Genomic DNA, 72,089 nt, shown 5'->3' with positions numbered 1-72,089 from the left:
TAGGGAACTGACCTCCTCAGAACTTTTTGCTTTTTGGCTTGGGTAGAGGGAAGAACCAGGAGCAATTGGTGGAAGTTAAAAGAGGCAGATTTAGGTTTGCTGTCAGGAAAAGCTTCTCAACAATTCAAGTTGCCCCAAAGTGGAATGGGCAGCCCCAGAAGGGAGTGGCCTCCCTCTCACTGGAAGCCTTCTGCCAGAGGCTGTCAGGTTATTGGAGTGGGAATTCTTTTCTAGCCATGGGTTGGAAAGCTTAGCCACTAAGGTCCCTCCCAATTTAGGAATTCTGTTATTCCGTGAGGGGGCCAAGGCTTCCAAAGCAGAAGGAAGAAGCATCATGTGACGGGAGAAGGTGGGGAAGTTCTAACTGTTCTATGAAGATAGAGTCAGGCCTACAGGTCTTGCCACCCTCCCTTCCCTTCCTCTTGCTTTCCAGAATCCCCCATACATCACACATGGGTTCTGCATCTGGCCACTTTAATTCAATCCAGTGAGGAAAGTTGTTGGTACTGGTGGCCAGAAAAAGGAAGGGAATCCCTTCCTTGCAGTTTAAAGCAACCGGCACAAAAGCAAGGCTAGGCCCACGCCTGCCGCAACAATATTTGGGTCTGCTTCAGCCTGGGTCAGACCTGGTGGACTAGCATTGCAGAGTTCCCCGCTGCAGCAGTAGGTAATGAAGTTGTAAGTGACTCCCATATAAATCACACTTAGTTGCTTTTAGAAGCTGGTTACCTCCACACAGCCCTTGTTGATGATGTGAGAGGTGCCTCTGGCAACACCTAGCACCCAGTTGTAGTCTTCTTCCTTGCCACAGTACAATAGGATGCCCGCATACTGTTTGGTGTTTGTCAAATCACAGAAGTAGCAGCGCTCAGCACCTACCAATGGTGGAGTCAGGATGGTGCCAAAAAGAAGGCTCAGAAAAAGGAATTGTCTGTAGCCCATAATCAGGCCACAAGGTGGGCTTGGGGGAAACCCTGGTAGCCGACTGACCTTTACTCCACTGGGGCTCTCAAGACACTCGAAAGATCTCTGCCAAGACCAAGAGTCTAGTCCCCCACCTGAAGGTAATGACTGTTTTACTTGGCAGTTTTCAAGTCTCTGCTCTCAAACTTGTGTCCTTCTCTTCCCTTCTGTCGTTCAAGACTGCTGACCCCTAGGCTCTGAAGATCTCTGAGAATCTTGGCTCTTGTGTCTTTTCTTTTGCTTTAGTTCAGGGTATACCACAGAAGCCACAGGATGCCAGGGATGAAAACATTTTTATTTGAAGCTGGGTCTGAGTTACTTTTCCCTCTCCATACCCTATTCTGAGGACACAGGAAGGAGTATAAAGCTTAGAGGGAAAGCACTGGTCTGGGGGTCACTAGGAAAGGGGAGGCTACCATCCTTCTCCCCCCACTCAACTTCCCTCTCATTCCTTCCTGTGTCCTCAGAAAGGAAGATCTCCAGATCTGAGGGTTCTGATGACTTAGAATATGGATGACCTCACAAAGCCTCCCCACCCCCATGCATCAGAAGTTGTTTTATGACATCACTGGCTCCTGCCCTTCCTCCTACCTATAGCCTAGAAAAAAATGGTTTAGTTGTTCTCCAATCCACCAAAGCCTATCCAACTGCAGAACCCTCCAATAGAGAATTTCATAGGTGGGAAGGACTCTCCATGGCCACCTACACTGGCCCAGAGATGACCAAGAATCCCCTCTGGAATATTCCCAATACTGAAGAAGAGAGATGGCTACCTCCCAAGGCAGCCCTTTCTACTTTTTAGTAGTTCCAGTTGTTAGGAACTTTTTCTTTCAATCAAACCTAAATCTGCCTCTTGGTAACTCCTACCCACTGCTCCTGGTTCTACCCTCTGGGGCCCAACAGAACAAATCTAATTACCCTTTTGCTGAATGCCATTTCAAAGACTTGGGCCCAATTACCTCAAGTCTTCTCTTCTTTAGGCTAAATGTGCCCAGTTCTTTCAACTGGTCCTAATATTCTTTAATATCCTAATAGTCTTCAATTCTGACCTGAGGAAAGACTACAATTTTGGGGAATTTGGGGGATATTGGCCCAAGGGACCAGGGTGAGGTTCAGCCAACAGCCCCCTAAGAAGGTTCTGGTGGAAGAACTAGGATTAGGCCCTTCTCTAGTGAGTGAACTAGGGGAAAAGACAGACGTGTAATGGAGGGGATAAAAGACCACAGGGAAGGAATCAAATGGAACTGGGACTGGTTATAAGCAAATATGGGGACGTGATAAGAGGCAAAATGGAATATTAAAGACTGGATGGTAGAACCAGGGAGATAGAGTGAAAATGCTGGGACTGGGTAGCTAGGGAATAGGGTATGGGGAGGGAAAAGTAACTCATACCCAGCTTCAAATAAAAATGTTTTCATCCCTGGCATCCAGTGGTTTCTGTGGTATACCCTGAACTAAAGCATGTAAGAATCTAGCCTCATCAGGTACCCAGCTGTCTAGGCCCCAGGCCTGTATCTCTTTAGGAATGCAGCTGCCTGGCCCCATGCTGAGCCTATGCTATGAGACCCCTTGATGGGGAGAGTCACTTCTGAGTCACTGATTGACCACCCAAGTGCCTCCTGGCAATAATGACCCAGATCTAACTCTGGTGCCGCTCTACACTGCACTGTCTTCACTGTAGGCTGGCTGGTATAGTTTAGCTCTTCCTCTACCCAGGATCATAGATTTGGAGTGGAAAGGGGCCTCAATCTAGTCTAACTCCCTTATTCTATAGAGGAGAAAATTGAGACTGAGAGAGGTTGACTTACCAAAGATAGATAGTAGTTTAGTTCCAGAAAGAACCTCAGTGTCTGGTACCTCTTCCTAAGACAATTCAAATGGAAGCAATTCAGTTTCCTGGCATGGTGCTAGTGGACTGTGCAGGTTTCCCAGGCATACAACAATGAGGTCAGCGCACCGGCTCTGCAGACCTTCAGCTTGGTACGCAGCCTAATATGTCTTCTCTCCCATACTTTCCTTCAGAGCTTCCCAAACACTAAGGTAGCTGTGGGAATGCGCGAGTCAACCTCGTCATCAGTATGTACATCCCTGCTTCAGATAGCACAGCTCCAGTGAGCTGGCCACATTGGTCAAATGCCAAACGTACACTTGCTGAAAAAACTGTTTTATGGAGAACTCACACAGGGCAGCATGCACACGGTGGTCAGAAAAGGCAATACAAGGACATTCTCAAGGTTTCTCTCAAGAACTTGGGAATTGATTGTGTGACATGGGAGACAGTGGCACAGGACTGCCCAGAATGGCATGCCCCCATCAGAGAAGGTGCTGTGCTCTAGGAGCAAAACCAAATTGAAGCAGCTCAAAGGAAATACAAGATGCATAAATTTGGAGAATCCACCCCAAATGTTCACAGGGACTATTTGTGCCCGACTTGTGGTAGAGCATTCTGAGCTCATATTGGTCTGATCAGTCACAGTTGGACACATTAAAACTTGACTCTAGCATAGTGATATCATTTTGATCCTCTTCCAGAATGAAGGACAACAACCAACCAACACAGATAGTTAAGTGGTAGGATTTGAACTCTGGTTACCAATGATCTTTAATTACCAAATCCAGTGGTCTTTACTCTACTCTCATTCTCCTTGACCTCTCTATAACCTTTGACACTTTCTTCTTTCTGGGTTTTTAGGATATCCCTCTCTCCTGGTTCTACTCCTACCTCTCTGACCACTCTTTCTCTTTCTTCTTTACTGGATCCTCCTCCAGATCACACCCTCTAACAGTAGGGGTCCTATACCATTCTATCCTGGGCCCTCTTCTCTTTTCCATCTATACTTCTTTGCTTGATGATCTCATCAGCTCCCATAGATTTAATTACCATCTCAATGCTGATGATTCTCAAGTCTATGTAGGTAGCCCCTAACCTCTCTTCTGACCTCCAATCTTTCATTTCTAACTACTATTCAGACACCTCAAACTATTTGTCCAGTAGACATCTTAAATTCAGTATGTCCAAAAATGTCCCCAAAATGACCTCATTATCTTTCCCCTTAAACTCTCCCGAACTCCTCCTTCCCTATCATATAGAGGGCACTCTCATTGTCCTAGTACCTCAGGCTCCCAACCTAGAAGTCATACTGGATTCCTCACTATCTCTTCACCTTCACAGTATCTTTTTTTTTAAAGCAATCGGGGTTAAGTAACTTGCTCAAGGTTACACAGCCAGTTATTTCTGGGTGTGGTGCTGAGTATCTGAGGCCGGATTTGATCTCCAGGTCGTTCTGACATTGGAGCCGGTGCTCTTACTCGCTGAGCCACATGGCCGCCCCTAAGCAATTGGGGTTAAGTAACTTGCTCAAGGTTACATGGCCAGGTATTTCTGGGTGGGTGCTAAGTGTCTGAGCCCGGGATTCGATCTCCAGGTCGTTCTGACACTGGAGCCGGTGCTCTTACTCGCTGTGCTACCTGGCCGCCCACACAGTATCTTGAATATACCCCCTTCTCTCCTCTGACACTGCCCCCTCTCTAGAGCAGGCCCTCATCACCTAACACCTGGACTACTATAGTAGTCCCTGGTGAGTTTACCTGCCTCAAGTCTCTCCCCAATCCAATTCATCCTCCATTCAGCCACCAAAGTGACATTCCTAAAGCACAGCTTCAACCATGTCACTCCCCTACTCAATAAACCCCAGTGACTCCCTATTGCCTCCAGGAATCAAATACAAAATCCTATTTGGCATTCAAAGCCTTTTATAAGCTAGCCCCCTCCTACCTTTCTAGTCTTCTTACTGTTGAGCACATCCCTACCTTCCATTCCCTTAATTGACCTGTAAGCATTACCTTTACCCTTCCCTTCCCTTCCATTGATCTGTAAGCAGGCATTGTAGCATACCTTTAACCTTCTATTGATCTGTAAGCAGGCATTTTGGCATACCTTTACCCTTCCCTTCCCTTCCATTGATCTGTAAGCAGGCACTTTAGCATAACTTTACCCTTCCCTCTCCTAATTGATCCATCAGTGGGGGTTTCAGCCTAGGGTAAAATCCCTGCTCTATTCTTCCCTGTGCCCTACCGGGTGTTCCCCATCTCCACCCATTCTGGGTTCCCTTTACCTCAGTCTAGGAAAAATGCTGGGAAAATTCAAATATACACTGACCAATCACTAATTGGAGTTTCAGCTTACATAATCTGACTATTGTAATCTCTTTACTGTTCATGCCAATTTACTGTCTGATTTGGGTATGTGACCCCAGCAGTCCCATAGTAATAAAATCCACTTCCAATTTTAATCTCGGGTATCTTCTGTCTCAATTTTTTATGCCCAACATAATTGGAGGCCCCAGCGAGATCTTCAGTGTTCCATGGCACTGCAAAGATCCCCAAATAAGAAGAGCTCTCAGCCTCGGAAGGTAGGCATCTGCTCGACCCCATCCCTAGGGGGACTAGCCCCTGATGACGGTCCAGGGCCCCAGGTCTCAAGGAGGGAAAGATAGCATCTGCCTCCTCACTCCGATTTGCTCCTCATTCAGTCTTTCATGGATCTAGGACCTCCAGTTTGGGGGTGAGTAAAAATCTGTTCTGGTTCTGTTCTGGAGGGGGGAGGACTAGATTTAGCTATTTTTCATCTCCTCCCCTTGAGACGTCAAGCCTCTTGACCGTCAGTATTCTGGTTAATGTTTGTATGTTTTTTTATGTGTCCTATGCTCGCTTGAGCTCATTTGCTTCCTGTTCAGAATCTGCAGGGGCAAACAAGCAGCTGGGGACTATTTTTTGTTAGTATGCGTCCTCATGAACTTTTGTCTTGAGCTCATTTGCTTAAACCCTCCCCGTTTTTATGCTGCAAAGCAGGTATTCAAGTGACTATCAGACAAGCGCCTCCAAGGAAGCTTTTCTGATTTCCACTGGGAAGACATATCTGTTTATAAGACTACACTGTTTGTCTTTTCATCCTAGAACATGGGAGGTTCAGCCAGTACATCAAAAACTCCCCTGGGTTGCATACTAAGCCATTTTAGAGTAGCCTATCAGGACGGGACAGATTATGGGGTCCCCTTGAAGAAGAGGAAACTCATTTCTTATTGCATGAATGAGTAGCCCACGTTTGGGGTGGGCTGGCCCCCTCAGGGAAGTTTCAACAAGCAAATTATCCAATCAGTGTGGCTGATGGTCACAGGGAATCCAGGACATCCAGATCAGTTCCCTTATATTGATGTCTGGCTAGATCTCGTCACCTATCCTCTCCCTGGCTTAGGAACTGTTCTTTCCAAAGGGTTATCCAAATCCTTGTGGCCCACCCGATCTCGGATACTCCTAAGATAAAGCCTCCCGAAAAAATCCTACAGGATCATAGCCAGGAGCATAATTTCCACCACCTTACAACCCTCTATCCCCTCCCCCCCCTCCTCTCCTAACTCCTTGGGCTTCCAACCGCCCTGAGTTCCTTTGCGCCCCCCCCACACACCTGGACTGGGGCAAACTATCAGCCCCCAGAAGAACCCTCTTCTGCTTCAGCCATCCTTCCCCTCAGGGAATAAACTCCAGAAACAGGAGAGTTTTGAGGGCATGGTTATATCCCAGCTGGTAGAAATTGCCCAAAAGGTTTATGACAACAGGGACAGCCCCTCTGATTAATCAGACAAGAAGTTTGCCCGGGGCCTTGTAGTTGCACCTCAGACTCCCAAATGGGGTACCCAAGTGGGCACTACACCACATGGTACCCACACCCCTCTTGCGAGGGACCAATGCACCTACTGGAAAGAGTTAGACCATTGGAAAAATGAATACCCCAGAAAAAAAAACCTCAGGAGCAACCTTGCCCCCACTCCAGAGGTTCTAGCACTCACCGATTGACGGGTCCGGGGATTTTCTCACTAGACCCCCTTGGCTTTCTTCCCCCTTCACATTGTGTTTCAGTGTGTTGATGACCTCCTCCTTGCTGCACCTACTGAAAGTGCTTGTTTATCTGCCACCTCCGACTTTATTTCTCTCTTGCAGTCTTTGGGTTGCCAAGTTTCTTCTAAAAAAGCCCAAATCTCTTTATTTCAAGTCACCTATCTTGGTTACATTCTCTCTGGGGGCACTCGATCCCTTTCCCCCTCCTGAATCTAAACCATTCTACCACCAACGTACCAACCCCAAAGACTAGGAAAAAAAAACAAAATAGCAAGGTTCAAGAATTTTTGGGTACAGTAGGTAACTGCCATCTCTGGATTTTGGGTTTTGCAGAAATTGCGAGATCTCTTTATTCTGCCACTGTTGGAGCTGGGCCCCTTTCTTGGTCCAGCCCAGAGCAAAAAGGCTTTTGATACCCTTAAGGCTGCCTTGGCCTCAGCACCTATCTTAGCCCTACCTGATATTTCCAAGCCTTTCCATCTTTTTGTTGCTAAATCTAATGGGGTGGCTAAAAGGAGTCCAGGCCCAAACCCTGGGCTCCTGGCGCCACCCTGTTGCCTATCTTTTCAAACTTCTAGATTCAGTGGCTGCAGGTTGGCCACCTTGCCTCCGGGCCTTCGCTGCAATGGCTCTCCTTGTTGGGGAAGCTGATGAGTTTTCCTTGGGTCAGCCTCTTTCCATCTCTGCCCCTCATAAAAAAAATAAAATAAAATAAAAGCTAAAAAAGGGGGGGGAAGGGCAAAAATTTTTACTGTGCTGGTCCTTCCCCTCTTCAGTGAGCACTGGGAAGGTGTGGAGGTGGGCCCCTCTTTGGGAATCCCTCCCCTCCGATCAAAGAAGCAGGCAAGCTAGATCTGCCTGACCAATTAAAGCCGATTAAGTGTGGAGCTTTGAGATTGGCAGATTCAAAGCTCACTTTCAAAAGGTCCACCAAAAATTTTCCCTGTTGTTGTAATAATTTGAAATTTTTAATTTGGGAAATTTACAATTTCTTTACAAAATATCTTTGCAAATTCTGAGAATTAATCATTAAGAAATTGGAAATAGGATATTGGGATTGCTTAAAAAAAGAATTTTTTAGGATATTGGGATTGCTTAAAGAAAGAAGTTTTTTGCTATCTCAGCTTGACTTGTTCCTTGAATTTGTAAAAGGAAAATTAATAGCATTTGTGAAACACTTGATTGTAAAATACGACTGGCATATGTTGTTATCTCTCTAATTTTGAATCCATGCCAGAATTGATAAAGTCAATTATTGTATAAGTCATTTGATATTCATTGTTATTTTTTTGCCATCTTTCTGAGACTGGATTGTGTTTCTAAAAGTCTATTTAGCTAAGTGAACTTAAGAAACATTTTTGAAGTAGGAATAGTATTACAGCTATTTAAAAAAAATCTGAATTACATATTGCATGTATATTGGGTTTTTATGTTATAAAATTTGTTAATTTAAAACTTATATTTGGGTTGCAAACAGGCAATAATAATGTTGATATTTCATTTAAAATTTTGGCTAAATTATGTAATTTGGAAAAATTATGAATTCTGATGTTAAAAATAATTTTCTTATTACTATTCTGAAGCTGTTGAGTCATCTAAGGATATAGATGTATATGTTAACTTGGATGTATGTGAATATACAATGTCTTAGGAAATTTATATTAGGAGCATTTTTACACCTAATTAGTTTTGGGAAATTCCCATATTTGAAGGTTAATTTTATAATTATTATGTTTGTCAACTTTAAGTGAAACCTTTCTTAAGTGTGAAGTTTGTGTCAATGGTTATGGGATGAATGATTTTCCGTGCCAAGCAATTTGGAAATTACTAAATTAAGATCACCAGATTGGTAATTACTTGATTTTCATTTGAAGTTTAAATTTAGGTACATCATAATTGTTTCTGATATTGTTACTGGTAAACATCGGTATTATTAATGTTATAATAGAAGCAGTTTCTTATACTCTGAATGCTGTTAGATTGAGAATTGTACTGTCAGAGGAACAAGAAAATGATAGTGGATGAAGTACTCTGACCATGTCAGAGTATCAGTTATGATATTCTGAAATGTTGTAATTTAAGAAATCATATACTTTTAAGTTTCAATTCATAAATCAAGTATTTACAATATCATGCTTGGGAAAAACTACTTATTGGTAATTATGTGAAGAAAAGACCCTGTGAGTCCTCTTCTAAGTTTTGTAAAACCTAGAATATGGAAATGAAGGCTTAGGTGTCCCAGAAAACAATTTGTGGGCAGGACCTGGCTTCAGCCACATTTTAGCCACTGGCTACAGACCTAGCCCCATATGAAACAGAGACAGATCTACCCAAATGATTTTGGGTCCCAGCTGTTTAAGGGGGGGATATGATCGGGTGTTTGGAATGATGGGGTACTTGGGTACCTGATATTTAGGTTAATCAGAGTTACTTTAGTTGAGAGAAAAGATGGATACCATTTTAACACCAGGTTAATTCAAACTGTCTTTAAAGTTTATGAAAAGCTGAACAAAGCAGATAAGGTTAGGGGACAAATGGGGTTCATCCAGCCCCTCCTGTTTCCAGATAGTTGATATCAGCTTTAGAAGTATGTTGAGAGAGCATGAGAAAGTTTTGGGAAGGCAGAAAGATTTGTAACTTGAGTTTGTAATTAATAGCTCAGTCAAATTTTAGATGGCCCTATCTGAAGGACACTAGTCCATATTTTTTTGCTATTTAATAATTTGAGGGACCATAAATTTTACTATTCTTCTAAGCCTTGATTACAGGAGTTGTCATAAAAGCCGATAATGGGATGGCAGAGGCTGCAGGCTGCGAACTGTTCAAGGTGGATGTCTGTGCTTGGAAAAGTTTGGGGACAACCTCGGACACTGCCCAGGTGGGATCTCTCTGACTTTCCCAATTGTGCCTTTTCTTTCTGAAAAGAAAACCTCCCAACTATTTATGCCTAAGCCTTGCTTTCATCACCTGGTGACTACCTGAATGACTAGCGGAGATGACTCATGCCTGGAATCAAACAAGGCTAAGGAAGTTTTCCTTCTGGCAAGGGTTATGACATTGTCCCTCTCTTATTCTATAGCAAATTCACTGAGAAGTAATATTCATGGCCAAATAAATGAATAAATATAGAGATAACATCCTTCAAAGAAGGAGATGATTAGTAATAAGGCAAAAAGTAATGAAATAGATGCCTGATTGACCAGCATAGTGAAGTCTGAGGAGAGCAACAGGTTCAGGCTAGATGACACCTAGGATTAAATACAGATGTATAAAATTGGTTTTAAAAATTTCCTATTATGTGAATTCATGATTTGAGCATGTTTGGGAATAAGATCAGAGGTATGGATTTTGGATTTTAGCACAAGGATTGTATAAGATAGTGGTAAGGGTGAAGCTAATATTAATTTGTTAATGCATCTGTCTGATAATTTTACAAAGAGCAGATGAAATCAATTTTTAAAAAGGTTTTTCATATTTTAAAGGATTCCTATACCAGGTACAGGATTTAGGAAAGGTAGAAATAGCAAAGAATAAATAAAATGAAAATTCTCTGTAGTTTCAAAATATGGCACTAATCTTAAGTAATTGTACTAATTTATATTAAGTCAAAATTATCTGGTCATCTCTAGATCTGAACTGGAGAAGCAAAACTCCTTTTTAAATTCTGTAACTACATGAGGCATCTGGGATTTAAAAGTGTTGCTTAAATGAAATAGGTCAGTGGGATACAAGGAATTGTATGTTAATTATGATTCTTGTATAGTTTGTATGTAAGTTTTCTTGGTTATCTTGGTGACATGTACCTGACAATGTAATTATGTCATTTTGTAAAATTGTGAGAAAAACCTCATTGTATTAACTGAGCCTAGCCCTATGTGGCTAAGAAAACTGAACTATTTATTTGAACCTAGACTTCCATGGATAGAAAACTGGACCTTTATATGTAAAATCATGTTTCTGGGAGTTCTTGTATTGTACATTTGAACTCGAATCATCTAAGGATCACCCCCTGAGCCTTGGAATCTGAAGAAGATGACATCAGATGCAGACAGCTTTCCCAAGAATCTGGACCTGACCTCTATTGGGACAGCTTCTTTCCTGGAGAAATTCAACTAGAGGACCGATGGAAAAATGTGGCCCCCCTCCTCTTCCTTGAGACTATGGCCTTGATTATAGGAAGTCCCTATTAACTGTTAAATGCTGATTGTCAGGGACCCCCGGTACCATCCTTTGGGAACGGAATTGGACAAACTAGATGATGTGGCCCCAATCATGTCAAAGGTTTGACATACCTACAAAGAAAAGTAGGGAATGTTGAGCACAACCCCACCTTCCATTCCCTTAATTGACCTGTAAGCAATACCTTTAACCTTCCCTTCCCTTCCATTGATCTGTAAGCAGGCATTTTAGCATACCTTTACCCTTCCCTTCCACTGATCTGTAAGCAGGCATTTTAGCATACCTTTACTCTTCCCTCCTTCCCTCTCCCAATTGATCTGTGGGTGGGGGTTCCAACCTAGGGTAAAATCCCTGCTCCATTCTTCCCTGCCCCCTACCTGATGTTCCCCATCTCCACCCATTCTGGGTTCCCTGTACCTCAGCCTAGGAAAAACCGAGGGAAAAATCCAAATATACACTGACCAATCACTGATTGTAGTTTCAGCTTATGTAACCTGACTATTGTTTTGTTTTGGATTTTTTGCCTTTTGGAGGGCAATTGGGGTTAAATAACTTGCCCAAGGTTACACAGCTAGTTTTTGTGTGTGTGGGTGTTAAGTGTCTGAGGCCGGAACCCGAACTCAGGTCCTCCTGACTCCAGGGCTGGCGCTTTACTTACTGCACCACCTAGCTGCCCCTATAACCTGACTATTGTAATCTCTTTAAAAACTGGCATACTGTTCATGCCAATTTACTGTCTGATTTGGGTATGTGACCCCAGCAGTCCTGCGGTAATAAAATCCACTTCCCATTTTAATCTCGGGGATCTTCTGTCTCACTCCTTTATGCCCAACATTACATCTTACTCCCTCAATGCATACTCTTTGATCCACTGAAACTAGTCTCTTGGCTTTTCCACAAACAAGACACTCCATCTCTCTGTTCCAGGTATTTTCTCTGGCTGTCCCCCATGTCTGGAACGCTGATTCTCCTCTGCTCCAAATACTGACCTACCTGGCCTCCTCTAAATCCCAGCTAAAGTCCCAAAAGGCCAAGGTCACCCACCACAGCCTGGGTCATTACTAGTCATCTACACTTTTGTCTTGCCACTGGACTCTGATGACTGGGGGGGGGGGGGGGGGAGGCAAGGAGAAAGTGAGCCTAATGACTTTGCACAGCTCTCCTTCACTTAAATCCAATTCATGGGTGTCAACCTCCAGAGTTCAGTCTAAGAAAGACAAAAAGAATTAGGTTGTATGCTTGTTTATTTCTCTCAAAGTGGGCAGGCATGCATGGGGAGCTGTTAGAGTCAGAACTGAGCTCCTGTTGGGGTTAGGTTGCACAGATTATAAAGACAAAAAGAAACTGTAAAGCTGAGTGGGAATGGCCATGTTATGGCCCATTAGGTACTGCCACTGTGGGTGTCATGACCCAATGGTCTCTCGGATTCAGTTTCTATTTCCCAGGGAGGGGTCATTTCAGAGAGATCATGAGATGCCTACATGGAACAAGGAAGAGGATCCCGACTGAAAAGTCTACAAGGTTCTATAACTAGGAAGCTTGTGCTAGTTCCACCTGTGGAAGCAGATTAAGTCAGTGCTGTGGTCCTTGGCACAGCAGAGGGAGTTCCCAGTTCAGCAAGCGAGCGAACACTTCAAAGGATCTCAGTTCTGTCATGCTTGAAGGATGCTCAGTTTGTCTCTTGATTGGCTGATTCTGATTCCCAGGCCAGTCTGGCCTTCTCTGGATAGTAAGGGAGCTCAAGCAGATCAAGGTGGTTAGAAAAATCATTAACCATTCCATTTCTACTTTGGCAAGTCAAGATATCATCCTCCTGATGTCACTGGTCCTTTTCAAACATAAAAACAACAAAGTCCCACCTTCTACTGGAAGCCTTCTCCAACCCCTTTTAATTCCAGAGCCTTTCCTCTGTTAATCATTTCCAGTTTCTCCTGTATATAACTAGCTGTATAAAGGGAATTCTTTTTCAAATATGAATTGGACAAGATGATCACTAAGGTTCCTTCCAACTCAATACAAGTTACAAGATAGATACATAGAAAGGTAGATAGATAGTCAATCGAATGGGGGAGGATCAGGAGAGGAGATCAAGGAAGATTTCTTGGGGTATGTGAAATGTTCATCCAGGATATATCTTCACAATACAATATGATACTACATAACAGGGGACACAGGACAATGTGTTGTGGTCATTAATTGATATTGTCAGTGGACTATTGCCAGTTGCCTCTACCACATTTCATTCAATAATTATAACATGGCTTGGTCTTTTGAGGAGGAAATTCAGAGGGATCTGAGGGCTTTTGAGTATTTTTCAGTGAATTGAACCCAAGTCAGGCTTTATAATTTTGGAAGTAGCTAGGGGGCCCTATGACTGTAACCTCAATTTTGAAATCACTTCGGCCCAGCAGATTTGAAAAGACCTAATAATCATCCTTCTCTCCTAGTCTTAAATTTGACTGGAAAGAAAACCCACTCAGCTCATGATAAAAGTTTTTCTATCCCAAATGAGAAAGGCATTCCAAGATTTGAACTCCACCATTGGAAATGAGGCAGAACCAAGTGAAAAGGCTCTTCTTACAGCACACATTTTTATGGGCCAAGGCAAGGCTGTCCAGAATGCGATACTTGTTTTATGGCAAGGCTACAAAAAATATTACTGTAGGTGTCTATGACTCTCTGCAACTATACAAAGTGGTAAAATGCATTCTCTTCTTAGAGCAGCAAAAGTCATAAAGAAAGAAAACTAAAAATAAGATGATTGAACTTACTTCAATGATATTTAGTAAACCATAGAGGCCAAGCAGAAAGATCATTTAACTCACCTTGTTAAATGGTCACTGTCCTCTTTTAGCCAGGGGGCTGGCCCTAAAGGAGACCTCATCTCTCTGTCTCTCTCTCAGAATGACACACTTCTCTCCAGAGTCTATACTTTAGGCTTTAGGCCCTATCCAGGAATTAGTTCATGCCACAGCTCTGTCTGCAAAGCCCTCCCCTCAGTAGAAATGTGCTGGACTTGGAGTCAGAAGACCTGTGTTGAATTCTGGCTTTTCCATAGGCTATTGGGGGGACCTTGGACAATTCATGTTACTTCTCTGGGTCTCCCTTTCCTCATCTTTATTTATTTATTTTTTATTTTTATTACTTTCATATTATACATTAGTCAGATTATAAAGATGGATTGTATCAGATGGAATGAAAAATGGTAAAGAGGACATAAAACCAAACAAGAGAAGGAAAAAGATGAGGTATTTTGCTTCCACCTGGATATAAACTCAGTTCTTTCTAGTTCTTTCTCTGGATGCACATATTTCTCTCCATCATGAGTCTTTTGGGATTGATTTATATCACTGCATTGCTGAGAAGGGTCCAGTCTATCAAAGTTGGTCATCACACATACGTTGTGTCTGTAATTATGTACAAATTTCTGCTGGTTCTGCTCTTCTCACTCAGCATCAGTTCATATAAGCCTCTCCAGGTAAATATGAAGTCCATCTGCTCCTTGTTTCTTATAGCACAATAGTATTCCATAACATGCATATACCACAACTTGTTCAGCCATTCCCCAATTGATGGGCACCCCCTTAATTTCCAATTCTTTGCCACCACAAAAAGAGTTGCTATAAACATTTTTGTACATATGGGTCTTCCTCCCACTTCTATGATCTCTTTGGGATATAACCCTAGGAGTGGTCCTTTCCTCATCTTTAAATGGCAAAAGGATTATTTTTAGTAGCATGATATAATGGAATGAACCTTAGAGTAATGGGACCTGACTTTGAATGTCACCTTTGCCACTCTACTACCTATCTGACTTTAGTACAAGTCACTCTGGGCCTCAGTTTCCTCCCCTGTAAAATGAGGCTGTTAGACTAGATGCACTTTAAGGCTCTTTCTAGCTCTAAATCTTTATCTCATTCACATCTTTTGGGTTCAGCTTGAAATGGTCCTATTTGTAAAGAAAAAGATGAAGAAACTGCCTCAACACAGACTGCCATCTTTTCTTATAGTAACTTACAGTCTTAAAGAGTTGTCTAGAGCATGAAGAGGTGAAGTGACTCAGCCAGAGTCACACAACCAGTGGATGTCAGAGGCAGGACTTGAACCTGTATCTTCCCTGAGTCTGAGGCTTGATCTCAATCCACTACACCATAGTCACCCTTCAGTAATAAAAAGAATGACTATTTATTATTACTTCGGCAGACCTTAACTACATTAGAGAAATGCAATTTGATAAAAAAAAAAATCATCACAGTAGTTGGAGCTGGGAGGAGGGAGGGGTGCAGGGTGGGGGGGAGGAGGGAGGGGCGCGGGGTGGGGGCAGGGGAGGGAAGAGGGCCGGCCAGTGGTATTCTCAATTCAATTCGGCAAAAGTCTTTCAGATCTCTTTTGGGCAAACCAGGCCCCAGGGGAGCTTACATCTGATTGGGGGCCAGGTCTAAATGAATAAATAAATACCAAATAATCAGAGAAGAGAAGGGGAATAAATGCCTGGGAGGAGGAAATCAGGGAAGGCTTTGGGGCCGAGGTGATAGTCTGGGGGAGACCGGAGGGGAAAGAGAAAGGAGTGGACTTCAGGGCAGGGAGTGGCCGGCCCAGTCCTGCATTTCGGTTATGCTGGGGTATTTGGGGCACGACTAGAGAGGCCATCTCCAGACACTGTACCTGAAGGGGAGAAGATGGCGGAAGCAGCCCGTGGAGCGGCCTTCAATGCCAGGCTGAGCGTTTGTATTTGAGCCCAGAGGCAATGGGAAGGCCCTGAAGCCTCCCCCCCACCCCCGTGAAGTATGGCTGGGGTCACTTGGTAACCCAAAAGCCTAAGCAATGGAATGTTCCTTGGTGGGAGAGATTTTGTAATCTGTTCTCTTCCTGGCTCTCCTACCCCACAGCTGCCTCACCCTGTCTTCCCACCCACAAGGCCAGGCCCAAGGTCGGAATTCTTGGGCTTCTCCCAGCTTCTGCTTCCCCAACTGAGTCTGAGCAAGACCAGTAACTTCTTGTTGTTATAAAAGCACAAAGAGGCCTCCGTGGCCAAGCTTAGGAAACTGCTCCTTTGGGAACGAAATCCTGATAAGCTTCCCGTTCTCCGAGGGCCCCACCAACTGCGCTTTTAGGAGGCAGGCCCAGGAACATTCTGGCCTAGACCTTCACTGGGGCACTGAGAAGGGAACTCAAAACATCCTTCAGAACTGTGGCCATTTGAAAGTCATAGAACACATAGGGGTGGCTACGTGGTGCAGTGAATAGAGCACTGGCCCTGGAGTCGGGAGAACCTGAGTTCAAATCCGGCCTCAGACACAAAACTAGCTGTGTGACCATGGGCAAGTCACTTAACCCCCATTGCCCCTCCAAAAAAAGCAAAAAAAAAATTTTTTTCCAGGGATAGCTCTGTTCCTTCCTAAATCTTCTCTTCCTCTGGGCTAGACATTCCCAAGACCCTTCAATAGATATTCTATAAAATATGACTTGCTGGGTTACAGAGCTGCTAAGTATCAGAGCCAAGATTTGAATTCAAATCTTTCTCCAGATCCAGAGAGCTCTTACCACAACACAGTTCAGGCCCTATTTTTCAAATGTGAGAAGAGAATACCTAAAGATCCCTCCACGCTTTGGACTCTATTTTCAAACCCTAAGAGCCACAGACATAGTTTTTCCTATGGAAAATGAAGCACTCAAAGAACAGGGAATAATGTGGATGCCCAATGATTGGGGACTGACCAAACAAACTGTGGGATCTGGATGCAACATACTGTTACTACAGCATATGAAACAAAAGCTGCAAGAATTCAAGGAACCACAAGGAGACGTGTATAAACTGTCTCAGAGTGGAGTAAACTCAGCCAAAATAGCATCCACAGAGAAAGGCACAAAAGTAGGTAGTTAATGAATCTCTATAGACAGACTGATGGACTGCAATAACACAAATAACACTAGAATGAAGGCAATAATTGAATGACCCCCCACCTTGGCCCAGAGAGAAACCACGGGTGCAGAATGTTGCACACACTGTCAGATATTGTGTGTCAATGGTTTTCTTTAACTTTTTAAAAGCAAGAGAGAATTCCTGGGGGCGGCTGTAGGAACCACTAATATCAGAATGAAAGACACCAATAGTACCTTGAGCAGCAACGTGGTGGTGGTCGGGGGGGGGGAGCGCGGGGAGCTTCATTCGAGCGAGCACATTGATTTGCATGTGGTCACACACCGAAGAAGTTAGTAGAGCTGTACTCCCATCCCCCATTCCCATCCAAGCAGTCTACCTATTCTACCTTTCAGAGGTTTATAAGGGAGGGCTCCAGGATAATGGGACTGCTTATCTGGAAGTGGTGAGGTTCACTTAAAAACCAAGGCGACTTACTAAAGGGGAGACATGCAGTGCCAGAACCCTCTCCTCGAACAAACACATTGCTCCAGCTTCCCATAAAGCCTCTGCAGCTTAATTGCATGAAGTCATCCAGACATACCCTGGGTCACTGACAAGGTCACATGACTCAGAGCAAAATGGGACACACAACTCCTAAACTATGCAGATTCCTGCTCGTCTCAGCTTCAGCAGACCAAAGCCATTGAAATAGTAAGTCAGCGAAGTGCAGAATCTCTGGGCTGGAAGGAAGCGCCACGGCATCCAGCCCAAGCCATTCCTGGCCAAGAATCCCCTCGCAAGCATTCGTGCCGACTGGGCCTCTAGCCTTTGCCTAAAGACCACCAATGAGGTATCTTCCAAAACATCCCTTTCCATTTTGGGTAAGATCTCATTGTGCAGGAGTTTCTACTTATATAGAGAGCCTGGATCTGCCTCTCCATACCCTCCCTCCCCCACCCATTGCTCCTGGTTCTCCCTCTGTAGCCAAGCAGAACAAAACTAAACCTCTTTCCAGGGATAGCTCTGTGCCTTCCTAAATCTTCTCTTCCTCTGAGCTAGACACTCCCAGGACCCTTCCATGGATGTTCCATAAAATGTGACTTGCTGGGTTACAGAGCTGCTAAGTATCAGAGCCAAGATTTGAATTCAGATCTTCCTTCTCCAGATCCAGAGAGCTCTTTCCACAACACAGTTCAGGCAAGATGGACACCTACCCAAAGTGCTTCCAGAAGCACCAAAGATGAAGAAACTTCCCCCTTTCCTCCCCCCTTCCCATCAAACCCATCACCAACTGCTGCTGCTGATCCTTGGACCCTCTTCTTCCTGCCCCCGCCCACTGCTGTCCCACTGATAGCTTTATAATGTTTTTGTCTCTTAGGATCTAGGCTCCTTCGTGAAAGTCATCCCAGATGTCTTATCACGACTTGCAGGGGACCACGGGTTCCTTTGGACTCTGGGCCAATGGACCACAATCTTTGGTAGAGCCTACAGCAAAAGGAGGTGGGCTTTAAGTATGTGCATTGCGTGAGAAGTTCCTTACCCATACACCAATGAAACCAAAATCCAAATTGTAGATGGTCTTGTACAGAGGTCTTCCTGAACCCAGGAAATCAAAGAAGGCCCAGACAGCACGAATGAATTACTCACTCATTCAAAAGTAGAAACATGTACTGTAAGGTTTGCAAACCTTTTTTTACAGACCCCAACTCCTTTGGCACTGACCTTACATTACAAAGAGGTTTCTGATCCCCCCTTAAACACATTAGCTATGTGACTTTAAGCAAGTTACCTGACCTCTCTGAGTCTCAGTTTTTCTCATTTGTAAAATGGGAGTGGTGATAATTGCACCTGCCTCACAGGACTATTGTGAGGCTCAAATGAGATAAGGAATGGTGAAAATAAACTTTTAAGCTGTGATCAGGGAAATGATTTTCCCAGAGTCACAAAGCTAGTAAATGTCAGAGTTAGGATTGGACCCCATGTCTCTTCTGCCTACAAGCCCCAGTGTTCTTACCACTACCCATGCTGCCTTCCTTAAATATATTGTTGAGGGACATATTCTACATCCAGTCCTGCCAGTGGGGGGGAGGGTGGAGAGGAGCCCATCATCCCCCCTGCTGTTCCACTTCCCATGCAGTAGGACCTTGGCTGAGCCAGCCAACACGCCTTATTCGAGATGGAATGACCACCACCCTCCCCAGCTTAGGTGCTACTTGGGCTTTCATCCATCCATTGGGGTCAAAGTGGAACTCTGGGACAGTTTGGGGACATGATCTGAAGCAAAACAAACAGTACTGACCTGGAGACTAATCTTAGCTCAGCTGTTAACTGGTTACATGACTTTGGACAAGTACCTCTCCTCTCCAGGCTTCAGTTTCCTTCTCTGTCCAATGGAAGGACTGGAATAGATGTGGGGTTAGTCACCTGGAATCTGTGGATAGATTTCAGGGCATCCAGAAATTTGGATTGAAAAAATGGCATCTTTATTTTTCACTGACTTCTAACTGAAATGTGGCATTTTCTGGAGGTTCTACCTGATAGACTGAAAGTGGGGTCCAGGACACAGAAAAGGTTAAGAGCCCTGGCCTAGATGATGTCTAATCTCCTTTCCGGTTGGAAAAGCCCATGATTTGGTCTTTCAAACAGGGCATAGGGTGGGGGAGTTTCTTCCCTAGACCTGGAATACTCTTCCAGCTCCCTGGGCGAGAGACCATTTGCCACAGGGGGAAAAGCCCTGCACTTTCTGGAAGTCAGGAAGTCAGGAGACTAAGGACAAGGGATTGTAGTCTCAGCTCTGCCACAACCAGGCTGTGTGACCCCGGACCAGTCCTTTTCCCTCTCTGGGCCTTATCAAATGAGAGAGGTTGGACCAAATGAGACCTAAACTCCCCCCTGGCTCTCAAGTTCTTCTCTCCTTCTTACTTAGCTTTACACAAAAAGAAAAGTATTTGAAGTCAAGGGAAGCAACTCTCCCCTCTCCCACCCCATCCCAACCCCCTAACCCCGGCAAGAACATCATCCCTGCCTTCTGACTCAGGAAGGAGAAATGATGACCAAATCAAAGCAAGTCATCTATGTGCTTTTAGAGTCTGTAAAAGCTACATTCCCCACAGCTTGTGCAAACAGGAAGACAATGAATGTTCACACATAACCTTAAAAGTGGATGTGGCTGGACCATGCAATGCAACTTGCCCAGTTCAGAGATTTTGCCCATAAAAGGCATTGCATGAGGCTCCCTGGGACATGCAGTATCTCTCAGCCAGAGACAGTTTGGCACCTCTCAGAGAAGGGCTTTGTCCACAAATAACCCCAAATCTGCCACCTACGCTTCCATCTAAACATACTGTCCCCTCCCCCTCAGCCCCTGGATCTGAGGATGCAAAGATACCACATTCAGTTCAGTGCCTGAGAAATACAAGGCAGTGTGGTGGAAGGGTCAGAGCACTGGACTCCGAGTCCAGAAATTTGTTGTTTCCAGTCGTGTCCAACTCTTTGTGACTCTATTTGGGGTTTTCTTGGCAAAGATACTGGAGTGGTTTGCCATTTCCTTCTCCAGCTGGTTTTACATTTGAGGAAACTGAGGCAAACAGGGTGAAGTGACTTGCCCAGGGTCCCACAGCCAGTAAGTGTCTGAGGCCGGATTTGAACTCAGGAAGATGAGCACCTGGCGTTCCATATGCTGTGCCACCTAGCTGCTTCAAATCCTACTTTAGACATTTAAACTCTGTAAGCCTCAGTTTCCTCATCTGTAAAATGCAAATAATTAGAGCACCTACCGCACAAAGACATTGGGAGGATCAGTTGAGATACTGTAGCAAAACTTCTATGTGCTGTATAAATGTCAGCTACTAGTTATAAGGCCCTGTTGTTAGTGCCAAGGACAGAGACAGGTACAGCCCAGCCACTGATGTCATGGAAATTGAAAGGGTCTTAAATGCTAACCTGTGGAAAAAGACAGAGGTCTTAGAGCTGGAAGGGAGCTCAGAGAGCATCAGGCTCATCTCTCTCATTGCTCAGAACAGGAAACTGAGGCTTAGAGAGAGAAGGGACCTGCCCAAGGTCACATAGCAATTCAAACCCAGGCTTTCCAATCCCATCCAACCCTTTCCAAGCACTGTGCTTCAGATATAAAGAAGTTTCTGAGTTGAACCAAGAATGGCATTACAGTACTAATGGTCAAGCATGCTGAGAGGAGGGGGTCTACAGATGTGGAAAGTAGCATACATTGTCAGACAAGGCTGCTGTGTTGATTTGTTTTACTTGACTGTACTTATTCGTTGCAAGGGAGGTGTCCCTCTTGGGCTAGAAGTCACTGGGAAATGACAGCGATGTGGAGATGAAAAAAGAGCATCCATAAAACTTTGTTTAGTATGTGAGCCTAGGAGCCACATTCAGAAGGCAGTTAGGTGGCGTTGCAGCGAGAGGAGAGCTGGCTCCAGAGTCAGGAAGTTTGTTATTGTTCAGTTGTTTTTCAGTCCTGTCTGACTCTCTGTGACCCCATTTGAGGTTTTCTTGGCAGAGATACTGAGGTGGTTTGCCATTTCCTTCTTCAGCTCATTTTATAGATGAGGAACTGAGGCAAACAGGGTCACCCAGCTAGTAGAGGAATCTTTTTTTTTTTGTCTTTTTGGATGGGAGAGGCAGGGCAGTTGGGGTTAAGTGACTTGCCCAAGGTCACACAGCTAATAACTGTTAAGTGTCTGAGGCTGGATTTGAACTCAGGTCCTCCTGACTCTTCACTGCATCACCTAGCTGCCCCAAGAGGAATCTTTTTGACTCCAGGCCCAGTGCTCTAACCACTGTGCAACCCAGCTGCCCTAGAATCAGGAAGACCTGAGTTCCAGTCCAGGATCAGGTCCTTAATAGCTGTGCAGCCCTTGGCAAGTCACTTCCCTTGTCTGCCTCAGTTTCCTTGTTTATAAAATGGGATCATACTAGTACCTAGCATGCAGAGTTGTTATGAGGATCAAATGAGAGAATATTTGTAAAGCACTTAGCACAGTGTAGGTGCTATCTATCTATATCTATGTATACATATATCCTTATTACTATCTTCCAGGAAACAAAATAATTAGATGTCCATTGACTAAGGAATGGCTTAACAAGTTGTGGTACGTGAACACAGTGCACTATTATTGTATTGTAAGAAATGAAATATGGTGACTGCAGAAAGCATAGGAAGACCTATGAACTAATATAAAAGCAGAGCCAGGAAAACAGTATGAAAGTGGAAATCCAATTAGAGTTGAATGTCATGACATGACACTGACCAGGCTTGGTACATAAGATATGAGGATGTACCTCCCCTCTGCTTCTCCATAGAGGTGGAGGCCCATGGGTGCAGAACGCTGCATAAAAAGGCAGACTTTTCCATAACTTAGTTAGTTTCAATGAACTATCCTTACCCCTCTTTTTAATTCTTTGTTATAAGGAGTGTCTCTTTGGGAGGAGGAGAAGGAAGGGAACATTCGGAAATGTTACAATCTAGGTGATGTCAAAACAAAACATATCAATAAAAATTTCTTTAAAAAATATAAAGTACCAGCTTAGGGAGGAAGACCATAACCATGGCTTTTCTTCTCCACTACTGACTTGCTAGGTGGTAGCCTTAGGATGGGAAACCCACAGAGAAACAGGGTGGAGTAGCAGATAGAGAACTGGGTTCAAATCCTGTCTTTGTGGTATACTACCTGGACAAATAACTTCAGGTGCCTTAGTCAACTTTCTAAGACTATGAGGTACTGATCAGCATTGGTAAAGGGAGTTCCCCAGCACCAATGAACTCACTGGTTTGTCTAAAAGAAGTATGACCATCGACTGGCCAAGCAGTCCTGTAGGGCGTGCAGGGCTCCTGATGGTGTTGGGGGCAGGAGGAAATGGATTGGGAGCTGGAAAATTCCAGCCCCCAAACAAAAGTAGTACAATTGCTTCACTTCCCAATTGGCCTTTGCTTGACTCTGCTGGTAGCCCCCGCCTCCTGCCTCCCGCCTCCCGCCTGCCACATAAGGATGCTGGGAGGATTGTCAAACAACAAGGCCTGGACCTTTCCAAGCTAACGCTGTCAGCTTGAAGTCCATTGCCTTTCTGCCTCCAACAGGGGCAGGAGAGGCTAGGGGTGACAGCGGAGGAGAGGAGCCTGCCTCCTTGATGGGTGGAAGTGGTTCATCTGGGGAGCAAGAGCATATGGTGTTCATCTACCCCTCGCAAGGAAGGAAGCTGTGGGGATTAATGAGCTTTGGGGAATTTTGAGTTAGAAAGTTTGAGAGCTAGAGAACTCATTGGAAGCCCTCTAAAGGCAGGCTGGGGGTGGGGGAAGATGTGTAAAATGTGGGGGAGGCAAACCGATGCCAAGGAAGCGAAAGAACACTCTACTCAGTGACTATAATGATATAAAATGAAAAGGTCACTGAAAAGGAGCCCAACTCTGAGCAATTGAAAATACTAGTGCAGGCCCCAGAAGACAGAAAATGAAGCCTTCCTCCCACCTCTCAGGAGAGGCAGGCGACTCCTAGGTCTGAATGGTACAAACACTGGGGGAAAGTAAAGGGTGATGTATGAGAGAGTGGATTTCCAGAAATGACCGTGATATAAAATTTATCAAGCAATAGAGCAGAGGAGAAGAGACATTGAATGCCTATGTATTGATTAAATTTGATTAAATTACATGTAGATTTCCACCATGGTGTGCTATAGTAGAAAGGATACCAGCCTGAGAATCAGGAGTCACAGCATCATAGGTGCCTTGATCTGGAACTGGAAGGGACCTCATCCATCTCAGGCAGTCACTAAACATTTATTAAGCACCAGTCACTCTACTGGGAATAGAAGGAAAGGCAAAAGACATTCCAGCTCTCAAGGAGCTCATAATATAATGGAGGAGACAAAATGTACAAACAATCTGGAGACAGGGTAGATTGGAGATAACCAATAGAGGCAAGGCCCTAGAATTAAGAGGGATTGGGCAAGGCTTCCAGTAGAAGGTAGGAATTTATCTGGGACATGAAGGAAGCCAGGGAAGGCAGGAGACAGAGATGAGGAGGGAGAGCATATTCCAGGCAGGGGGCACAGTCAGGGAAAAGGCCTGAGGTCTGAGACAGAGCGTTTTGTTTGAGGAGTTGCAAGGAGGCCAATGTTACTGGATTCCAGGGTCCACAGGAGGTTGTGAGGTATAAAAAACTGGGAAGTGGGTGGCAAGTTGTGAAGGACCTTCAAGACCAAACAGAGGATTTTATATATGATCCTGGAGGTGATAGGGAGCTTATTGGCTAGGTAGGGGGTGACATGGTCAGACCTGAGCTTTAGGAACATCAGTTTGACAGCTGAGTGGATGACAGACTGCAATGGAGAGAGGTTTGAGGCAGGGAGACTAACTAGTAGGCTCTTGAAATAGTCTAAGATTGAGGTGATGAAAGCCTGCATGATGGTGGTACAGTGTCAGATGAGAGAAGGGGACATAGGATTTGGCAACAGATTGGACACAGGAGATGACATAGAGTGGAGTGTCTAGGATTACAACTGGGTTGTGAGCCTGAGTGACTGGGAGGATGGTGATATGCTCAATAGTAATAGAGAAGTTTGGAAGGGGAAAGCGTATAGACAGAAGGAGATAATGGGTTCTGTTTCGAACATGTTGAGTTTAAGATGTTTAGGAGATATTCAGTTTGAGAAGTCCAACAGGTAGTTGGAGGTGGGAGACTGGAGACCAATGGAGAGGTTAGGGTTAGATAAGTAGATTTAAGAATCATCACCATAAAGATCTAGATAACTGCAGAAGTATTAATTGCTCATGGGTAGACTGAGCCAATATAATAAAAACAACAATATACTTAAATTAATTTACTTATTTGATTCCATACCTATCAAACTACTGAAAAATTACTTTATAGAGCTAGAAAAAAAATCATAAAATTCATCTGAAGGAACAAAAGATCAAGAATAACAAGGGAATAGATGGGAAAAAAATTGGAAGGAAGGAGACCTAGCAGTACCGGATCTCAACTATACTACAAAGCTATAATCATCAAGACAGTTTAGTACTGGCTAAGAAATAAAGATGTTGATCAGTGGAACTGATTAGGTACATATTATACAGAAGCAACGTAGCACAGTAACCAAGTGTTTGATAAATCCAAAGAACTCAGCTACTGGAGAAAGACATCACTATCTGACAAAAAAAACTATTGGGAAAATTAGAAAGTAGTCCAGCAGAAACTAGGCATTCACCAACAGCTCACATCATATACCAAGATAAACTCGAATTGAGTATATGATTTAGACATAAAGGGTCATATCATAAGCAAATTAATGCATCAGGAAAGAAATTACCTATCAGGTCTGTGGAGAAGGGAAGGTCATGACCAAACAGGAGAAAGAGATGTTCACAGGAGATAAAGTAGATAATTTTGATTATATAAAATTAAAAATCTAGATCATATAAAACTAAAAATAAAACCAATGCAACTAAAATTGAAAGAAAAGCAGGGAACTGGGAAAAATATTTGCACCAAGTTTCTTTGATAAAGGTCTCATTTCTTTCTTTCTTTCTTTTTCTTTTTTTCTTTTGCTTTTTGGAGGGGGGAAGGCAGGGCAATTGGGGTAAAGTGACTTGCCCAAGGTCACATGGCTAGTAAGTGTTAAGTATATGAGGGAAGATTTGAACTCAGGTCTTCCTGACTCCAGGGCTGGTGCTTTATTCACTGTGCCACCTAGCCACCCCTAAAGGTCTCATTTCTAAAGTATAGAGGGAACTGAGTCAAATTTACAAGAAAAAAAATTCCCAATTGATAAATGGCCAAAGTATATAAATAGGCAGCTTTTAGAGGAAGAAATCCAACTGTCAATAGCCATATGAAAAAATTCTCTGAATCACTAATAATTAAAGAAATGCCAATTAAAACAACTCTGAGGTGCCACATCACACCCATCAAATTGGTTAAGAAGACAAAAAAGGAATTTTCCTTTTTTGATAATTTTTTTTTGACAAATGATAGAAGGGATGTGGGAAAACAGGTACACTCATACATACACTGTTGGTAGAGTTGTGAACTAGGCCAACCGTTCTGGAAAACAATTGGGAACTATGCTCCATAAGTTATTAAACTATGTATACACTTTGACCCAATGATACTGCTACTAGGGCTATGAAACCAGAGATAAAAGAAAGAGGAAAAGGACAAAAATATTTCTAGAAGCTCTTTTTGTGGTGGCAAAGATTGGAGACTGAAAGGCTGCCCATCAATTGGGGAATGGTTAAAACAAGTTATGGTATATGAATGTGATGGAATACTATTGTATTGTACTGTAAGAACTGCCCCACCTGGCACATAATTTATTAATTGATTATTAATTGCTATCAATACTAAATCCTGTTTCTGGCACCCTAGATTGTTTACAATGCATTTCCCCTATCCCACTACCATTTGCCCCACTACCCCAATCCCCATCCAGGGACTTTGGGAGTCAGGCAATGCCAACAGCTTCCTTATATACAGGGGAACTTGCTCAGGGCCACATTGTTAGAAAGTGGCAGTGGGACAGAGCCAGATTGGCACTCAGATCACCTGAGTGATTTGGGGGCAAGAAGGGACCTAAGAAATCATCTAACTCAATGCCTTCATTTTACAGAGGAGGAGATAACTGAGACCCAGAGAATGTGAGAAATCTGTCTAAGATTCCCCAGGGAGTAAGTATCAGAACCAGGATTAGATTCCAAGTCCTTTGATTCCATATCCAGTGCTCTTTCTGTCACCTCAAGCTGCCTCATAAAGTCCAGCACCAAACTCGGGTCCTCCTGACTCCCGGGCCGGTGCTTTACTCGCTGTGCCACCTAGCCACCCCAGTATAAATATATTTCAATTAGCATAAATCCATCTTCTCATCCTCCTGCACCATCCCCTCCTAATGGTGCCTGAAGAAGTCTGATACCACATCTCCCCCCAGTTCCTCCCTGCCCCGCCCCCAGCGTTCCTTTGCAACAAATAAGTATAATCAAGGAAAATAAATCAACTCATTGGGTGTCACTAAAAATGTATACCTGATTTTGCACCTTAATTCCATCACCTCTGCCCAGATGCTGAAAGCAAGTTTCATCATTGGTCCTCTGAAGTCATGACTAGTCATTGATCAGAGTTCTGAAGTTTTTCCCAGTTGTTTGCCTTTCTATTTTTTGTTGCTATCATGTAAATTGCTTCTCCTGGTTTTGTTTATGTTGCTCTGTATCAGTTCATCTGGGCCTTCTCAAGTTCCTTTGAATCCTTCCCATTTATCATTGCTTAGGATACAATAATACACCATTGCATTCGTATACCAGGATTTGGTCAGCTGTCCTTGACAGATGAACATTCACTTTGTTTCCGATTCTTTGCCACCACCAAAAAAATTACTATGAAGATTTGTTTTATGTTGGTCTTTTCCCTCTGCCTGGACCTCTTTGGAGTATATACCCAGTAGTGATCTTAGCAGCATCAAAGGGAATGCACAGTTTAGTGACTTTGGGGCATAGTTCCAAATTGCACTACAGAATGGTTGCACCAACTCCCAGCTCCACCCGCAGGGTGTCTGCCCCCTCACCACCCCTCACCATTTTTATCTTTTGCTATCTTGGTCAATTTGTTGATAAGATATGGGATCTTGATATTGTTTTGATTTGCATTTTTCTTATTTTTAGTGATTGGAGCCATCTTTCATAGGGTCACGATAGCTTCTATTTGTTTATTTGACAACTGGTTATTCATATCCTTCAACCACAAATCTATACCAGGGCATGACTCTTGGTCTTCTATGTTTGTATGCATTCTCCATTTATCTTGCCAATTTGGTCTTTATCAGGGATATTTTCAGCAAAGATTTTTTCATTGATTTTTCAAGGCGACCTCTTTCTGTGTGCTTTAGAGAGTGTTCTCAAAGCCCTCAGACATTTTCTCATTTCCTGAAGTGACCGCTATGTAGTAGATAACATTAGCTATAATAGGCAATGAGTTTATCGAGACCAATCCCTTGGTTGGAGACCCTGTTTTATGCTATCTCACCAAGTAGGAGAGGAGCGCCAGGAACAAGGCAGCTTTCACAAACTAATACATCATGATGGTCTCTGACATTTCTATCATCACTTTTTCAAATTTGCAAAGCACTTTCTGAGTAATCCTTTAGTACTCCTAACAGCCAAGGAAGATAATTCAGGTCTTTATCTCTAGTTTACAAATCAAGAAACTCAATGAGTTTCAAGAGGCTCAACAAGGGCCAGGACTCACCCAAGGCCACACAACTAAGATGTGGAGGAAGTTGGATTCAAGGCAAACTTTGGATTCTAAGCCTAGCACCTTTTGGAATGACACCATGGTACCTTGGCCATTCCCAATGATCATAACCCAGTACAGGAATAAAAGCAGACTGGAACCTAAAAGAGGCAGATAGAGCACTAGACTTTGAGTCCAGAAAATCTAGATTCAAATCCCCCCCTGGATCACTTACTAGCTATGGCATATTTCTTTTTTTATTTCTTTACAAGATTACTAGACTTGATTCAGGACTGGAATTAGAACCAAATTCTGGCTCTGCTTTATGTTACCTGTGTCACCCTGAGCACATCCCTTCCCCTTCCTGGGCTTCAGATTCCTCCTCTGGAAAATAAGGTGCTTCTGCTAGTTGGCGCTTGAGGTCCCTTCCAGCTCTAGAACTATGATCCATTGTGTGACCTAGAGCAAGTGACTTCCCCTCCCCGGGCCTCAGTTTCCTCTTCTGACAGAAGAGGAGGTTGAATTAGACAACCTCTGAGGTCTCTTCCAGTTTTACTTCTATGATCTTATGTTTGACCTTGCTCAAATCACTTCATCCCTGTGGGCCTCAGTTTCTTCATTTGTAAGTTGATGATTTTTTCAAATTAAATTGCCTCTAAGGTCTACAATTCTGTGAATCATGCTGAGTTGCAGTTTCTTCATCTGTACCACAGGGGTAAGAATGCCTGTAGTACCTCTCTCCCCATTTCTAGGGTTGTTGGGAGGCTCAAGGGAGAGACTTATGGAAAGCACTTTGCAAACTTAAAGCAGTTATGTAAATATCATTTGTTGCTGTTGACTTTCAGCCTCCCAACCAACCATGTCTTTTTCTTTTTCCTACAATTCCATAGGGCCTTTGAAAATCTGTCAGATTCTGGGCACAATGCAGGCAAAGGAAAGAGCCACAGTTTCTAGGCATCTGAAGGGGGCCTTGAAACAAGGCCTGGGTTCTAGGCAGGCTGCCACTCTAACTAAGCAGATCAGTTTGGTCCTGGTGGCAACAAAACCTTGTTCATATCTCCCCAGGATGACAAATGAGACTGAGTCCTAGAAATGTAGCTCACAAAGTGGTTACTCTCTCCTCCCCTGTGATTCTGGAACAATTCCACCCCTTCCATTGATGGTTACCAAAAGGTAAGGCAAAGAAGCTGTTTGGCTTAGGGGAATAGTGCCCCAAACCAGAAGCAGTCAGTCCAGTAGAGCTCATACATTCATAGTCTCAGAGACCCCAGGGACCCTCATTTTACAGAGGGGAAACTGCCCAAAGTCATACAGGTAAGTAGCAGAACCAGACAAAATTGAATTTGTCATTTATTCAAGGTAGACAGGCAAAAATTCTTTTTCCTAGAGCTCCAGAGTCAATGAGATCTTTATTTTGGAAACAGTGGCTGGATAATCTGGTGAGATATCTCCAGTGAAAAGATGGATGTTCAAAATGTGCCCCCCTCTCCCCTCTTGGCAGAGGTGGGGGGGGCCTATGGGTATAGAATACTGCATATACTGTTATACATAGTAGGTGTGGTGGATGGTTTTACCCAACTGGGTTTTTTTCCTCTTTTTTTAATCCTTTGTTACAAGTGATTGTTTGCTGGTTAGGTCTGGAAATGAAGGTGATATAAAAACAAAGCCTACCAACAAAAACTTTTTTTTTGAAAAAAGAAAAGACTTCCAGAAAGCAAAACTTCAGGCAGGCCCTGAATTCAGACCCTGACTCAAGTCAAAGTGTCTTGTGAGTATGGCATGGTGGAGAGAGTGAAGGACTAAGAAGTCAAGAAGGCCTGTGTTGAAATTGTACTGACTTAGCTGTGTGACCTTGGACAAGTCTCTTCCTTCCTTCTCCAGGTCTCCATTTTTACACATTTTCAGTGGGGAGGATGGTCATTAGAGGACGGGATAACTAGATACTGGTAGAAGGAGCAGATATTATTGTCTAGTTTAGCAGTATTAATTAGTTAAAACAGGGATCTACCAGCCGGAGGTGGGCTGGGGAGCTGCCCTGATTTTTCCTGATTGAGGCAGCACGAAGATGCTTCCCATCCCTGGTTCTCACCACGGTCTGTAGTAATTGCCTCAGGTCCCCAAATCCTGAAATTATTTATGGCTTTGGAGGTGAGCCCTAAACGACTGACTCCTGTAAGGAAAGTGTTTTGCCAGCCTTAAGGCATTTGAGGAATACCAGTTATCCTTCTGATGTAGCCAAAGTTGAACCCTCCCCCATAAACCCCTGGCGTTCCCCACTCAGTGCCCTAGGAACTCTCCTTCCCCAAATCCCAACTATCTTTGCTTCTGACTTTGTCCCAAGCCAGTCCAAGGCAAAGTATGTAGGGAAAAGCTGGAAACATTTTCTACCTTCTTCTTATCATGTCCCTGAACTCAGAGCCCACGTTTGGAGCCTTCAGCTTGTCCCTTAGTCCTGAGTCTGGCTCACTTTCACCTTCCTGACTGACCCCAAAGCAACCCTAGATTTACATTTCTATCACTGCCACTCCTAAGCCATAGGACTCCAAAAGAGATTTTCCAAATGTCACATATAAGCCCATGCTAATATAACTCAGTGCAGTGGAATTTATTTTTTTTTAATTAGTACACTCCAACATGACAGATAAGTGAGCTTTTATTGCAGATGGGATTATTACCTGTGAAATGTTTACAGGGTAAATTTCACACCAGAACACTGGAGTACTGACAGTTCCCGACCTTCCTCTGTTAGAACATCTCCATGGTTCCAGAAATGAGTTGTTCCTCTTCGTTAGACAAGGATCTTCTGGCCTTTTAAGACAAAAAGTAGTCTGAATGTTCTGCCTAAATTACATAAAAATACAGTTACAAGGTAATGTCAAGTGAAGAAAGTGAAAGGGGTGCATAACAAAAAACAGAAAAAAAACATTGAATTTGGAGATCTTAAAAATGAAGAAATAGAAAACGAAGCCCCACAGGGATTTGAACCCAGGGCCATCCTGCTTCCTAGGCAGCTGCTTCATACCACTAAGCTAAGAGGCCCCATATAAAAAAACAAACCACATTAGCACTCTGGCTTTTAGACCCTTCAGAGCCTTGCTCCAAGCCAAGAGGATTATTTCAAGTCCTTTTTAGGGGGTATGTATTAACTGTGTCACTATGGTTAAGTCTCCAAAAGGCAGAGCAAGAACCAAGCTACATTGGGAGAGGGAGTTTTCTCATCCCTCAGGTCTCTAAATCAATGAAATCCCAAGTTCAGTCCCTGTTCCCTTATCTCTATAGGACTGAGTAAACATGGAATAAACAATGTTTCTTGAAACATATACGGAGAAATCAAGTTTCCCCTTTTTTAAAGGCTCTCAGAGACCTAAGAAAAATTTCCATCACTACAATAAGAATCCTCCACTGAGGTCTTCCTCTAATGACCAGTCGTGGTACAGACCTGACCCAGGATTCCCGAGAGAATGGGGTGGTAGAGAGAGCATGGGCTCTAATACTTCCTATGTGGCTTTGGCCAAATCACTTCCTTCTCCGGGCCTCAGTTTCTATAAAATGGGGATAATACTTGTGCCAGAGAAACATGGGAAGACTTGTCTGGATTTTAGTAGAATCAAGTAAGTAGAACCAAGAGAGAATACACACAAAGCCTTGAATGAAAATAACAATAAAACAAAGCTGGACGCCTTGAAATCTTGAGGGCCAATACTGATTCTGTCAGAGACATGCCTTTCTCCCTCTTGTGGTGGGAGATGTGGGGAGCTGTAGCTATGAAATGTTTCCTAGGCTGCCAGATGTGGTCAGAGCTTGCTTAACTGTTTGATTTTCTTTATTGAGAGGGGGGGCATGTGAGGAGGGGAAAGTATATCTGGAAATGACTGTGAGCAAAACAAAAGATGCTCTTTTAATTGCCCTGATGGCACCTTCTCAGGCCCCATCCTTCTTAACCTCTTTTCCTGGTTCTTTTCTCCTCTCCAGGCCTGCTTGACACTCTTCCCTTCTGGTTCTGCTACCTGTCTCACTGCTCCTTCTCAGTCTGCTTGGCTGGATCTTCATTCAGGTCTTGTCCATGGGTGTCCCCCAAGGCTTCTTTTCTTCTCCCTTTATAATCCATATGATTTGCTCAGGGCTTTTATCAACTCCCAAGGCTTCCACCAGATCGCCCTAGTCTCCTTCCCAAGCTTGTCCTGCATCAGTAACTACCTCTTGGCTATTGCAAACTGGATGGCCTATTGGAATCTCCAACTCAGTAAGTCCAAAACAGAATTCATCATCTTTCCCTAAAAATCCTCCCCCTCTTCCCGCTTTCCCTACTGCCTTTGACGGCACCACCATCCTCCCAGTTACCCAGGCTCACAACTTTTTTTTCTTGCTAACCTCACATAACCAATCTATTATCAAATCTGGCCATTTTGACCTTCACAGCATCTCTGAACTATGTCTCCTTCTCTCCACTCACATAGCCACCATCCTAGTAGAGGTCCTTAATACCAGTCACCTGGATTCTTACAATAGCTTCCTCATTGGTCTCCCTGCCTCAAGTCCCCTTCCTTACTCCAAACCATCCTTCACTCAGCAGCCAAGGGGGTTTTCCTAAATTTCCCCCTCACTCCCTAAATTCAGTGGCTCCCTATTACCTTTGGGAATTAACCAAAACTTCTTTGTCTGGCATTTAAAACTCTTTGCAACCTGGCCCCTTCTTACCTTTCTACTCTTCCAGTACTTTGTTCCCTTCCAAGCATTCTGCAATTCAAGAATGCTATTTACTTGCAATTCCTCAAACAAGATTCAGCTACCAGTGCTTTCCCCTTGAGATTATCTTTCAGCTACTCAATATATAATCTTGAATGTATCTAGTTATTTACATGTTCTGTCCCCCATTAGCATGTAAGCTCCTTAAGGATCCTCACTGGGTATATGCGCCCTAGATACTGGGGTCGTGATATCTATAGATGCAGTGTTCATGTACCCCCAAACACAGGGACCTTGATGGATATCAAGACCCCAGTGTCTAGACACAGGGGCCTCTATGGAAATCATAGGACTCAGGGTGCAGGCACCTGGACCAACACACAAGGTCTCAGAGAGACCCATTGTGGAGAGGTGGGCATACAGACGATTCTCATATCTCTATAGCTATCACCCAAGACTCCTGGGCATGCCCAGGACTCAGGATACAGGTCCCCAGACACTCAGGGTCTCTCGGAGGCCCAGGGTGGTGAGGGGGGCATGCCCAGGAGTCAGGATGCAGACAATCGCCCCCTACCCCTTCCCATTTCCATCAACCAATACTAATAGGTATTACTTTATCTCCCTGGCTTTCAGCTTTTCTTTTCTCTAAAATGAGGTTGTTGAACAAGATACCTTTGGAGGTGCTCTCCATCTTTAGATCTCTGGTCTCATGATTTCCCTCAGTGACTTTCCCTGGACTCCCAAGCAGAGAGGTGACCTGGGCTCTCAATTATAAACCCCATTTGCCAAATCCCAAGAGGGAACAAAATCACAGAAACCAGGAGAAAGGGAGCAAATTTTTATATAATTGAAAAACCACTGAAGGATCCCAGAGAACTTATAATAAAATGTGCCTGCCTCGAGGGGTAGGCACTCCCAGGACAGAATATGGTTGTATTGCCTGACAAGGGCATAATATGGTGCATTTTTGCTTAATTGTTTTTCTTTCTGACCAAGGAAGAGTTAAATTCCATGGGGTGGTCTTTCCAGAAATGACTGATTTAAAAACAAAAGGTGTCAAATATATTCTCTACAAAAACAGATAAATGTCTAAAGTGAAAAAACAAAACCCAGTCAAGATGCCAGCATGGCCTAGGGGGTCTGTCACTTTGCCTACTATCATTGGCATTGAGAAGTTCTGCCTGACGCCACCAGAGCCATCCTTTCCAACAACTATATTGGGTTCAAACCTTTTCCTTTTGAAGCAAAGGAATCATTTAGTTTCTGAAATGTGTTTCAGGCTTTTATTTTGGATGAATCAGGAAATGACACAGGTTTTATTCAAGAAATGAGCTCATTATTCAAGGCCCAGAATCTTTTCCCAGTGCAATGAAATAGTCAATGTGAACACAGTTGCAACAATGCTCAGTAGCTATGGCAAACCACACCACAGTTTACAAGTTTCTATTGGACTAGACAAATACACTACTAAAATTTTAATCGTACCAACATTTTTATATATGCAAAGAGCAAGAAATATACTTATCTCAGCCATGCTTAAAAACAGTCCCCTTTGTACCTGCTTGGGTACAGAATTTCATCTCTCCTGAAATTAAAATCAAAGCATTTGTAGCTCATTTCAGTGGGCCAAGCTGGCCCCAAAATCAATTAGTCAATTGCTTTGAGGCCTATTTCTTAAACAGAATAAGCAACCACTCCCTGATGTAAAAATGCATATCAGACATTTGCCGGTTAGAGAGTTTCATCTTCTTGTTTTTGTCTGCCTAATCAGCCTTCTTCCCAAAGGTGCAAAAATAAAGGATGGCAGAAAATTTAAAAGGAAGGTAGCATCTGTACCTTCTCACTAGGAAGAAATGGCTTTGCAAAGCTGTTATTTGGTTTTTTTTTTTAATGACAGCTTTTTCTGAGAAAAGCTCCTAGAACATTTGCACAGGTCCTCTGAGGGAAAATTACGGGAATATGAATATCAAAAACCCATCACCCAATCTATTGCCACTTGGGCTAACAAGAACTAAGGTGAAACTCCAAAGGCCCTTCAACAATCCTTTCCAAGAGGGAAATGTTGTATCCCACATTCAAAAGGGAACAGTGTGAAAGCAGTTGGTCCAATGGGCCCCTCAGACTCTCCTCCAAAGGAAAGTCCAACATTTCCAGTCTGCTCCTCTCCCTCTCCCAGAGTTTGGAAGGGCTCATCTATCTCTATATCCCTCTTTGGGGGGCTGGTGTAAGACTTCCATGCGGTGACACTGGAATGGCAAGCTTCCTTCCTCCCCCTCCACAAGTTGGGATATAGATTTGCTCAACTAAAAAGTGAGTTCATGAACTAGGTGTTCCTAGTTCCTAGGTTCCCCTCCCACCCACGCAAAGGTAAGAACCAGCTCAGCAGGAACTGACATTCAATGGAATTCTAAGAACTCAGAAACGAACTCAGTCACCTGACAGCATAAAAAAGTGGTAGATCTTTATTGAATATCTTTTTGAAACATGTATAATAGTATGGGGAAGCGATACAGCACCTCAAAACACACAATGACAAAATCTTTGACTACATCAGAGAAATGAACACGTCACAGAATTCCTGCATGGCAGGAAGGTCACTAGCACTATGGTACCCATGGCTACATCAAAAGCTAAAACTGCCATCAGCAAGAGTAAGACCACTAGTATAAGAGTTGGCTAGGAACAAACCCGCCCAGGACACTAGAACAGGGAAGAGATCAGTCCTAGCCAGGGGGAAAACAATTTAAGGCAGTTACTCAGATCCAAGAAAACAAAAGAAAACAAAAAAAACCGTGGAAATTGTTTTTCCAGAAACATAAGTAGTCAGTGTTTGCATTTGAAAAAAAGGGGGAAAAAAGAGTTCTCAGAATTCATTTCATCTCAAATAATTTCCATCATAATAAACTGAAAGTGAAATTGCAAATTTTGTTCAAGTTCTTCCTAAAAACACCAAAAACTTTCAAATACATATGGCAGCTCAAGTATTTCATATTAAAAAGGAATAGAGAAACAAAGACAACTAGACACAAAGCATGCTAAGGAGTTCTCAAAGTGCAAAGATTTTTAACTACTGAAAAGGCAACATTCTTCTCCCTTTCAGTTTGCAATCAGTTTCTGAAACGTGACTTGGAGATGAAGCCAAGTTCCAGTTTACCCAACAGCAGTTGGGTCCCATTTCCGTTGGATGCTGGGATTGAGCACAAGTGCGATAATAGATCTATAAATTAATTTTCATTATAACTACAGTATTACACAAATGACATTTGGACATGGTCAACTTCAGGGTGCTACGTCTACTGCTTACAGCAAGAAAAGCGGCTTAAATAATGCCTGAAAGGGAAAGGGCCCAACCACAAAGCTTGCTTTATGCGTCACATACATGACCAAAACTTAAGCAACAATTTAGCATCTAAAGGTAATCATATCTGAGGCAGAATATTTATATGTTTCAGGAGAGGCCTCTGAAATCCCCATTCTATTATGACCACCCTCCCACCCCTAGTCCCCCAAAGAATGTGCTTGCTATGTAGATCTTTCAATATGGATAAAGAGCTGGGTTCAATACCCTCCAAAGACCTTAATGACCTGGAGAGATTTTAAAAAATTATTTCAAAGTCTCTTCTCTCCATCCTTTACAAAGGGCACTGCACTTTGCTCATCAGTTTGGCTCTTTCTGGTCCAGAGAAACATGTGAGCTATCCACCCCACACTCTTGCTAACATTGACCCCTCCAACCTGGGTGAAACACAATCAGAGCTGAAGCCAGCCAGCACAGTTCTACAATCATGCTCTGGACCAGAAGAGGCCACTTGTAATGGCACAGAAAGGCAGGACCCATGGAGTGTCACTGAAATCCTATTATCTGAAACAGACTGCCCCCAAACTCTTCTGGGAAAGAAAGACACCCCCCTCCCCATCTCAAACTAAATCTATACTCCCCAAATCTGGCATTTTGGTTAAGTGTCAAGTAACTAGAAGAATGAGTAATTCGGCCTCTTTTTGTACTGAGCTGAGAAAGGTAGCAGGACCCACGCTATCACTATGCAGGGGGCTGAAAACAATGCCACTCCACAAAGTGCAGGCAACAGGGGATTTTTTTAAAGTCAAAGAACTGCTTGTTCACAATCTGTCCTGTACAGAATACATATTCTTACTATGCCATATAAACAGGATTTATACAGCTTAAACGGTCAGATACATGCATTGGACTTGGTAGGTAGTACACATTTCTTCACAATTGCGTATGCGGATTTTACAGTCAGGTTAGTGAGCAACAGACATGTTAAGCTGGCCCATGCCTCGCATTATCTAACATATTTAATGGGGGCTCAGAATCATCCATTGGAAGAACCAGGCGGGTTCCCCGAATTACAAGTTCATGGTCCCCAAAAGCAAGTTCTCGATCCAGGACATCTTCAGAAGTGTTTCCCATAAGCCTCCTAGGAGCACTGGCTGACATCGAGTCAGTGCTAACAGTAGAATCTCCATACGTCAAGCTAATGTCGCCATCGTTCAAAATAAGATCAGAATCATCATCTTTCAGCTGTTCCTGATTCTAAACAAAAAGATAAAACAAACGGTACTTTTAAGGCAATTTTCTTATCAGAAGACCAAACTGTAAGAGTCACAGGTGAGCCAGGTCCATGAAAAATATTATTTACTTTCATATAAACAATGCCTAGAAATAAGCTATCCTTGATATACTTAATTCTGAAGATATGATAAAGAACAGCAAGCAGCCTAAACACCAGACCATCGATCTCCCAGGTCAACAACTGAAGGTTCTAATGATAACTGTCTTTAACTATAAATTGTTTTGCAATGAATATGTCCCTCATAGCAGTGAGGAAATGGTAAAAAAACAAACAAACAAAACATGGGGCTAAGAATCAGTTTGCCACCCTGTACTTTCCCCTACTGTTCCTGATTCTGTCCTCTGGGGCCTAGAACAACACTAAACCTTCATCCATATGACAGTGTCATCTCGCCCCCCTTCCCCCAACCTGCCCTTCCTCAGGCTAAACTGATTTTTCCAGGTCCCGGATGTCAGGTATCTTGCCATCCTGGCCACCATCCTCTGGACACAACATCTCCCTAAATTGTGGTAGCCAGAAGTGAACACCACCTTCTAGAAGCATATAGTGCCTCAGGGGAGAAAGACACTTTGCAAATCCAGGTTTGAGTTATTACCATCAATATCTGACCACATCCATCTTGGCTGAGATGATACCCTCTGTTTCTTCAACAGTTGGGAATTTCTTGTCCCGAAACAGCTGAGATAGATATGCTATTCCATGGATTCTTTTTAGAGGGTAAGTCTGGGATTAGAAGGTTGGGTTTCAGATGTGAAAAATAAAACTATTTAAAAATCAGACTTCTTTCCTAAGTCTGGTCCATGCATCAGTCACCTAAGCTCTAATGCTTAGAATCAAATGCAAGGACATACAAACCCCAAACTGGAAGGCAAAGAAACAAAGAGGGGTTCTAATGATGCCTTGACATGCTCATGGCTCCAACAAGAAGGAAGAGAAGCTGTGTCCAAGATCCACAAGAGTAAAAGCACACACCACCACATACCGTCTGTTACTCACAGGAGCTTCACAAACAGGAACTGAGATCCTCTGGCCACTTCATGGATGAGGATATAAAAACGACCTAGCCTGGGACACATACTGCAAAGCTGGATACCAACCCCGGTGCCACTAGAAGACTCCAGGTGCTTCCAAGACAGTACGTGGCACCGCTTTATTCCTACCACCCATTAGACTTTCAGTTGGAAACACACACAAAGGTTTCTGGGCATACTCAAATGGCCCATTGGCTAAGTAAAAGGTGCTCACTTCCTTAAAAAGCCCATGCACACTCTTGTCAGTTCAAAGAAAAAAAAAAAGAAGTCCAGGGACCAGACAAGATGAGGTTAGGTCAAGCAGAGCTGAGAACTACTTACTTCATAAGCTTGAGGGCTGGTCAGACATCTTGCAAGGGGTCCACAGAAACTAGGGAGTGTGGAAGTAAGAGGTGGCCCGCTGTGGGTCAGGAGCGGCTTCAAATAGCTGTGCTTGTTAAGGGAGAAAGAACCTCAAACATCCTTATTAATCACGCCAAAATGCCCAACTTATTTAATGGAAGAAATTGATACCGAGAAAGAGAGCCTGAATCATTTTAAAGTTACTCCTTAATTAAGCAAGGAAGAGAAAAGGAAAGGTTCTGCTAATCAATTCATCATCTGGAGAAAGACAGTAGCTTTGATCACATGACCGGTGGATCTGATTAGTAAGTGGCAAAAGCAAGCTCTCCACCAAAACGTCTGAGTGGAAACCTTATAATTATTGCTCAAAAAGTTGTCAAAGGGGAACAGAGCCAATTCTAAAGACCTCTCTAAATTGTTGTTTCTTTAAATTACAAACTTCCATCACTAGTCTAGCTTCAATATTCATTTGTTCCTCTCAAAAAGAATATCAAATTATCATGAAACAATGAGCAGCCCCACCCATCCCTCCAAATCACTTTTCAAGGACCCAGCATTCAGAAATAACTAGATCATTATACAAGTCTTTATCATGACTATTTAACACCAAGAAATAGACTAATACTTGCATGAAAATGCAACTGATTGGGACAGTAATCTGCCCCTTTGAAATTCTCACTTAAATTGTCCCTGTCCCTCCCCCACAAGGCAAACCGAATTGCCCACCTACAGTTCAGCTAGAAAGTCAATTTTTTCAAATAAAATTTAAGTTCCCTAGGGGCAGGCAGAGTCATTCTCACCAGTCTTGTATTCCCAGTGCCAACACAAGGCCTGCCATGTGAAAGGCACTGAAAAAATACCTGTTGAATTACCTGGTGAGAATAAAGATTTCACAACCACTGGGTTTATAAATCTGAAGTAGAAACGGCCAAATTCTGGTAAAATTTGCCCATCTATTCAAATATCCCCACATTCCAACAAATCTCTGTTCTCATCAGCTTGGCCATCCCCAGCAGTGATGAAGATCACATGCCATCCACTGTGTCCATCCCATAGTCACCTGGGCAGGTCTCCTAAGTTTGCCACAAGGAGGAAGAATAAGGGAGGTGCTGCTAGATTTGCTAGCAGCCGTCCAATTTAAGAAAAGAAAAAAAAAATGGAAGAGGGCAGCTAGGTGGCACAGTGAATAGAGCACCGGCCCTGGAGTCAGGAGGACCTGAGTTCAAATCCAGACTCAGAAGCTTAATACTTACTAGCTGTGTGACCTTGGGCAAGTCACTTAACCCCAAGTGCCCAGCCTTCCCCTTTCCAAAAAGAAAAAAAAAAAGAAAAAAGAAAAAATGGAAGGCTGCATAAGCCAATCTGTAATTCTCACCAGTGTCACTGGTATTACTGAGGTGACTTAAGTCTTTGGTGCCCAATAGAAGTATATAGAAAAACATGCTGTCCTTCTTTTAAATAGCATGCCTTTACACGAGGATGATTCTGTTATTTCATATCATAAATTATCCAGAGTGTACACTTTGGTTAAAAAATAAGATTTACAGAGAAGGCACTCAAATATTTGTTCAATGAAGTAAAATGGATGAAAACCATTAAAGATCCAGAAGGGCCCTCTGTCCCAAATTCTGCTAAAATTGCTGCTTCTGATTTAATTAACATTAAGCAATTTTGCAAACCAGGGCTCTCTCCCTAATGGAGGACTTAATGCACCACAAGAACTTAGGTGTTCTTGCTTCTTGTAGTAATTTGCTTTCCAAGCAAGGGTCCATTATGTTACAACGTACTGCAGGCTCTTGGCCAAACAGACAAGGGAAAAAAATGAGTGCTTGCTCTCTTTTCAAAGCTTTCACTGTTTAATTCAGGGGTTCTTAACCTGGACAGAATGAAAGGGGCCCCAAGAACATAGATGGGGAAAAAATGACATCTTTATTTTTACTAACTTTGGTTTCCTCTGTGGTCCTATGTATGTTATCTTATGCATTTGCAAACATGATTCTGAGAAATGGTCCATAGGCTTCATCAGACTGCTCACAGGGTCCAAGGATTAAAAACAGGGAAGAACTCTGGTTCTAATCTAAGGATGCTGGATTTCAGGCCAGAAGAACTTAGTTCAAATGCCAGCCTTGGTTTGAATCTCAGTATTGTTACATGCTACCTGGGAGACCTTGGAAGTCACCTCACCTTTCTGAGTTTCAGTTTCCTCATCTATAAGATGAAGGGGCTGGACTAGATGGTCTCTTACACACAGAAAGGATGATGGATATCTTATGTGTTTACATATTTCCTAGGTGTATGTGAATGCCAGATAACACCAAGTTCTGGTAAACAAGAACTGAGAAACCCAATTATGAAAGTGAATTTTATGATCCTGTGATAGTAATGGCAATTAAAGATTCCCCTGTATTGGCTTGGTTTTCAAATTGATTGTATTAAAACCCAGAGTTTGTTAACCCCACCTGTGGGATGGGCTTGTTGATGTGAAAAGAAAGTCCTGAAGTGGGAGGAGCTGGTGATGTAGATTTGGAGAGACAAGAGAGAGGCGGAAGTTCTTTTTGGAAGCAGCACCTCGTGAAGAGAGAGAGACTAAGAGATTGCTGGTGGCCGCTTTGAATTGCCCTGGACTTTTGAGACCTGCCCCCTGAGCTGCCAAGGACTGAGGAGATATGGCTGTTTTGCTGGTACTTTGTCTGTCTGTTTTGATGTTATTTTGCCAGATTTGTCCACTGGTGAAAGACTGTCCTGTTGAAGAAGTCCTGGAACCTGGCATTTGGTTAAGAAGGCCTGAGACTGTCCTGCAGACAGAGAGTGAATACTGTCCACTGGTGAGGGACAGTACTGTTGTTGCAGGGGTCTGGAGACTGTCCGGCAGACAGAATGAATACTGTCCACTGGTGAAGGACAGTGCTGTTGTTGCAGGGGTCTGGGAGCCTTTCTGTTGGTTCAGAAGCTCTGAAGAAGGATTTTCTTGTTGTATGTTTACAGAAATCCTGGGAGAGGGCTTTGCTAATGTGTTCAGGGGTTCTAGGACTGTTCTACAGACAGAGGATAAATTCATGAAGGGACTGGCAATGTATCTTATGGCCTTGCTAAGCCTTGTCTCCCCAGGAACTAAGATTGCTGAGAACTTGCCTCGTGTCAAGATGAAGAAAAGACCTCCATTTGGGTATTAAGTGCTGTGTTTAAACTTGATGTAACTCTGGGGTAGATTCAATTGTGATCCAGGGGTGGGGAACTTTTGACCTTTTTGTGTTCTATGGTTGAGCAAATGAATGTATTTTACTTATGTTTGGAAACTAATCTCCATTTGAGAAGAGGGGCTTTGTGGTGGACTTAATTAAGGTATAGCCTAGGGGTGGAGAAGTATTTAGAACAGGGACTTTGTAATTGATTGAATGATTGGAAGATCCTGGGGTGGGGTAGTACTTGGAGATTATTTAATCACACTTAGTAAATGCTGTATTTTGAATGATGTCATGTTTTGATCTTCTCTGTTCTTGGTTTGTCACTGAATAAAATAGAGAGCACCTATGCTGGTATTTTGAACCTGGGAAGTTGCCTTTGCTTGGTATTACATTACAGATCCTTCCCTCTGTTCAATTGTCAGCTTAATCTGCAGGAAATTAATTTTAATCAATATTAATAAGGAACTCACTCAAGAAACATATGGTTTAAGCAGCTCGTGAAGGAGCAACACTGCCAAAAGTGTGTCTAGGAAGGACTGTAGTCTAGGGGACATATACACAGGTTAGAAACCTAGGAATTAATTAAAATGGTCACTGTGGTGGCCATAACAAGCTGGAAAATAAGGCTTATGTGGCCCACAGAGTTACAGCTAGAAGGATCCTTAGAAATGACAGAATTCAACCCCCTCATTTTACAGAAGAGAGAACAGAGACACAGGAAGGGAAAGGGGCTGCCCCAGCTTAAGAAAGCTAGTAATGGAAAGGGGGCAAAATTGGATCCCTGGTCCTAGAGCCCCAAATCCACTGCTGTTCTAGTGCCCTTTCTTTGGGAAAAGATCAAGAAAAGCATTTGCGTTGCTGATAAACCAAATTCTTAAAGGCTTTTCATCATCCTCCATTTTTGAGTCCTGACCAATAAAAAGCCTCCTAAATGACATCCACAATGAAAAAAGTAGACGAAAACTGCATACTGCCCAATTATATACTATGTGTGTCTATCTACACACACACACACACACACACACACACACTCACTCACTCTCACATGTCCTGGACAGCCAGATGGGTCACTATACTCAGGGAACTGAACAGTGCTTTCAATGATCCCAAACTGTTCAATGTCACAAAATCTCATCTCTTTTAAAGTCAGTATGTGAAGCTACTTGTCTATAAGTCATGGTCTCCAGAGAATCAAAATCACAAGCAATGCTAAATAGCAATGGGGAAAGATGGCGACAAATAATGGGGGATCTGTAGTCAAACAACTTGGGAGTCCTAGCTCTATCACTGACTACCTGTGTGATGATGGGCAAGTCATTTTCCCTCAAGGAGCCTCAATTTTCTCATCTGTAAAGTGGGAATGACAACATCTCATGGCACTGTTGTTAATTATCACATGAGAATGCTTACAAAGAGAAGGGAAAACCATCTTTATACTGCTTGTGACTCGGTTTTAGTGCCTTAAGATCGTCTTATGTAAGAAGAAATGAAGCTAGGCCTTGATCTTTCCTCACAACGGGGGAGGCGAAAAGCCAAGAGTAGCCAACCTGGGATTCTCATTGTCCACCCCCCACATCCTCCTCAATTTAAGGATACTTATGGTCAAAGTTGTACCACATCCTGAAGAGCCATGCGCTTTCAGCTTTTGTGTTCCTTCTTTCACTCTCTGGGAAGCCCTGTGACCAGAGGAGAAAGAGATTAGGCCAATGGAACAGCTGGTTATTGACACCCATACCATCTCAAAGATTCGGGAGGGAAAAATTCCCTACTCTGTGAAGGGTCATTGCGATGTGACCCAGCATCCCTCTTTGCTATTCCCACTGCCACCTGCTGGGTTGTAGCCCTGGCCACCTCTCCACCCATGACATAAACTCTGATCTCCCAACACTCTGGCAAATATGTCCAGCAGCAGGATTGCCCGGTCTCTCTCTATGCTGAGCTGAGAGAGCGCACAGTCTCCTCAACAGCTGGCTAGCTTATCAATTAGCAAGGTGAAGCTCATCAATTGATTTCTTTTCATGCTACCATGGAGGCAAACAAACCAAGGTTTGGTTCAGACCAGAAGAAATGTGTTTTGCAACTAAGTACAACACCAACCGTCCAAGCTTTTCTAATACTATACTAATATAATAATTATGTATGATACTATATATAATAATATTTTGCACTTGTCATCCGGACATCTAAGTAGCCCCTAAGAGAGAAGAAACGTGTGAATCTGTACTGGGTGATGGGGCTTGGAAGCAAATGATCATCAGAAAGAAGTCTGTTAGAAACCTGGGCTTTAACTGAATAAGACTCTACAGGTTTATTCCTATACCTCAAACAGTACTGCACTCAAAAATGCACCTGGTGTCAGGACCAAGAGATTCTAGCAGCGTTAAACAGGTAGGCTCAGAGATTCCTGGGTAATTCGGAAGGGCTGCTGCTGGTCGCCCAGTCTGGTATCCTGGAGTCAGGAAGCCTTGCGTTCAAGAACGTCCTGTCTCTGATACAGCCTGACTATGTGATCCTGGAAAATCACTTAATCTCTCAATAGCCCACACAACTCTCTCAAGACTAAGTTACTGATCTTCATGATGTGGAAGCCAGACAGACAAAGGGAGCCTCCCAGCAGAGTCCAGCCTTAGTGCACAAATCCAAGTGGAAAAAGGCTCCCCTCGCCAGAGCCCTAAAGCCCTGCTTTCCTCTCCAAAGGGGGCCTAGAGATAGGAGAGCCATCACCGTGGATACCAAGACTCCAGCTATGCTTTGATTCCTATCAGACAGTAGGAAAAGCAAGGAACAGTTTCATGTAAAGCTAATTAAAGGAGTTGAGAAACCAAGAGTAACTTCACATCAGACAAAAACATCCATGTGCACTTACCAGATGATCCTGGTCTGAATCAACTCCAACCCTAAAGGAGGAAACACAAATGTCAGATGACAATCTGGGCTTTTAAACAGGTGGCAGCTCATTTTCTTAACACGGGCAATGTGACAGTATAGGACAGAGGGAGTATTAGGTTTGGGAGGGGAAGGACTCTGCCCCTTGCTTGCCACCTGTGGCTCCTGGAAGTCACAGGCTGTGTGGACATCAGTTTCTTCATCTGTAAATTTGGGTTTTTGCCTGGACCTGGGATTGACCTTCCCTGACTCTTCCAGTTACTAGTGCGCTTTGCCAATGCAAATTGTCTTCTATTTTGGCATCTGTACAAATGTTTTATTCCCCAGTAAAGTGGTGATCTCAAGGCCTGGGACAGGTTTTTATTTTTGCCTTTGTAACCCCATGACTCAACTAGGTACTTGATTAGAACTGATTTCATCAGTGCATGGGACCCCTTCCAATGAAGTAGATGGCAATTTTAATGAGCTTTATTATTTTGTTTTCTTTTTTGGTCTATGCCTCTGAGTTGCTTGGCATAGGAAACTCCTGGTGTGGAAACTCCTTCCACTCATGAAGATCAGTAACCTAGTCTTAGGAGAGTTGTGTGGGCTATTGAGAGGTTAAGTGACTTGCCCAGGGTCACATAGTCAGGCTGTGTCAGAGACAGGACATTCTTGAACCCAAGGCTTCCTGATTCCAAAGTCAAAATACCAAGAGTCATATGAACATGCCTTACCAATTTCAAAAGGTTTTGGTGGGATCAAAATGAAATTAATGTGAAAATGGCAGCCCTTATTATGAGCCATCATTAATAAAAATAGCTTAGATTCCAAATCTGGCAACAATCGCCAATCTTACTAGAGGAAAGAGAGAGGAAAGAAGGGGTTAAGTATTTGTTGGGCACCCACCATGCACTTAGGCAGTGTGCTAAGCATTTTACACATAGGATCTCATTATACTCCTTAATCTCTTCAACTAATATAAAAATGACATTTCTTCCCTGGAAATTACAGTACTACCATATCTCAGGTCTGGAACAAGGAAATTACTGTCTCCCCTTTCAAAGAGGCTACTTTAATGGTGCTATTCCAAAGACAAGAGGAAAAAACACAACAAAGTATTCAGGTAAGTGAGATTTCTTTCTAGCCTCTTAAGATAATTTCCACCATCATCAAATGCTGCAACAGAAAAATGCTAGGTCTCTGTCAAAGGCTAATGGACAAGCCAGCCGTGGGGCACAGCAGTCATTTCTGACTTTCTAGGATGTGTTCGAAATGATGGCTAAAACCACAGAAAATGACTGTTCCACGTGTTATTGGGAGGCTAAAGCAGAGCCTAGAGGAAGAAAAAGATCAGAGCCCTAGTTCAGATGGAGAGGATTCTAACAAAGGTGTGGTCAGAAGCTCATTGTGGTTTTAAAATGTCAAAAGGTCCATAATCTACATATTAAGAGCAGATTCTAAGCAAATCCATGAATGTAAAGTGACATCTAGTGGTCGTGGAGAGTCATCGCACTTAAGTTATCATACAGGGTCCAACGTTTCCACACTCAGGAGCACAGTACTGGGTTCGGCCCTTGGGAGGGGACAGAAATGGTTTTAAATCTGCCTCAAAGATCTTATTTGCGGGGATGAAACTCATACACATGAAACAGAGAATACAAGATCACATAAACTCAATTGTATGCTATGGGACCAGGGGGAGGGTGGAGCCATATAAAGGCAGGTGAGAGTTTAAACTCAGTTTGGGGGATTGTTTGCATTGACTTAACTCTTCCCCCTCCTTAAAAAAAAACCTTACTGAGGAATTAATTTAAGATAATTTAGGAAACTATAATTATCCCTTTAGTAATAACTCTTTAAGTATTAGCAACTCACTCAATGGCTTTTCAAGGGAAAGAAAAGAGCTTAAGGCTGCTCATTTCGAAAAGCACTGTCACCTGAAACACTGAAGGTATTTCCCATTTGCACAGATGTACAAATGACTGTCTCGGACACAGTAAAAAGCAGGTGTCTCAGTGATTGATCTAGATTAAAAAAAGAATTCACCGAGATTAGGTAGGTACGGCTAGATTGGACACCTGGTTTTTAGATCCTTTCCCAGAAAGGAAGGCAAAGAGAAAAGCCAAGGAGGAAAATTGGACTTTTTTTAATGGACCATATTGTTTTCTCTAGTCAATGTTGTACATTTGGGGGGCTCAGTAGGTTCCTAGGGCATATGAAGTCTCAGCTAGTACACATAGTTAAAACCTATAAAGGCTTTAACAACCCAGGCTGCTGTTTCCATAGAAACAGATGTGGGACTAGGGAGATGAGAGGGAGCTTTCAAAGTAAGTACATTTTCAAATATTAAAAACAAAAGTCTTCCAACTTTAACCTTGGAGTTCTTGGTCACAAACAATGCTACTCTTTATTATAAAATTCTTCTACAAACTCACAATCAAATAAAGTGTCTGAATTGTAATTTAACATTCAAATACCAAGGCGTCTAGTTTGCACTTACCGGATGTTCAGACATGACAACATGGCCGTGGTGCCCCCACCAAACACCCACACAGTAAAAAACACAATCAGGAGTGTCGTGCTGAACATCATCTGCCTGGCATAGGTGGCAGTGTCCCGAATGGCCAAGGCAAAGGCCATGGCACCACGAAGGCCTGAAAGGAAACAAGGGATTATTTTATGCTATTAACCCATCAACCATGGGAGCTACAAGAAATCCACAGAAGCAAAAGGATTTTGGGAAAAGGAGAAGCAACAGACAATGACTTTTTTTTCAAGTACACAGTGTTGACTATCATTCATCTTCATCCTCCCCACCTCATCTTCCAAGTCCTCTTCTCCCATTTTCTACCTAACAATGCCAAGTAAAACATTCTGGGGCAGTTAGTGTCAAAGTATGGTGGAGTCTGATTACAATAGGTCAATGACATTACTGCCAAACCATACTCCTCAGGACAAAGTTATAACAAAGTTATATTCCCATTCCCCCAAGCCCAACAGAATGAAAGATCTTTACAAAAAGGGACTGGTTCATTGTCTTTGTAGCCACAGTCCCTGGACCAGTGCTCTGCACAAAGGAGGCATTTAATGAATGCTTGTTGAATGCAATCCAACTAAACTAGGGATTGAGAGTTAAAATGAGAAAAAATAACAATGGAAGAGAAAGGGGCATAATTCACCACGAAATAACATCCATCGATTGACTTTTATTAAGTGCCAGACACTATGCTAAGCTCTGGAGATATAAAAAGAGGCAAAGACAGTCCCTGCCCTCAAGGAGCTTATAATCTAACAGATTTCACCATAAAATTCTAACTTCAATACCCAAAATACGTGAAGGTGCTACAATTTCATCAGCGTAAGGAATTTTTCACGCTGCTGCCTGCAACAATGGTAGATAACAATCCATCTGAGGCAAGATGGAATGCAGGGCTTCCCGACTCCTATCCACTCCACCACAGCTACCTTTATCATCACTTCAATAATTCAATGGATTTGATGTCACTAGCAGCTGTGTCCATCTAGACGATCATTTCATATTCTGTGTGGTGGCTTGGGGAGGAAAACAAGAAGAGAATCACACACTTACCAGCAAACATCATCATATGTTGAAAATTTGATCCAATCTTATTTCTTCTGCCCAAATTAAGCAAAAAGGACAAGGGATAAATATTGGCAGCTCTTCCCAAGAAAATGGCAAGCTAAACACATTAACATGTTAAGGATCAATCTCTTCCACTTGTTTAAACTTATTTGTTAAAATGGTGCTAATGGTGATGGGACAAAGTCTGAGGCATTGAATTCAAATTCTAAAGCAAGATAAATTATTAAAAGGGACAGTTTGGGTACACCTGGAAGCAGATAATCACTAAACCCCAGCATGGTTACACTGAGATCAAATCACTCTAGACTAACCTAATTTCCTTTTTTGACAGGATTATCAGACCAAGGGAAGGCTGTAGCTACAGATGAATTTCAGCAGGGCACTGGATGAGATCTTTTACGATATCCTTGCAGAAGGGATGGTTAGATGTGGCCTGGATGATAGTGCAGTTAGGTGGGTTCAGAACTGGTTGACTGACCAGAACCAAGAAATCTTTCTGATTAATGGAGCAAAGACAACTGGAGGGAAGTCTCAGTCTGGGGCTCTGTTTTGTTCGCATTATCAATGATTTGGAGAAAAGGCAAAGATGGCATCTTTATAAAATCTGCAGATGAGCCAAAGCTGGGAAGGATAGTTAATACATTGAGATCCAAAAGATCAACAGGTCAAAATCACGGGCTGAATGAAGCTAAGAAGATTAATTTAAACAGTGTTTGTTGTTTTGTCCTTTTCAAAGAGGACGAATGACACCACGGGTGATGTCTTGAATTGTGCACGAATTGGATCTAAGTGAGGCAGAGTTGCACAAGGTCATCTGCCTGTCTCTCTTCCCGAGTCACTGAAGTCTAGTGGCAAGAGAAAACTCAAGACAACTGGCAATGGCCCTACGTGCAGTGAAATGACATTGACATATTCCATGTCTAACCAAGCTCCAGCTTCAGCCACCTTCATGACCATTAGAATAAATTGTTCTCATCTGCCCATTTTTCTGGGGAAGTTTTCATGTACTTAGGGTAAGCACTCCTCCCTGCCCCCCCCCCCCCCCCCACTTAACACTTGGGTTAAAAGAAAAATAAATTGTACAAAAATTAGACAGGGGACATGCCTGGAAGGCAGTTCTAGGAGATTCTACTGAACTGAAAGCTCAATGTGAAGTAGCAATGTGATATGATGGCTAAGAATTTATAATTTAATTAAAAAGGAAAATAACAGCTTACAATTATATGGTTTAAAAATGCTTTTCTCATCACCCTGTAAGATAGGTGGCAGATAAAGAAAATGAGGTTCAGAGACTTGGAAAAGTGGCTTGCCAAAGGCCACACAGCTAACACATATCAGTGCTGGGACTCCCACTTGGGTTGTCTGACTTGGAGGCTGGCCTCACTTTCTAGAACACTACAATGTTTGGAAAAATCTGGAGTTCAGAACAATCCTGCTGCCCTGGTCAGCCCACAGCTAGGAATCACGTGTTTAGTGCCAGGTACATCTGAGGTAGGACAAAGACAACCTGTGTATCCAAAGGAGGCCAGCCAGCACGATGATGAGGGATCAGATGAAAGAAGCTAGACCATGATGACAGCCTTCAAGTGGATGAAGAGCTCTGATCCTTCTTGCATGCAAGACTTGTCTTGCTTGGCCCCAGAGAGCAGAACCAGGACCAATGTAGGTAAGTCATAGAAGGAGATTTTGAATCAACACAGGGGAAAACCTTCCTAACAATCAGAGGGAGAAGAGGCTGCCTTGGGGGCTGGAACAGCAAGCTCCCTCTCACTGGAGACTGGATGCCCTGCTAGTGAGGACACTGCTCTACAAGCAGGGCATGGAATGGCCTTTAAGGTACCTTCTGACGTTAAAAATTCTAACTCTACAAACTTTCTGACTGTCAATCACCTACTGAAAATTCACTAGAAGATAAATGAAAATCTATTTTGAAAGAATTATACTAAAAAAAAAATCTAAGGGAATACCAAAATTGACTCATTTTACTTGACAATTTTGGCAGAATAAAAGTGTTTCCCTGTCCCATTTGTTAGGCATTGACTTCCATTTCCTCTTAACTGTCCCTTCCTCAGGATATAGAACAGGGAACCTTAATTACCTTGCCCTTTTAAGATCTGGAGTAGCCCTGATCCAAATGTAGCACGCTTGTCCGGCTGCTAAGAAAGGGCTTATGTGCAAGCAGACAAAGTTTAGCCAGGAAGTGTATTTTCATCTTTTCTGAAGACCCAAGGAACACAGAGGTCAAATGCGAAGAAAAGATATTTGACAATTCCACCTTGTTTTCATAGATTAATTATAGAATTGTCTTTGTCACTCTGCTATGTAGGAAAAGCGCACAGAGAGAAGTGGAAGAGGCCAAGGGAAAAACAAAGCTTGGGGCCTAGATGGGCCAACAAGAAGGCCCAAGTAAACACTTTTTTATGATCATCAAAGGACAACCTGTACCTCTGAATAGAAGGGATTTTCTTCAGATTTTCTCGTTCCTAGCTTGGTTACCTGCTTCTGCCTCATTTGGCTTTTCTCACTGATTGGAAACATTTGTTTAGTGGACTTCCTTCCCTACACATGGCTAGCAAAGAAATCTGAGTTGCTGCTGTTGGTGAGGTCCTTCTTCATGCTGTACACCCTACCTTCAGAAACCTTGTCATTGCCTGCGATGCCCCCATAGCCCTATCTCACCTAGTGTCCTATAAGGGAAGAGAAGAGGGAGAAAGGGAAGGAAGAAAGCTGAGGAAAGACGTAGGCTGGGAAACAATGAAGACATGTGCCAGGCACTGCGTTGGGTGGACCCTATCCTATTCTTATCTCTATAGGACGACTGCAGTCTTGCTTTGCTCCACCCATCTGACTGGCACTATTCTCATAGGATCAACTGCCCTCTTCCCAACCCCCCAAGGTGAAAGGAATGAAGAATAGGGGGAGAATCAAGCTGCTCCTGATCACCATCCCTCCAGCCCCTATCCCTCATCCAAATCTGTCAACCAAGTGGCAATGTGCACTCTTTCTTTTTGGCCATTTGTTGAAATGCAGTGAATTTCTGGCTGAATATATGCTTCAGAAATCAACATCTCTTTGAACAAATTTGAGAACAAGGGGGGGAAATGGAAATTCCTGGTATTTTTGGCCAGAGGAAACTGTATATACATATATTGTAAATGCAATCTTGTGCCCTCCCCGATCCAATTTGCAATTGCAAAATGCTCTCCCAATCTCACCAGACAAGCAAGGATACAAAAGCACCCACCACGAAAGTCGGGTTAAAGACGTGGTTCTGGAAAGTGAAGAGTGTCAGTCCCATGTATGAGAAGATGAAATTTTCCGCCAAGAAATTGAGAAGCTCAAACAACTAAAAAAAATGGTTTTAAAAATGTTTTCTAGGGAAGATATAAAGTTACATTATCTTCAACCATGCTTGAATCACATGCGACAAGCACTCATTCGCATATCCTAAAAACTAAGAGAAGACCACCAAGCATGTGGATCTACCCACTCCAAACCCCCCACATTCCTAGGAGCCATCCCCACTCTTTCCAGCTTCCCTATTTCTGTCATCTTTGGATCATCACTACAGAACTCAGCTAGGCATAGGAGAAGGAAGGAGAAGAATTTTCCACTTCCTTCTTGGAAAGTTTCTTGGACCCCACTTCATAATTGTTGCTATCATCTGAGTGTAGACCAGGGGTGGGGAGCCTGTGGCCTTCCAAATCCTTAAGTGCAGCCTTTTGACTAAATCTAAATTCTACAGAATCCAAATTTTACAGTTGGTTTCTCACCATCCTGGGAGCCAGGCATTGTAAGAGGTAGAATCCTCATTTTATGGATGAGGAATTTGAGGCTCCAAGACATTAGGGGATTTGCCCATGGTTTTCTAGCTATTGTCAGAGAGAGGTGGGAATTGAACCCAGGTTCAAATTGCTTTCAAGGTTAGCACTCAAGAGGTTCTGCCATGTTGCCTCGGGATCCAGGCTCAAGTTCATTACCAGGTAATCACACATGGCCCAGGGATACAGTCTATACTTGTGGCCAATGGTATTATCACTTATGTATGCCTTGTCTCCAGTGAGATGATTATCTCCCTGAAGGGTGGGAAGGGAGGCAATCACAGCTTGGGCTACTGTGTATTCTCCACAAAGGATAATGTATATTTGTTGAGTGACTAAGTTCAAGGATGGGGAGGGCTCCCATCCTCCACCTTTTTTGATAAGGCACTGAAGGAAAAGGGCTAGGCTGACACTTTTTTAATCACTGCTCCTAAGCATGGGTCTTCTGCTTGTACTTACTGTTCCAAAGATATCATCGTGGTCTTTCTTGTTCTGTCATTCACCACTCCTCTCCTCACCCTTCCCCCATCTTACCATCCTTCAAGGTCCAGCTCAAGTTCTCCCCGACACATCCACACTACCACGAGCCCTGCCTTCTATTACCACACATCTTCATTATCGGACAATCGGGATCACACACTGTTTGACTATATGAGTCTTTTTTCACTACCTGGGCTATATGGAAAGAACTCTCCTCTCTCCCACTTTCTACTCCTCTCTCCCGCCCTTATTCTTTCTCTTTCCCTCTATCTCTTTCCTTCTCTTTCTGTTTCTGCCCCCCTTTCTGTCTCTCCCTCTCTCCATTTCTTTCCTCTCCCTCCTCTCTCCATTCATCTCTTTGCTTCTCCCTGTGTCTCTCTCCCTCTGTTTCTGCCCCTCTCTTTGTCTCTCCCCCATTTCTCTCCCTCCATCTCTCCTCCCCCCCTCAGTTTCTTTCTTTCACATGTACCCATTGTGCCTAGCCAAAATGCTGGTCTCACAGGTGAATTAAATTAATCTGTAAAAAGGAGGAACCCAGGTTTAAAAAACAAAACATTTTATTAAAAGTACTTTGTCTCTGAGTTGAAAGGAAAACCAGTGTCTCTTGGAGCCACGAACTCAATTCCTTAACAAGAAAAATGTCTTTGCTGCTGCTTCACTAATGGTCCTAATCACTTAAGCAGCCTGAGAACACTTATTCTCTCCACACGGCTGTAATCAAGTACAAATTTGTATGTGGCACATTTTTCATCCATTGTCCTCCCTCCCTCATTAGCCTGCAAATTGGAGGGCCCGGGCTCTGCCTGATCCCCACAGATACCCTGCCTGTGGACTCATTCAAGACCCTTTTGTGGGGGTTGTCCCATCACTGCTGCAGCCCCCTCCCGCTCCCAAGGCTGCAGCATCCCTGCAGATGTCAGTGACGAGACAACAACAGAGAGGGGAAGCGAGTTAGCCTTTCCTGGACCTCCCAGAAGCAGCCCCTTTCAACTTGCTCAAAGCTACTCCAGATGGAGGACCGTGAAGGGGCCAGGGAGGCTCATGGTCCTGTCCAGCCTAACCCCGCCCACCCCGGGGAACTACTGTGAGGGGTCAGGACAGACTGGGCCAACAGGATTTAGGCCACGAAGGTGGTTCAGGCAACCAATCCAAAGGCTGCTGCTTGGCAGAGAAGCAAAAAATTCTGAGACAAGTTCCAAGGTCTCTCTTACCTGCTTGGTTCTATGCTGCGAATCCGGCGACAAGTTATTGTACGTATAGTGCGCTTGTGTGATGCCACAAAACAAGACTGCAACTACACCTGCAGGGAGGACAAAGTCCAGATTTAGCTAAGAAACCCTTACTAGCAAAAAGGAACTTCCTAACTTTTTTATGATTAGTTCCCTTAATTCTTCAATTCTCTCATGGTTTCATGTGAAAAGTGATTTTACAGATTGGAGGAGGGAATATCCTGTGGGACTGCTATTTTGGGGTGGTGGGTAGGGGAAAAATGGAGAGAAAATTTGTAACTCAAAATCTGGCGGAAATTAATGATATAAATCGGAAGTTAATAAAGCATTTGAAAAATAAAAAAAAGAAAAGTGATTTTACTTTCTAAAGCAAAAATAGGGGGAAAAAACCCACAATCTTGAGAAATGTGCTTGTGTACTTGGTGAAGGGCTCACTCTTCCTTCTCTCCTTCCTTTGTGGAAGGAGGGGGAGAAGTGATGGAGGAGAGGGGAGGGAGAGCAGTCAGCAATGTTTAAAACCACAAAGGTAACGTGACCTACCAGTGAAACCCCAGGCTTCAGCTAGAAGGAAAGTACTCCAGGACATCAAGAAGAACAGGCCTGTTTCCAGCAAGTGGAACTCTCGTAATTTGGTGAACTTGGTCACGTAAGACTGTTAAGGTTGGTCTCAAAATGATGAAATGCACTTTTATTTCAGCATGAAAAATTGGCAAGTTCCTATTCAATGCTCAGATACTTTCTCTACCCCCCCCGCAATGTTATTAAAACAAAGTCTAATTAATGTAACAAAAAAAATGTAGTGAACAAAATCTAATTAATGTAACCAAAAAAAAAAAAAAAAACCAAACCCAAAACATGAAAAATGTTGTGTCTGGGTCTCAATCAAAGCTTCTTAACCTGGGAGTCAGTATATTATAAAAAAAAAACCTTTTGATCACTATATTTCAATATACTGGGTTTCCTTGGTAATTTTTAAAAACAGGGTTTTGAGAAAAGGTCCAAAGGCTTCTCCAAGGGGTCCAGGATACCAAAGGTTAGGAAGCCAAGGGACAGTCATAGCATCAGGAAGCCCCTAACCTCATGGAGAGGGGGACTCATAGTCTCTTCTTCATAAAAGAAATTTACCATCAGCATACTATTTTTAATCAATCAAAATGATTTTTAGGCTTCTAGTTCCTCCCCCAAATATGGGCAGGACAGAACGTAGAGATGAGAGCAGCAGACCACAATAAGACTGAGCTTTCTTACACATGTGTCAAGACAGTCTCCAAGCTAAAATTGAGTAGCTGTATTAGCCTTGTGGATTTTCCAAAGCATTTTCACAGCTCATTTTATCCTATAACCACCCAGTGAAGTAGTTGAAGCATTGTACACATGGGGAAATTGAGGAACAGATTAAGTGACTCGCCTCAAAAATGATTGCTTATGGCTGGTTGCCCATCCAGCTAGGTGCTTAATTCTGTTTACTTGCCTTCCAAGAGACAAAGAGTACCACCTCCCCCATAAAACCAAACTTAAAGTATATTTGGCAATAAAGTAAATATTGCCTTTATAAGGGAGAAATCTTAAGCAAAGGGTGTAAATTATTAACAGAACTGAGATCCCAGCTACACGAACTTGGAGAAGTCTCTTCCTTTCCCTAGGCCTCAGTCCCATGTGTGAAGTAAGAGGACTGGGCACTATTATCTCTACAGTCAGAGCACTGGGCCTCGAGTCAGGAAGACCTGAGTTCAAATCCAGCCTCAGATACTTCCTAGCAAAGTGACCCTGGGCAAGTGATTTAACCTGTCTGCTTCAATTTCCTTATCTGTAAAATGGGGATATTAATAGTACTGACCTCTCAGGGTTGCTGTGAGGATCAAATGAGATAATATTTGGAAAGTGCTTAGCACAGTGCTTGGCACATAGTAGGCACTTAATAAATGCTTATTCCGTCCCCTTGTTTCTCCCTACCCCCTCAGTCTAACATTCTAAGAGAAGATGAAACTAGTCAGACTTCTCCTTACCCAAGCTACATATATGGCCTATTAGATACCATAGCCTGACATTTCCTGCTTTTCTCATTAACCAAAGTGCCAAAGAATTACAGCCCACTCTGGTGGGAAAGAACCAACAGCATTTTAAGACCGAAAATATTGTGATCATATATACATTCACAGCAATTTGTTCTATAACCTTACAAAAGGGATTGGGGTGGAAATGTACCAAATTCACCTTTTGCTGTAAAAGTCACATCTATACAATACAAAAACTACAAAACCTTTTCACTGGTGCATTATTGGTCAAAGGAAAAAAAAAAAGCAACTGGTAATATTCAGCAGTCCTAAGGCAATGCCACATAATGCCTGCATTTCAAACTCCAGAGAAACAGCGATGGACAATGAAGCACCTGCCCAAGAGACCAATGAAAGGATATCAAAGCTGTGACCACTCCTGTGGCAGCTCCCATGGCAAAGGAACCACTGAAAATCCCCAGGAAGATTCCAATAGATTTAAACATGGCTGTCACGTCAAACGTGTGGCTATTGTCTCCAGCTGGCTGGTATGCCACGATAGAACTGAGAAAAGAGAGAGACCTCGCTTATTTCTTAAAAAGTGAAGAAAGAGACTTTACAACTCTGATGTTAAAAGGATCGATCAGGATGGGGGCTGGCTGGATATTTGGCTGTGAATCACTGACATAAGGGCAAAGACTACCTGCCCAAACCTCCATGTGCATACAAGAAAAACCTCAACTCTGGGTTTAAATGTCAATTTCAGTTATAGATTTTTTCAAAATACTGTTGTATTATGTATGAAAACTGGATTAAGCCTTTAGCTCTCTCTCCTTCCAGCCTCTAGAGTCAGTTATCTGAACACGGAGTAGGGAAGAAAGTTCTGTTTGAGCACTCTTAGCATCTGAGTGCCTCACAACCCTACATACTAATGTGACCAAGATAATGAAAACTGGGCCCACTTATTCTGAGCTGAGGCATCAACACATCAACACTGCTCAAGATGCAAACCTGGTTTGCCTGAAGTACTTTTCAGCCGTAAGAACCACCCCCAGAGCGACATAGGGGAATGAACATTTTGTAGAGAGGAGGACCCAGGGAGACTGCTCACTGAGCTCAAGCAGTTCTAACAATCCACTTGTCAGCATCTCCAGCGAATCCATTTCTCTCCACCCCACTGGAATATTAACTACCCAAGTCACTCTGTAATAGCCAAGCCCCACATTTAATAGGAAGCCTTCCCTACCTGAACTTTCTAACCCAACTCGGGGTCAAACAGGACTTTGGCAGCACTCGTCCTTGGAAATAGACACAGATTTGAAAAGCAAACTAGGTCCCCAGTGACAAGGCTCTCTATTCCTAAATCAGGTTTGGATTAAGTTAATTAGTTACTAGAGGTATAAAAAAGATCCTGTAAGATCATGATATTGAAGAAGGCACATCAATGAAGGTAAGTGAGGGGGTGGCCAGGGAACCCTCCAAACAGACAAAACACATTCTCCATTTATCCTCCCTGTGGTTACTGCAATATGCTTCGGATTACAAGTGTAAAAACATGCTTAGTATGTCACACAGACAAGAACAAGACTCTCTTTATATCCATCCATTTAAGTCAATAAAATGTGCTTAAAACCAAACAAAATATACAAAAATTGAGGCAAATGGCAGTCGACATTAAATTTCATACTCGGACTTAAAACTAAAAATGTAAACATGTGGGTGAAACATTTCAAAGTGACATAATAGTCTTTGATGGGGAGATGTCATATTGCTCAAATAACTACATAATAACCTTTAAGTAACTAATGTATGAAGTTCTTTTTTTTTAATGGCATGGGTCACTCTGCTACAAAGAGACATACTCATGATAACAGCATAGACAACAGCTGACCAGAGATAAGAGATGCCTGCTTCCTTTCCTGAGGGATATTTTCAGAGTAATGGCTCCAATAAAACACCTATAATTTGGCTTGAAAAGGTTGCTTTACCTCAGCTTTTCCCTTGTCAAAGTATAGGTGATCAGAATGAATCATCCTGATCATCTATACACTCATTTCCAAGGAACCCAAAACAAAATGTCACTGGAAAATGAAGATTAACCATGGGTTAAAAGCAGATGGAGGGCTTTCTTTTATTACAAAAGCTGGCCTCCAGACTGAAGTTTTAGCTTAGGTTTTCACCACCAAGCAGCACCTTATCTCATAGAGCAGAATTTGAGCCACCTGAAACCAAGTCTTTCTCAATGGCTTCCCTTACCTTTTCTTACTTATAAAACCCAGGTCTGGGCCCTGCTCCCCTTCCTCCCATGCAAAGGATGCTGGTTAGGTGGGGCAAATCCATCTAAACCAGTGCTTGGCCCAAACTGTTTTATTCCCAGCCATCCCAGACTTGGGATTTTCTAACTATCCAAAAAAGAAAGGAAAGGGGCTGCTAAAGGCATTAGCAAACACTCTAGCTGGTGATGCCCTGGGGCCAATGAAACCCTGACACGGTCTGTTTCTTTCCTGCTTTGAGATGGGAATTCATTTACTCAACTGGGTTAAGACAATCATGAAGCTTCTCGAAAGGCAGTGGGGTGTGAGGCAAAGAGCCCTAGCTTATGGAGGCTTGAGTTTCTACCCTTCAGTGGTCAAGTGGCCACAGAATCTGCTCATCTATAAAATGGGAAAAACATTAGCACTACCTCCAGGGAGAGGACCAAGGGGAGAGGGTGAGGCATGTGAAGAAAGCACCTTCTCAACCTAAGAGTGTTCAAGAAATTTAAGCTATTATTAGAGCTGGTGTTCTTCAAAGAGGGCATCTTCAGACACAGCCAGTCAATAATGACAAGTGAAATTTAAAAAAAAAAACTGTTCTTTGCAAATATTTGCATTTCTATGTCAAACCCCAAAGCTTTAGAGATAATCTTTTCAATCCAACTTTATAAAATATTATTTCTGACTTTAAATAGGAAAAAAACCCAAGAGCACATCTGAGTCAGAACTGAAGTGTTTTTCTTGTCCCCCCCTCCTTGACTCTCAAGCCCTGCGGCCAATGAGAAAGACAGATTGTTTGTCAGTGACATTTTCCAGGAAGTTAGCTCTCCCCTGTTCTCTTCATCTCTTTGAAGTCAGCATCAGTGAGCTGGGATATAGAAATGGTCCAGAAAACTGTAACCTTAATAGGACTGAAAGCTCCATGAGGACAGAGGCTAGGTGCTTATCTAAACTTTGCATTTCCTTCAGCAACTAGCACAGTGCTTTCCACCCACAGCAAGTCCTTTAATAAACATTTGTCAGGAGGAATATGTTGTTTTTAGCAACTCAGAAAACACCACAGCTAGAAGCCTTGTAATTCATTTTTCCTCCTTCCAATTAGTGCACAGTTTTGACTCTGCATCTATATTCACCAAAGGAATGAAATTGTTTAAATCTCTATAAGAAATTAGTCTTATGCTGTATTTCCTGAATTAACTATATATGAGCTGTGAGCAGCTGCAAAAATTCAGTGATGAGGATGAAAGATGGGGAAAAGGCTTTCCAGAACTATACTCACTGAAATCTACCCGTGCAACTTACTGCCAAGTAAACACAAATCCTAAGTGACAAAACTTAAGAGGAGGAAATGAAACCACTACGGGAGAGCCAATGCCCAAGGAATGATGGCCCATTTGGCAGCAAGGCAAAAATGGCTATTTAAGAAGGTTCAATTAGTTCTTCTATTATATCTAGAACATGAAACCTGAGGAAGAACAAAAGGAAAAAATATATGGGGCTTCTGTTCCATCCATTCTCTCACCCCCACATATGGCAAGAACAGGTCCAGAGTACCTTAGGGGACTTAACTGGTAGTGGAAGGAACTCAGTGTCCTGGAGGACCACAGAATTCCTAAGCTATCTGACATGGGAGGAGGGAGGAGAGCAATTGGCATAGCAACTGTACTCTAGAAATTGTAGCAATAGGAGGCAAGCTAGGCGATATCTATGTGTTTGTGTTTTAATCAAAGTAATTCTGCAGCGGAGAAATACTTTGATTTAGATTACATTTGGTTTAGACAGGTGACGTTTGGCTCCTATGCCCTATCACTTCACGTACAAAACCCAAGTTTTAAGAAAGAAAAACCCAACACACTTACGAAGACAGCACTATAGCAACAGCATCGTTAAGGACACTCTCCCCAAAGAGAAGCGCGTAGAGTTCAACGTCAACTTGAAGTTCGTGGAATATGGCGAGAACAGTCACTGACAAAGACAAGAATTTTTTTTTTATGTTTTAAGAATGGTCATTATCGATATGCTTGCCACAACTGATTTTCTTTATCATAACAACTACTTGATTTTTGTTCTCAGAAATTCACTCGTTACTTCACAAAAAATTCTAAGACAATTTATAACATAAATTTAGATGTGTGCCAACATTTCCTTTTATATTATTGCTTAAAAAACACCATTCCCTAGATTGCACACAACAAAAATTCCTTTTTCCAACTCCAAAGCAGCTTAAAATAAAAGGCTTGGGTTTTGTTAATACTCAGGAGGACTGAGTATGACCACACAAAGAACATAAGCTTCAAAAATATCTCTTCTTCAGTTTCTTTTCCATCTATGTCTTATTCAAAGCTTTGTCTTATACTAAGTAATAATCTCCCTTCTATGTTGTAGAATAGAAACAGAGAAAGATAGACAGACAGATAGTCCCCACTGTGGACTTTACCTTGTAGCTTGTTTTCTTTATAAGGCACCCAAATATCAAGAACAATGCTTTACATGAACAACAGGGAAAACGAGGACAAGGGTGGTTTTTCGTTGGTGTCAAAATCTTCCACCAAGGATAATGGCCAGAATAACAGGTGGGCTCTTTACTATAACAAGAAGTCAACTCTACTGATTCATTACTGCCTTGGGGCAAGGGGGAGGGAGGCAGGAAAGAAGCAACTCATCCACATTGAAAAAACTAGTTATATGGAAACCCTAGAGAAATAAGAGGAGACTGAAGCCATATGTATTATAACCTCCACTGCTGAGTCATGCACGGCCCACTTGCTGCATAAACCAAGGCTACCATGAAAGATTAATGTAGTCCGAAAATGCTAGTGCCTCTTCCAAAGGCAACTAAAATTGAGAAGTCGGCATTTTGAAAAGATGCAATTTCCCTTGTAAAGCACTTCAACTGGAAAGTACAGAAATCATAACAGCAAAGCAAAAGGATACAAGAGTAAATTCCAGAATATTAAACAGTAACCTATGGCTCTCCTCTCCTGAGGTGAGCTGTTGCAATAGGACAAGGCTAGCCCCATGGTCTAAGGAAAAGACTGAAGACAATGTCCATCGAGTTCAAGGGAACATAAAGCCCCCTCTGGAAGATTCAAGAAAAGAGGGTTTTGTTTGAACCATCCAACTAACTACCTTTTATAAGCAAAGTGAAAAAAATAGGAGGCTGAAATGAGTATGATGTCAAACTGATCACCATGAATAAGTAATCTGGCTGCCTTAAGAATCTGGAAAGCATGGGCAATTCTCTTTCATTAAGGAAGGCCTGCTAGCTCCTGGAAAGAACAACGAACCAAACTGCTGGCTGCAGAAAGCCATAAGGTTTGAGCCTCCAGGGCCTAGATAACTTTGTATTGACACCTGTACATACGAACATTAAGAAGAAAGCCCTGGAGGTCTGAAAGAAAGTCATTTGAGCTCCATCTTTAAAAGCTAAATGATACCAACCGCTGGCCTGGAAACATATTCTGGCTGATTTTAATCCAAGGTCAGCTTATACTGGAAAAAGAACACATTTTCCTTCCTTTCCCATACAGCCCATAGAGTTTCTCAGAGGTGACCTTTGGATTCACCACATACTGCAGCTTTAAGATAGTGAGACAAGCCATTCACAAGGTCAAGACACAAAGTGGAGGGGTGGCTAGGTGGTGCAGTGACTAGAGCACCAGTCCTGGAGTCAGAAGGAGCTGAGTTCAAATCCTGCCTCAGATACTTAACACTCGCCGTGTGACCTCGGGCAAGTCCTTAACCCCAGTTGCCCTGCCCTTCCCCCCTCCAAAAAGCAAAAAAAAAAAAAAAGGCAAAGTGGAACAAGCCTCTTCCATATGAGAATAAAAGGTGCAAGAGAGCAAGCTTCTGACTAGAACAGCCACTTCTCTTCCCGCCTCCTTTAACCCTTGATGGAAAGGAGAACTACAATCCTGCTCACTCTAATTAAATTGACACTGCAATACTAGTGTTGAGTAATTGAAAAGGTTTTTAGGTGACTACTCTCCTAGGAATATGGAAGAACTGTTTAGATGTTACCAATTTAATGAACATATTTAACCCAGTTCCCACTTTGAGGCAAAAAGTCACATACCACCATGAATGGTACTAGATAAAAAAAATACTTTGAGTCTTAAACAGCATCCAATTTAATGGTCAATAAAGTAAATCAATGTGTGTGCTTATGCCACAGAGAATCCCAGAGCGTGATTTTACTGCTTGGATTGAGAAAACCTACAAGAAAAAATGAAACATATGTCACGCTACAATAAAGGAAACTAGGCACAGAACACTGCTCTTAGAAGGCATACCTGGATCGGTTGCAGATACGATGGCACCAAACAACAAACAGTCAGTGAAGTAGAAGTCGCCACCAAGCTGACCTGTTACTTTCATCAGGGTTACACAGCCATACATAATTGACCTGTCCAGTGAAAATATTTACAACTCAGACACATACAAACATATATATGTATATGCTCAATTAGAGAATAATGGAAAAGGCAACAGGAAACCTAGTTGAGTATCTTCTAGGTGATCTCGACTCTGAAAGCATGTTATTGCTAGAACATGGAAGCAATGTGCAGTCTTTTGAGAAATATGAGTGAACGTATAATTTAAAACATTGCATTGCAAACATTTCTAGAAGCATTCAGAGATATAATACTCTACAAGCCACGTGGGCACGCATATACAAACAAATGTACATGTGTGCATATATTACATATAGATAGATCTCGAAATCCAGTTTTCAAGGTTAAATATCTCAGGCTACAAATACTTACCCTATCACAAAACAAGAAATGGCTGTCCCAAGAAAAGCATATGCTAGGATTGAACCCAGGTTTCGGAAGAAATGTCTCTAAAAAAAACAAGGTCTTTAGTTACTTAATCTGACCCAACATCTGTAGGATACATACCGACTTGACAACAAAAACTTGGGATTCGGGAGTTAATATACCACACATTATGTGTGTGTTAAAAGGTGTAAGTCTAAAAAGGCAACAATGTGATCAATGGTCTGAACAGGAAAATATAACGAAAAGAAAAAGATGAGAAGGAGTTGTAGAAAAGCTAGTCATTAAGGAGATTCCCAAGCACATGTGCACAGGAAAGTCAACTGAATTCAAAGAGTACTTAGTAAGCAACCACTGTGTACCATGCAAGTGTAGAAGCACCTACCCGTTTCAGACTGTATCCTGCATAAAATATAATCGGAGGAAGTAATATATTGAAAAATACTTCAGGATCAAACGTTACCTGTTTAAAAGGGGGGAAAAAAGATTTTGAGTTCTTCAAAATGAAAATATTTTTGTAAGACCTCACACTAAACCATTCTGTAAATTATTAGAGTGATAAATGTAAAGCTTCTATTCAATGCTAAGCATGTTACTACAACTTGTATTGCCACTTCCTCATTAAAATGGATAAAATTCACCAGAGAGAAACCAAGGAGCCCAACTCCGTGACTGCTCTCCAATGGAGAAGACTTGAGAAGACACTGAGCTCAAAGGAGCACTGTGACGAGCAGTCAGTGTAGGCTTCTTTTATGGATACCTGGTTAATTTGCTGGCCAAAAGACAGAAGACAGGAGAATTCAAGAGAAACAGGGCAGGTAGGGATAGGGGGTGGGAAGGAGAATGGAACAACCCCAGCAAGTGTGACATAGAAAAGCTAGGGGCAAGGGCAAGTGGCCAAGGTGAGAATGGGAAATGGAGGCAGAGGCAAGCAACTTCTGGAGTGTATGTGTGCATGGTGAGGAGGAAAAGAGGGAAGTGGAAGAAGAAACTCAAGTTGGCCCCCAATAGAATCCATACACTCAATACTCTATCATGGGAACTGATGTGGCAGTACATGTGCTGAAATAAGTGCTGGAAAGGCGGAATGCACATCCTTTCGTCTCAGTAGAATGTAGCCTACATTTCCAGATGTGATTGCTCTGCCAGTCAGCAGTCACTTGTACTTAACTGTTTTCCTTTGTTCCAAGGGAAGGTTCAATGTTGGAGGGAAGAAATATATCAGGAAATGACTGGTTTAAAAAAAATAACTGGATTTAAATCCTACTTTAGGGCACTTACTAGCTATGTGATCTTGGGCAAGGCACTCCTTTAACATCTCTGAACCTCAGTTTCCTCATCTGAAAAATGGGGCTAATATTCACATACTACCTACCTCATAGGGTTGTTAGAAGGAGAGTTCTTTGATAAACTGTCAAGTACTACAGCACGAGGAGTTATTATTTTTAAGCACCTTGAAGCATTGCAACAATTGAATCCAAGAAAGATTAAGGCAGGAAAGCAGGTTAGAAATATTTGAAACACTGGTCAAAACAGAAAACTTAATGAGTTAAGCCTTAATCAGAAAATGAAAATTTTTCCCAAGCATTATAGTTAATTGACATTTTGCTGTATATATTAAGAATCCACTGAGTCTTTTCTAATGTGTTAAAGACATTGCTTCTTTTTTCCCTTCTGCATCACTTTGCTGCTAGAATTAAAAAAAAAAATCCCAAACAGAATGACTAGAAGCTTACCTTCCTAAGCATTTCATTATCTTGAACGTTATTGAGTTCATGGGAACTGATCTCTCCTTTCAGTGTATATTCATAAAATTTTCCACTAACATTCACTAATAAGGTAGCCGGACTTGTCTGCATTTGACAGCTTAATGTCACATTATTAACATCACTCGGAACATGAACGCCATATCGAAGAACCAAGCCCACCAAAAGCCCTGGAATTTGAAAAGAGAGAATGCTGTAAGCTCCTTGTGGGCATCAACCAGTTCCTTAAATCCCCTAAAAACTTCATTGGTTTTCAACACACACACACACACACACACACACACACACACACACACACACACACACATCAGTGATGTTAGCCAAATCTGAGCTTCCTAGAGTCAGGACTCAGATTGAAATACAAACATGTTTGAAATTACTGCTCAATTCCCAAGTCGGAGAACCTGACATCCTCATAAGCAGGGGATGGACAGATGGGTAATTTTCCCCAGTGTAATATCACAGATCACTAACCCCAATATTTCTAGAGCAGCATATAAGTAACAGAGCAGGAAGATTACCTAATGAGAAAATATCTTACAAATCATCTTTTCATAGAATCCACTGCATGACTTCCCCATTTCATAGTGCAATCATATTAAAAATTAGTTTTCCACCTCCACCCATGATTCATTTGACAGGTTCCCCCCTTCCTATACTTGTACATTTGTGGGGTTTTTTTCCATCCAAAATGTAGGAATTGACATTTATCCCTCTTAAATTTCATCCTGTTGGTTTCAGTTCATTGTTCCAGTCTGCAGAAGGAGAAATCAAGATTCAGATGCCCACGATGAGACATCTTATCACTCTGACATCAATCACAGCCAAAGCAGATTATATTTTATAGTCTTTTAAAAAACACACAAAACCTCTTGATCTGCTCATTTATTTTAAGGCTGCTGGATTAGACCTCACAGTCTCACAAGGCATAGAAAATAGTCAGAAAAAGAGGCACAATTCCTCATCTCTGTTGCCCTCTGAACAATCTTTAATGAATCATACCAAGTGACCCTTGGGTTGCCTGAAGCTTAAGGCAAAGGGAAATATTCTTCCCCTGCCTTCAATCCTTTATGTTATTATTTATAAACAAAGTGACATTCCTTATCATAGTGGAAGATCAACTTCAGGTTCAACTTAGCTTAACAATTTTTGGCTAATTGTGACGATGGTAAATTCTTTAAGAAAGCTAGCTAGTTGAACAAAATGCTCAGCCTTAGATTTCTAGGGTGTAATATGGACAATAAACTAACCATATTTTGTTTATATAAACTCTAGTTTTCACCAAAAAAAATAACCTTACTTTTTCAAGGGAAAAGCAAAGAGTTAAAGGGTCCGTTTCTTAAACAGTATATTTAGGATTCAAATAGAAAAACTGACTCAAAGCTAGGGAAAAAAATCAGTGGGTTCAATCTTAAAGGTTGGAGGGTGGACATGAAGGGAATAAAAGTGTCAATAGTGAAGATGATAGGAGAGATGTAAGAAAAACTTGAAAGATACTCAATTAGATTAAAAGAAAAACCCAAACCAAGCTTACTCCGTGCAGCACTGAGAATCTGAAAGCTTTTTGCAACCTCTCATCCAAGCTCACACTAACCCTTTGAGACTGAGAAGTAGACAAATATCACTAATCCCCCATTTTACATACTGAGAAACCTTGAGAGGTTAGGGAGTAATCAAAGAAAAACAACTGTCATGGGGAGTCAGTAGAGAGCCCTACCACATTTGGCATGGACTCCTGTCCCTAAGCCCAGACTGGAAACTGATGCTCATCTTTTAAAGCCCTTTTAAGGACTAGGTGGCACCCCAGGGAGCCTTTCCTTAACCTGCCAGCACTCTGGTCCTCTCCAATGCACTTCAATACAAATTAAGATGCTCTTTTGACCTGCCTTCCATCCCCCTAAACTTTAAAAGGGTAAAAACCTAGTCCTTCTTTCTCTCCTCCAGCTTTGAGTAATGCTTGTTGATGCAAATTGAATTAATGTTCTTACATTAGGCAACACAAGAGGAAAAAACGCCCCCTCCCAAAACAGAAAGGAACAGAAGTCCTTTCCTTGCTTCTTACTGACTCTACGCCGTCAGCAAATGCAATTACTAATTCTTTCAACTGAAATTCTCTAGTTCTGTGTGCTTAACCATTTATCCATTTAGCAAAGGTTAACAGTTTTTTTAATGGAACATTTTAAAACAATCAGAGAAAGATTTTATGCTTCCAACATACAACTAAGCATTTATAGCATTCCTTCCATCCTAACCTAGGAAAATCCAGTTCTCCTAGGAAAGAAGAATTTGGCATATAGAACCTCATGTCACTGATATTTCTGTATATGTGTGTGTCTTCATTCTGTCCTGTTAACTGGACTATAGACTGTCTTATAATTTTTGGTTATTTCCTGTGTCTAGCACAGTGTAGGTACCCAATAAACGTTAATAATGATAATGGAGTTTAAGCATTATAACACGATGTATCTCGAAAGTATCTTGAAGATCATTTACTTGGATAAAAAGATTAAAAGTGAAAAGATACAAAATATGCAACATCCAATTTTATCCAAAAGCTAGGGAACATGGTAAACAGAGACTAAAAACAAATCTGAGATTGTACAATTTCTAATGCTCTATACATGACGTTCACGGATCAGAGCTCATAGTGGAATTAGGCCCTCAGGAGTCTTTATAAAGGAAAAGAGATGCAAAAGTTAGCCAAGTTTCCAAAACTACGATGAGCTTCAATCTATGAAAATCATCACCTTACAAGTGAAAATGACTAAGGGTGTTTGCGTTTTTCTGAAACTCACAGAGAACTACCTTTTCTTATCCTCCTTGAGATACATACTCAGAGGTAAACATTTCATGAATGGAGTGGCTCTTTGGGAGCCAAAGTCTTCAACTGACTTCGAGTCTGAGGCAAAGGGGCAAATATTAGTGGGATCCCTGCCACAGCCACAAGTGAGGGAAAAAAAACAATCTCACCTGTATGCTGTATAGAAGGGATTATTTGTCGACAACGATTTCTTCAGACATAAACAAAGACACATACACAGTGATCACTCAGCGGAGTCGTCTTTGATTAAGACAGTCGGCAATACCTCTCTAGAGGCCCCAGTTTAGGAATGAGATGGATCTGTTTGTCCCAAGGGGGCCATTTGCCATTACTTCCCTCCTTACCATTTAACCAAAAAGAAAAAGACAGACTAGAAAGCCATTGAAACCACTCGTAAAGGGTTAATAATCTCATGACTGCAGATGTGTAGTGTTTATAATTAGTTTTAGATTAACCGTCTCTAGATCACTATGTAGTAACAACTGTCCTGGGAAAACTTTTAACTCTTTCGTTAGCTGACTTGGGACAACCAGAACCTCCGGATTCTAACAAATTCATACTAGGATGCAGCCAACAGGTTGTTAAAGAGACACAGCTAATTGTTATGGATCAACAGATCGGTTCCCCCAGGTCCCGTAGCTTTACGTTTGACCACACTGGGAGAGATAAAAGATGTGCCCTTCGTCCGCCTCGAGGGCAGAGAGCCGAGTGGGTGCGAGAAGACAAGTAGAGGTCGAATCAGTTTTTCGGAGAACACCAAAAATTGACAAGGGGACTCCTCCAGCCCAGGTCTCCACATAGGCAGGGAAGCCCGATTCAATTTCAAAGAGGCTAAGAGAGAGGCGCGTCTCCCCACCCCACCCGCTTCCTCAATTGGGCAGCCCTCCTCCCTGGGGTCCCCAAGAAGCCTCGGTCCCGGGACGGTCCCGGGCCGAGGGGTGGGTCCCCTTCCCCAACGGGAAGGCGAGGCAAGCAAAGGAGAGCAAAGGGCGCGAGGGGGGAGCAAAGGGCAGGGTGGGGGGCAAAGGGGTGGCACTTGCCGTAGATCATGGCCAGGCCAGTCTCGTGCAGGAAACGGGCCCGTCGGTGCTTGAAGAGCCATATGGTGAGGATGGTGAGGGTGAGGAGCAGGATGAAGATGAGCAGGTTGGCGCTGTCTTGCCGGTGGCTCGCCTCCGCCTGCTTCTCGGACACGATCTCCTCCTCCATGGCCCCTACGGCTCCGGCTCCGCCACCGTCCTGGGCACCCGCCCAGCCACAAGCGCCAACAGCCAACAACAGCCAGAGAAGCCGCCCGCGCGCAGGGCTGCGGGAGCCCGAGCTGCCGTTGCCGCGCACGGGAACCCTCCGCCAGGCGCTCAGTGCCATGGTTCCCCCAGCCCCAATGCCACCGCATCCGCCCCGCGAGCCAGATGCCGTTTGTTGTCCCCGGCCACTCCCGAGGGCTCATGGGAAGAGGGGCGGAGACTCGGTAGAATCGGCCCAGCACAGGCTGGCCGAGCGACCGCCCACTCCTCGCGGCCAGAGCTCTTAAAGGGACCACCACGGCATCGGCCCCTACAGCCAGTTGAGTGGGAGGAAGGTCATGTAATCCAGTCCCCTGCCTCTGGGAAGGGCAGCATCTCTCCTATAGGCGCCATGCCCTATATTCCATGGATTAAGCATTCATTGTTTGGGTACCAGTCAGGCAAGAGCCACAGTGATATCATTTCCCGTACAGACCCTACATACATGGAAAAGAGGCAGTGTGGGCCAATAGATACCAGTTCTGGTTCTGGCCTGGCCTCCAAAACTCCATATGACCTTGGGCAGGTCCCTTCCTATCTCTGGATCTCCATTCCCTTCTCTGTAAAATGAGGACAACCAGGCAGATCATAGTGTCAGAGTTTGGAGGTCATCTAGTCCAATTGCCTTGTTATACAAGGGGGGAAACTGAGACCTAGAGAAGGAAAGTTACTTGCTCAAGGTCACACACTTAGTAAATGAAAATGGTACCATTATAACACATGCCCACTAACTCCACAACCCTAAGATACCTTCTAGCTCTTACATTCAATATTAAAAAGATACATATACCCTCCCACCCCCACCTTGGAAATTGACAAATATACTTCCTTTCATTCAAAGAATTATGTTGGGAAGCTCCAGATCAATTTTCTGAACCCTCCTAACAAGGAGAGCTGTCTCGGGAGTAATCATAATAGCTAAAACAGGATCTCAGGATCAGCTAGAAGGTACCTTAGAGACCACTGAGTCCAATGCCCTTTCATAGATAAGGCAACTGAGGCACAGGGAGAGGTTCAATGAGCTGCCCAGTGTCCCAGAGCTAATGAATATCTGAACCTAGTTATTCCAGATTCCATGTCCATGCCCTAATTCATCATCCCACACTGCCTCTTCAACGTTAAATATAAGGTCTCATTTGCTTAGAAGTTAGTGGATTGACCCTAATGGGAGGTCTTGGGGCAGAAATGGGATAAGCAGTTATTGGTGGATTCTTGTTTAGGCCCAGGTTGGACTAGATGGTCTCTGAGGTCCCTTCCAAACTCTAAGGTTCTCTGATTTGCTCAAGGTCACAGTGAGAGTAAGTGTCAGAACCAGGATTCAGAAAAGGTCTACATCCAGATCCTCTTTCCACTATATATAGGGTTCTCTACTAAAGGAGTGGAGGCAGCTAGCTGAGGCTGAAGTGGATAGAGGATGAGGTCTGGAGTCAGCAGAACTCATCTTTGTGAGTTCAAATCTAGCCTCATACATTTAGTAGCCGCATGACTCTGGTCGAGTCATTTAACTTTGTTTGCCTCAGTTTACTCCTCTGTCAAATGAGTTGCTAAGAAAATCCCAAATGAGAGGAAGCTAGATGGTGCAGTGAATAGAGTGCCAACCCTGGAGACGGGAAGATCTGAGTTCAAATATGGTTTCAGAGCTTAATACTTAATAGCTGTGTGACCTTGGGCAAGTCACTTAACCTCAATTGCCCTGCCTTCCCCCCTCCAAAAAGACCAAAAAAAAATCCCAAATGGGGTCACAAAGAATTGGACACAACTCAACAACAACAATAATGAACATAGTTGCAAGACCTACAACAACCAAAGGAGTAAGCCCAAATGCCAGTTTGAGGCCACAGGGCAGAGAAACCAACAAAAAAAGTTCCAACTGAGATAGCAAGTGCCTAGGGGAACTGCTCCAAAGCAATAAGGACAGAGAATACTGGAACTGACCAAAAAGAAGGAGGTTCCTTCAAAATGTAGCCAAAGGTCTATAGCAGAGAAGTAAGCTGGGAATGCCAAGTCAGCTGGACCACCTGAAGTTCCAACGAGAAGTAATTCAGAGAAGAGCTTTCAACCATCAGCAGAGGCAGCTAGGGAGCAGCTAGGTTGGCTAGGGTCAGGAAGACCACAGTCCAAATCCAGCCTCAGATTTGTGACCTATGGCAAATGCTGCCTGCCTCAGTTTCCCCAACAGTAAAACAGTATCAAATGGGATAATATATGTAAAGAGCTTTGCAAATCTTAAAACCCTATCTAATTTGTCAAGTGCTTACTATGTGCAAAGCACTGGACTAAGCCCTGGAGATACAAAGAGAAAAGTAAGCCAGTCCCTGCTCTCAGAAGCTCACAGTCTGATGGAGGGAAACAACACAGATTCAGCTGCAAGTTGGATGAAAAAATCCCATGGTCCTTAGGGTTCAGCAGCAATGCAAATGTTAATACTTCTCTAATGTCATTTCCACTGATAACATATCAGTTTCTGATGCTGAATCGTTTGATGGGGCCACACACTTTGAGGCAAGAATGTTCCCTTCTGGGCCTTCAATATCTATGTCTGTTATGTAGCCACTGCAGGGGCAGTGGCCAGGATGCCTTCCACCAGGATTGTTTCCCAGGATGGTAGATGAGGGCAGTGAACTGGAAACATTGCTGTTCCTAAGGTTCTTGGGTTCTAGGTCTTATGGTTTCCCTTTCAGGGTATGAGGGGAGATGGCAGTCAAGGTGGTAGTGGTGGGTTTGACCTTCCTGGCACAAGCTTCCTCCTGTCTCTCCCTTAGGGGGCCTGGCTGCTTCAGCCAGACTGATCTCCCTACCCTGTGTAGGACAGTTCCTTGGCAGTTAGTGGCGATGACTGGTCCCTTCTCCACAGGAAGCTACTTCCCAGGATAATTGTTGAGGCTGGGCTGGAAGCAAGGATGGTGGTCTGGGGTGGGGGCGGGGAGCCAGCTGCTACTCCCAGGACTCTTAAGCCTTCTGTTGGTGACATTTAGCAGCTGTTGCTGTTGGTGAAGAGGAAGGTGGGCCCCCTCTATAATACATTTCTCCCTTCAATAGTGTCTGTGTGGGGGGGGGCGGACTGGAATCAGGTCTGGTGGTTTGGAGAGCACTGCCATTTCCAAGGCAGTCCTGGGCTGTCTCCATCAGGTGGTCAAAGTGGTGGTAGGTAGTTTGACTTGCCTGGCAGATGCTGTCTCCTTTTTCTGCTTCAGGATGTCCAGCCATGGTTATT

The 72,089-nt window shown here is 43.0% G+C and overlaps 1 protein-coding gene across 1 annotated transcript; it reads right to left on the bottom strand.

Annotated features, from left to right (window-relative positions):
• Nucleotides 1-35,256: 35,256 nt before the first annotated feature.
• On the bottom strand, nucleotides 35,257-69,045 carry SLC9A6 (solute carrier family 9 member A6). The gene is made up of 16 exons (XM_069074126.1): nucleotides 68,630-69,045; nucleotides 64,739-64,938; nucleotides 63,388-63,465; nucleotides 62,991-63,067; nucleotides 62,517-62,629; nucleotides 60,084-60,189; nucleotides 56,387-56,533; nucleotides 54,516-54,616; nucleotides 53,958-54,046; nucleotides 51,678-51,791; nucleotides 48,431-48,542; nucleotides 47,342-47,495; nucleotides 44,840-44,870; nucleotides 43,570-43,649; nucleotides 38,768-38,873; nucleotides 35,257-37,375 (listed from the first exon to the last, which is right to left on the bottom strand). The coding sequence occupies exons 1-16, from the start codon at nucleotides 68,955-68,957 to the stop codon at nucleotides 37,103-37,105; spliced, it is 2,109 nt and encodes a 702-aa protein (XP_068930227.1). The 5' UTR covers nucleotides 68,958-69,045; the 3' UTR covers nucleotides 35,257-37,102.
• Nucleotides 69,046-72,089: the final 3,044 nt, after the last annotated feature.

This window comes from Petaurus breviceps, unplaced genomic scaffold (assembly GCF_028583685.1).
Source record: "Petaurus breviceps papuanus isolate PSGF00001 unplaced genomic scaffold, PetGlider_PUasm1.0 90881, whole genome shotgun sequence".
Taxonomy (NCBI): Eukaryota; Metazoa; Chordata; class Mammalia; order Diprotodontia; family Petauridae; genus Petaurus; species Petaurus breviceps.
This window is presented reverse-complemented; position numbering and strand designations above follow the sequence as displayed.

What these genes read in the sequence shown, in the direction of transcription:
- SLC9A6 (XM_069074126.1), bottom strand. Translation starts at nt 68,957, where the DNA reads ATGGCACTGAGCGCCTGGCGGAGGGTTCCCGTGCGCGGCAACGGCAGC. An exon ending in GTTGCTATAGTGCTGTCTTC is followed by an intron (nt 56,534 to 60,083) that starts GTAAGTGTGTTG and finishes CTCTTTTCTCAG; the next exon opens with TTCTATCGTGGCATACCAGC. An exon ending in CTTTCGTGGTGGGTGCTTTT is followed by an intron (nt 48,543 to 51,677) that starts GTATCCTTGCTT and finishes TAATGTGTTTAG; the next exon opens with CTTGCCATTTTCTTGGGAAG.